We start from the raw sequence: 65,107 nt of genomic DNA on the forward strand, positions 1-65,107 counted from the left end.
TCAGTCTGATTTAACAGTGTGCAATCCCTCCAGTGGTTACATGCACCATACTGTACAACTGACCAATAACCCAGGCTATCATTGACTACAAAACTATTGGCTCATGGTACAAGTTGTCAGGCCTTATCTCCACAGTGCAATGGTATTACTGTATGCTCTATGATAATTCACTTTGTTTGATATAGTAATCGAAACTCCTATATAACTCCTATAACTTCCTATGAGTCAGTGTAGCCATCCAGTACAGTGGCTGAATAACGATGTGTCCTTTTTGTCCTAAGTGATTCCTGTCCTCCAGGAAGTCAATCATTTTCTCCTCCCTGCTGATTGGAGGTAATTAGGCGAGCAGAGTTTGTAATTGGATAATAAAAGATGCTAATGAGCTGCTGTCCTATTTACTCACACTATGGCAATGAATAGTTGGGCACAGCTCCACACCGCTCTATAGCTCTAATAATAAGTGATAATGAAAATGTAGTTCACCATAATTAAAGATATAGATATTTATTATCAAATTAATTATCTATATATACTTGGGTATGTAGTTATGGTCACATAAGAATAATTGGCCTCACATTATATCACATATAAAGCTGATGATGTAACTTAGTCAAATGTAATTATGAATTACTATGTGTGTAATTATAATGGAAAAAACATAACTATTAGTCACTAAATTGTACTGATGAATGTATTGAGGGTTATTCTTTGTTTGTTTTGTGTTAATGTAACCTGTTACACTGCACCACACAATTGTTTTGTGAGTGAAGACGACTGTACCAACTAGATCTTATTAGCATGTAGGCTACTCAACACTCAACTTGAAGTCCACAAGCATCCATTTTTATGGCTGGGGATCATGCATACCTTCAGTATGTGTGCTTCATTCAGAAGTACCTTGGCAAAAACATGAAAGTTATTTATGATAACAACCTTCGTGAAAAAAGGTCATTCTTTGAATTTCATTTCACATGGACACAGTCTCCACCTCTCTACCTTTCCCCACCCAGCAGTGCTGCTGGCCTTCCATTGTCCAGGCCTTGATACTGACAAGGTTGACATCAGAGGAGAGCTCTGACACCGGGTGAGTTAGGACTGCCAGCTGTTAGCAATCAAGTCTATTTTGAAGTCAGGGACACATGGACCCCCAGGGCCAAAGCAGCAACTAGCCCAACCCCTCGCCCCCCCCACCCCAGCCTACAACCTCCAAGCCCCCTGGTCCCAGAGATAGCCAGCACAGCTGTATTGGTTCCAGATGTTGCAAGCCTGAAGTAAGGGCCTTTTACCTAAGAGGACCCCGAAAATGATGACAGACCAACATGGAGAGTTGGAGTGCAGCAAACAACAACAACACGGTAAACACTGAGCTGAAGAATGTGCTTTAAGACCCAAACCATTTCTTATAGAAGTTAAGGGAGCAGGCAAAGCTACAACCCAAATGCTGTCACTCATACTTGATTTTCCCCAACAGCTGAAAAGTTGAGAGCCTGTCCATGTAAATAGAGCAATAATTGTAAATAGGCCATATCTTTCTTTTTTTTGACATTTTGATTTCATTTGTTCAAACTGTTGTCCTTGACAGGGACGGAGCTGCAGACTGTGATGGAGAAAGCACTGGCACTGCAGGTTGCTTTTGGAGAATGGGATCAATGTCATTTAACATTAGATATTGGCTCCTCACTGGGAGGTGTATCTGTCATCACAAATATTGGCTTGAATACTAAAGAGCTGGTCTTGAGAGTCCTGAGTCAGGCTTACAGCAGTTGGTGGCTTTGACAAGACTTGAGAGAACAATTACTAGATGAAGTTTGCATGTCTGCCAGCTTCAAGTCAAGACAATAACTTAATGTTAAAGTTAGATCAAATCAGGAGGAAATGGCACACTGGAAACTCCTCAAGCTCTTGGAAAGGACACGATGAAATCTTTGCTTGCAGCTGTGGCCAGCATTGTTTCTACCTTACACAGGTCAGTCAGAGGTTCCCAGGAAATTGAGTTTGACAGGTGGAATGTCCTGGCAAAAATATCTTGGCCTGCCCCCGTTTCACATGACTAAATTTCGATCACAAAATAAATAAATAAACAAATAAATAGGTATAAATGAGAATAAATTCACCGCTGGTAAAGCACAATGAAAATAGTGATCAGTCTGCAAGATCACTGTGACAATGACAGCAGAATCTGAATTTATTGGAAATAGAGATCAACGTGTTAACTTGAAATTCCGTCATAAAGTTATATTTACGTTATATAGATTTGTCTCTTGCTGTGATGGCTCGTAATTTCAAGCAGACCTCTTACTACATATATTGAACAAGATCAGCAGGACTTCTCTTGATGTTTATGCAGGTCTACAACCCCCTCCTGCGGCCAGTCCGTGAAACTTTAAACACAGGGCCACAGTGTGCCTTTGAATCAACCTGAGCCTAAACAGCTAAAGCTACTTTCAGTTAAAAGGAAAGGTTTGAGCATATCGTAAAATTTCACAATTAGGCTACATTGAATCGATTTAGCCGAGGTCCTCGCAGTTAATTCTAATCAGTAGTAACTGATAGTTAATTAAATGAACTGTGATAGTAAATTGATAGTTGTAAAGGTGGAATTTAGAATTACCTATTAGAATATGACAACGAAACAGGAGTACATGTGAGTCTTCAAGTCTTATTTTCAAAAATTAGACCTTGTTTCCCATCATAAGTCGCCAACCCAAAGAGCAGTCGTTGAATAGACTACAGCCTATAGTTGGCCTGTATTGAAGTATTACAAGGGTCCACCAAACGTTTTTACATCAAGGACCCTCAAAGAGATGCGCATTAGACCGTGTAACCCCATCTGATGTAGTTATGATATAGTGAAGAAATATAATTTACAGTTAATACTGTGATCCAAAAGTGAAATTAAACTAGTCCTCATTTTCAGTTTTCATCCAGGACCCCTGGTGGTCTCCACTTTGTGAACCACTGCTATAGGCTATTAGAAGTTGTCTTTAATTTTAAACGATATTTTTAAGGCATTTCTGCTTTATTGGACAGTAGCCTACAGTGGAGGGAGACAGGAAAGGGGGAAGAGAGATGATGACACGCGACAAAGGTCCCAGGCCAGAGAACCCGGGTGAGCCGCACCTTTAGCCAGGACGCCCCAATTGTTGCCTTTCTAAGACAAAAAGCAGGCCATCATAGGGCAAATGACTGAATACTTAGCCAAGGCTACTAATAAGGTTCACTACCTGGGAGATAGATTTGAGTTAAGAGGCCGTGACCAAAATCTGCAGTTTGTGTAGCAGTAATCCTATAATAAATCTTATAGGCCTAATATACAAATATAGCTGTAAAACTATGGGCTATAATAGTCCGGACATGAATATTATAAGAATACCACAGGAGAGTGTCCTAAAATAAGGTAAGTAAGTTCACTATTGAGTAGCACAGACACACTAAACGTCCTATGGGAATATTATAGAATATTAGGTCGGTCAGTCAGTTATGCGTCACCACTGTAAAGAATAGAGCGGAAGCGTGCTGAGTCTCACAATTCACCGAACACTCATCCCACCAGACAGACTACAGTAGTATGTGGCTCAGACTCTTACTGGAAGTTGCAGCGCACTATGATGAAATGACTGAATTCATACCCCGCCTACATCTCGTTCGAGGAAGTTTACCAAGCCTATCAGCCACTAGGCTCGGTTCCACTTTCTGTTATAAAGGAGTGCGCAACTGCTTATCATACTATACTTCTGCTTGTTAAATTCAAGGGTTTCACATTATCCATCATTACAGTATTCCCCAGTAAATTAGATATTAGGCAAATACTACAGAGTGCATACTTTCATAGCAGCCTAACTCCGACAATAATAAAGGGACAGAACAAAATACACAACTGCACAATATGTCAAATCCAAGCCTACATAAGCAGCACATTTTGACGAAAACATTATTAGGTTGCCGTTTGTGCAAGATAAAAAACCCTGTATACACGTCATCATAATGTGCAATATTCTAAAACCGAGGTCTACTTGTTATTTTGGCGATAATTTGCACCAGTCATATTCCTGTAATGTGTGAATTTGAACGTGAGCGCAGGAAATAGGCTTTCCCCTAACGGAGGTGGCACATCGTGCGTAATAGGGAAGTAATCCGTTGGTAAAAAAAAAGTTGCACCATACAGTTCGCCATATCGCGATGTGAATTACTCGATGCTCGAAGTTAGTTTCTCCGAAAAGTAAATGCCTAGGATTTCAGGACACTGACGGTATTAAATTCAATGATGAAGACGGCAGAGAATATTCAGTAGCATACGGACTTGTTGCGGAGTTGCCTACATATGAAACAGAAGTGGAGGAAGAGGCGACAGGACATACCATTTTTTCAATGTTTTAACATTTAGCACAAGGTAAGATCAATTATTGACATTTTAAACCGATTGTTTATAGGATGGACTCCTTCTCTCCTTCGTTAAAATACATTATTTTGGGTCCATAACATGTCAGGCCTTACGCTTTTGTCAGGAGGGGGAATGGTGCGCAATTGTGATTAATGGCAACTGTCTCTCACCGTTTTGTGTTTTGGTTAGGCCTATTTCTTCGTAACGTTACTGGCTTAGACGGGGTACTTTTAGGTATCTTAACACGGGTTTTACAAGCACAAAAGCTAGGTTGTTGCAGAATGTGAGTAAACTACAGCGATATCCCACAATTATGTAAAACCTAAAAGTGAACAGGCCCACCAAAAACATGTTTTTCACTATGTCTACCACTGGTGAAAGATACAACTGTGCTAAAAAAATATTTCCAAAATTACTGTTTATTGTTGACAATAATGTCTATATTTGTCAAAAGCAGCATTTGTGTTTCACCAAATGTCAACTTGAGTTATGTAATCACCAGTGCTTGCATCAAGAATATCTTGTTTTAGCAAGTAGTTAGACCCTTCTATGCTCTTTGTCCCAGGAACACACTTGTTGCATGCCTTACTTTGCTGAGAGAAATATATAGGGATACTGTATTATTATTATTATTATTATTATTATATATTATTTGAAATGAACCTAATATTGATAACCCATATTACAGTTAAATATACAGAGACAGGGTTTGATGATGTCGTAGGATTAGCTTCCTGTAGACAACCAAATACTACACCAGCTGATTTCACTAATTCCGCCCCCCCCCCCAAAAAAAACCTGCTAATTGGTGAAATCAGCTGTTCGTGTGTAACTGCAATGAAAACGAATGTTACGGATGTAACTATGGTTCTGTGAATTGTGGAGGACTGCCAGAGGCAGTGCTTAATTAGGCTATGTGTTAAAATCATGTGTGACTTAGGAAGAGGTGGGGCAGCAATGCCCTCCCTGTACAGCTCCAGTCATCCTGAAGTTTGACTACTAAATCTTCCCACCAAGTGACTGGAACTGTTGGACGTCCAGTATTCATAGCAACGGAGAGACATCAGATACATCTGTAACTCTTGTGCTATTTAATTCTTCCTGACCACCAGAGGCAGTTTAACACTGGATGGCTATTACCAACAAGGTCACAAGGACCCACCTCAGTATGAACAGGTTGAAAGCACTTGTAAAGCAGCTCCTGCTACAGCATGGGGACAGCAGCATTGACACCACAGAACTGGGATGGATAACATGGTCCTTCCACTGTTTGTCATGGGAATTTGGTTAGTACAGCATAAAATAGGGATTTTAAGGGTTAGTTGCTGTGGTGACAAGTCTGGGCAGTAAGACCGCAAAGTCTGTTGCACAAGTGCTTAGCAAACTGTCAAAATCTGCATATTAGCAAACCTAGTTGGTAAGCATCGTCAAACAGGTACCGTTACCTTAATATAGTCCCTTAAATGCTATAAACTAACATAGCTTAGCCTAGCTTTAGTGGAGCAGAAACGTTAGCATTCACTAGAATCGGCAGAAACAGATTAACTATAACCACTTCTACTCACTGTACACAGATGTCAAAATTGTTGACCTACTTAAAAAGACAGCAGCAACTGGTAACAGCACACCACCTAGTGGTTGTATGAGTGGCAACTTAATTCAGCTGCAATGCCAGTTTTCCATTGCTTTGGTCCTTGCTGCAAAACCTCTTGCTTCAGCAATTTGCCGTAAATTGGGAAGCTAGCCCAACGGTACACATAAAAATGGCCGCCGCTCCGACCATCCAGGAACGTTGATTTGAATGGGAAAGTTCTATCCATTCAAGTTCTGTGATTGACACAGTAGAAACGGGTAAAGGTGCTTGGTGAAGCCCAGGTAACCACGGCACATATCTGGCTTAGCGTCACACCCTTCAAGGTAGCCTCAGGACATGGAGACAGTCCTGGTTGATTTGCATTTAACAAAGTGCAGGGGTAGGTCCTGGGACCTGTATCACCTCCAGGGGCATTGTGCACCCAACATTTAATATGTTGAAAATGTTACATAATAGAGAATATATATAAAAGCCACAGATGAAAGGAATATGCCAGCTTTTTGATAGCTGCATTTTCAAATATGAATGCACCATAAAAACATATAAAATACATAGAAAAAATAAATACTGGAACTGTGCTGACTTCAGGTAACAATGTCTCCTCCACTGATAATAATAGCTTATATAGTCATAGGTTATTTTCCAAACTACTCAGCACTCCTGGAAAGACCGATCACATGTAGAGCCCTCACCACTAGCCACACCCACATACAGTAATGCAAGCCAAGAAAGGGAGAAACTCTCTCTCTCTCTCTCTCGCACTCTCTCTCTCTCTCTCTCACACACACACACACACACACACACACACACACACACACACACACACACACACACACAGGTTTACTGGGTCCTCTCTGCCATCCATCTTGCAACATTGTAGTCCTCAGTTTGATGAATTTCACTGAAGAGAGGCTCCTTGATTGCTGATGTGACTTGTCATGTGAGGATTAGCTGGTAGGACCTGCTGATTTTAGGATAGGCTTGAAGTACATTATCTTCAACCAGAAATTGGTAAATAGCTACCATGATACTAGGTGGTGTGTCTTCCCCCTGTATTCTGTGTATTAAGAGTCTGTACTCAGTTTCAGCCTGTGTTGCATTTACATCCACAGAGCTGTTGAAGATGTGGGATCTTCTCTTTTGATGGCTTTGTGAGGCTAGCCAGTAGAGAGTGAGCGAACGTTCAGGGCTCGTGGGGGCTTATACCCCTTTAGAAAACAGGTACTGTAAGACCCCACAGTTTGGTTCCCCACTTTAACACGCTGAGCTGCAATAGCTGCCACGTTGACTTTCAAAGTACAGGCTGATCTATTGCCATTGGATTGGATGTGTCACTCAGGGAAAATCAGAGGGGGCAGTGTGTCTAGGACTCAAAGGAAAAGAGGTCCACCTCTGCCCTGTCATTTGCACCAGATCATAGACACCATGTCCGAGATGAGTCCCCTGAGGGAGGTTTCTGGCAGGAGAGAAAGTCCGCCACACTGTTCTGCACACCAGGGAGATGTATGGCCCTAAGGCTTGCAAGACGAGAGAAGGCCTGTAAGTGGAGCTGCTGTGCCCACCGTATAGACTGGATGACCCGGAGCGCTGCTCGTTGTTTATATTTAAGACAGCTGAGTTGTTATGTGACTGTGAGAATGTGCTTGCCCCTCAAGAATGGTAGAAAGTGTTTTGAGCACCAAATGTACTGTGCGTGCTATAGGTTTTCCTGGGGACTCCATGGCCCCGTTTCCATCCTGTTGTGCTGCCACACTGCTCCCCATTTGGAGAGGAAGGCATCTGTTATTACTACTTCCAGATGTGAGGGGATTGCTCCTGATTAGATATGCCCTGCTTCTCCAAGGCTGAAGGGTGAGGAGGAACTGGCTGGACACTTTGACCCTCTTGTGCCTGTGCTGCCTTGGATCCAATTGGAGACCATTTGTCCACACCTGGAGAGGACATAGGACAAAGTACAGGAGATCTGGTGGTACTACTGCTAAGGTTGCTGTCAACATGCCTGTCAGCCTGAGGAAGAGGCTGTATGCCAGCCTTCTGCCCATCTATAAGCCAAGGACGAGAATATGTCCTCTTCCAGTCAGATGACTCCATATTCTCGGGTCGGGGCAGAGATCATCCAGTCCTCCAGTTATGTAAGGATGTCTTTCAGTTGCATTGGGAACAGAACTGCCCACATGCATGTTGTGAAGAACCGAGGGGCTAGGGAGAGCCTGAATTGGAGCACTTTGAACTAATTTGCCTGACCCTTGAATGGGGCATCAAAAATCAAAGGACATGAACCAATCTTCCAGTGCAACAGCCTGGAGAATGTCCACTGTAGAAGGATAAAACTAGGCAAAAACTGCCATCCTTTCTTGTTTAAAAATGTAAAAAGAGGTGAACCTATCATGTTGTGAACGGATGTATCTGTTTGATGGTCCCCCTTCCCCAGGCAGTTGGATACCTCCTGACTGACAGCAAGCAATTTTACAGGATCTTGGACAATGGTCATCCTGCTCCCACTGAAAACTGGTTGTCAGCATTTAAATTAGGGAGCGTATCTATGTTCCCAGGGTCCTATGTTCCCAGGGTCCTAAGTTCCACCCAGCCATCACAACTCCATGCCTGGCTCCATCCACAACTGTGGCTTCTGACAGCCTTGACCGTAAGCTTGCTCTAACCCTAACCTCAGTGACCCCATGCCTCAACCCAACCACCTCCTCTGCCTGGGAACCACATGCCTAGGACCCCGGGAACATAGGACCCTGTGAACATAGGAATGACTCCTTTAAAGTGTAGTCTGAACCCTTGGGAGAGCATGGAGCTTTCCATTAGCTGAGGTTCTGCTAAGAGAGTTGCCCGATTACTTTTTTGTGGCCTTCACAAGCCTTGGGTTGGTGTGGGAGCAAAGTGCCATTGGTCAGGTCACTCAGAGGACTGTAGGGCCTTTGGGTAGCTACCAAGGCAAGCTGGTGGATCAGAGAAACCAGTGTTGTGTCCTGGGGAGCCCTCTGCCAAGGCAAAGGTGTGGCTCCCTTAGCAGACAAGAAAACCGCTGTTTAGCTTGATTTGCCTGAATGCTATCCTCCAAGACCTGCTGTGCTGCAGGAACACACTCGACTGATGTTGGATGTATGTGCACTGCAATCTGATTGACCAAATATTAGTTTGGGATCCCAGCTAGCAATGTTGCAAGTACGGTTCTATATACAGTGGCTATTCTGCAGCTAGGGGCACATACACTCTATGCCCAATAATAGATTATCACATAAAAGGGTACCGAAAACAGTTGGCTATCGTAAATAGCAACATGCCAGAAACTGCCAGAAATGCCTACCTGAGCCAGACCTAGCCTGCTAACGGCAGTGTTGGCTGGGGCGCAATGATTAACCTGAGTGCTGACAGAGTACAGGTGAAAACACTGCTCTGTGAGAGAAAAGGGATAAGTAGATGCGGTTGACCAGTTGCAGCACAGTAGTTCACTGTTGGACCAAAAAACGTAAGTCCAACTTTGTGGTTACAAAGCTACTAGCAACAAGAGCAGGTACTTTGTTGGTATAAACAATGAACATGCAGGTGCTGATGCTTGTTATTTTGGAGCTAATCCTGACGAACAGTTCAATTTGTAATGCAGGCCTACATTCCATGCTTTGTTTCTGATTTCATGAAATAGAAAACACAATGGAGATGTGTTTGTTACAGTTCTAGCCCTGGACCAGAAATATCTGTCAGCAGTGTCTTTGGTTTTTGATAATGCCTATTAGGTATCTAGGAAACTCGCCCAGATATGCATATAAGCAAGATCAGTAACAATGATACTAAAGTATGTGCCCTGATGAGTTCAAGTCATATTTGGCATTATGTTTTGATCGGAATTTAATGTGACAACAATATAGTGAAATACAGCAAAATAGTAAAAAGTTAGAAGGACAAAACTGCATGATGAAACTAAATGATCTACACAGAATGAAATGCATTAACAGTTAAGACATTGCATTCTACAACAGAGCCAAACCAGTTGTTCCTGCTTAAGTTTTATTGACAAAGCAGCCAAGCGCACCAACATTTTTGTCATCCAGTGTTAGTGATCTCCTATCTGAATGCAGTCCTATACAGAATACTCTCTCTCACGTTGATACTTGGTTATTTACTTTATTTAGATTTAATGTTTAAGACTATGGATACTATAGGTAGCTGAAATTCTAGGTTTGTCCCACATATGTATCTCTAGTTAAACTTGAGCTGTTTCTGCTCACATGAATATGAATGAATCTCTCAGTATGGTGTATTAACTTGAAATTGTTCCAAGAGTAGTGGCACAGACAATATTGCTGGTTGTTTATTTTTAGATCCAAAATGGACAAGCTGATGACATCATAGATTTGATTCATTGCCCAGAACACAGTAACAAATGTTTGCACTGGTAAAGTAGCAACCTTCAAAGGTTGAGGAGGGCTCAAAGGTTGATGAAGGGCTATATAAACTTGACTTGACTTAACAACCTTCAAATTGGTTGAGGAGAATTGACGGATTAATACATGGCCTGTTCAGTCCAAAAATATTACAAAGTGCACCATTTCTCCACTATGACACAGTAGTTGTAAAGACTTGCTTAAAGGATAAGGCTGGTGTTTTTTTAATGCATTTCTTACTGTCAACAAATCCTATGAAAATAACAAAATCAGCAATGAATTTGTTTTGCTAACAAGTCTCGTCCATGTAGCCGATGCCCAATAAAGCCATGTCCCAGTAGCCATAGAACTCCATTGTATTAAAAAAACTATTAAAAACACATCAGAGAGCCATGCCGTTGCTCTGGGCAACATATTTCATCATCGCGATGCACCGGGCCAGCCGACTTTTTCCTCAAACAACTTAATAAGCCGGCTGTAAACACGTTTTCCATCTCAGGAAAGTAGTTCCGGAGTACCGAAAATAGTCCCCGTCGTAATGAAGAATTTGTTCCCATTTGAATTTGATTTGGTAATAACTACAATAGTCTGACCTTTCATGGTAACAGTTAGCGATTTTTAAAATTGAAACTATGTCTTTGTGAGCTGTGAGGTCTTTAGCTTACAACTGGAGCCAATGACTTGCATTTGAAGGCTAAAAAGGGAACGTGGGAAGTTGGAAAGTAATGGGAGTAGAGCAAACGCATTTGTTGACGATAAGAAATGTATTTAAAAACACCAGCCGTAACCTTTAATTTTGCGTCCCAGATCCCATGACTCCCATCACTTTTTATTCAAATTAAGCATAATATTGCTTAATTTGAATAGTCACTTCATAATGTATCTATTCTATAATGCAGTCAAAATGAGTACTGAGTTCGATTACAATTGAAACAGGAAACCAGGACTTCTTAATGAGAGAGTAAGAGTCAGAAACAGTCAGACTGCAGTCGGATAACCAAGCTTTCATGAATGTGAACGTGAAAACGATCATTAACTTCAGTGACAATGAATAATTGATGCTATTTCGTATACATGCAGACATAGACGGATCAAGTACAAAATAGCGGAAATGTGAAGCACAGAGGAACTATCGGACAGTTTGAGTTTTTATGTCACAGTGGTTCTCCCCACATGTGGGAAGCTGATAAAGCTTACAGGATGTGCCCGCTTGTTGGCCAGCAACAGATTTAAGGTATCTGTTGCTGTCTCTCAACTGCTTTGCTGTACTTGCTTTCCAGACTTTTGTTTTTGACCCACTAAGTTTGACCGACTTATTTTTGAATGCTACACTTGGCATTTGTGTCTTCACTACTGCTTTGAGTGATCAAGCACTCACATTGTGCCTCGTAGAAATTATATTGCTTTACTAAGATACTACTAGATGCCATTTTCTGTGAGGAGGTTGTGGTCTTTTGCTATGAAAAAAAGGGAAATGGGTAATGCTTTGGGGATTAGGCCTTGTGGATGTGGGTGGGAGGAATGCAGTCAGAGTGATTGTGCTGTTTAAAAATAACTTTCCCACAAGATTTCCTGTTTAACTCTACGAAAATGTAATGGTTATACATGATGTCTGTTTGTAGCCCTGCTTGACCATGGCCCAGTGGACACAGATGACCCAGCTGATTCAATACCTGTCTGATCAGACAGTCAACGAACTCTATCCCTCAGCTACCTTCCCCATAGAAGTCAGACATTTTTTGTCTGAATGGATCGAGGAACAGAGATGGTATGGTACACACACACATGTACATGCACATACATATACATACACCACACACATACAAAAACATACATGCACACGCAGACATATACACTCCCATCCATGCATATATGCATGGGTGGCATAGATTGAGATTTCACTGCATATTGTGTGTTTGCCCATATGTGGGCTTGTGTGTGTGTGCATGCGTATGTGTGTGTGTGTGTGTGTGTGTGTGTGTGTGTGTGCTCAGGGAGGACTTTGAACTGGAAAAGGTGGAGCAGGAGGGCCAGGCCAAGGCCCTGCTGGACCAGATCATCAACATCCTTCAGACGCTGGCTCAGCAGAAAGCCAACGTGGTGGACAAGATGAAGCTGATGCAGATCAGCAGGAACATGGTAGGGAGACCATATCATTAAATGGTTCCCAAAATGGGGTTCAGGGACCACCCTGGATCCTGGAAAAGATTTCAAGGAGGATGCCACCAAGTTTATGAAGTGTTACATTTTATTATTATTTCACTCCCTAGACGTTAGCCCAATAAGAAAATATATAAGGATGACTATTCTGATCGAAGGTTTCACTTTCTCCACTATTGTGACTATCCCAACCACAGCATAGACAGTTATGTAATTCTGTATCAAGTCATGACAATTAAAATCTTCTCAGATTGGGTTGCTTTGGATGTAGTCTCATCAAATGGGCGTCTGTGGTCTAATGATTTACCTGACAGACAGATACGGCCCTCAGTGCCAAAGGGTGAAAACCAAGGCGTGCTAGTGACTAATATATATTGTGGTATTATGGACCAAAAGACCCAGGTGTCCCTTTACAATTCTGACTTGATATACTAATAAGAAATGTACTTGCTTTGCAGAACATGTTCCAGCAGCAGCCTCTGCAGTTTGGGGTGATGGTCAGGGACATCCTGAGGAAGGAAAGGGTTCTGCTCAACAAGGCTGTAAGATCCTTTATAACATATACCCATTATATTCAGTTTACCCGTACAGAGACCAACCACATGATACCCCTACTAAGACGCCTAATACCATCGTAGGGTATGGTGAGGCTGGTTCTCAGGCTGTATTTCATGGTGACAAAGAATTGCAACTAAGTATGTAATGGAAAGATCTTATTCCAAAACACTATATCCATTGTGGCTGTGGGTGCGGGCACTGCCGTTGTTTTTGTGGACATTAGTGCTAACTGTGGCCTCGTCTTTCTGCCGCATTGTGTTTCCCTTTGTCTCATCTGTTTTCTTATGGCATTGTCATTGTCCATGTTACCGTCCATTCCACTGTTTGTCCCGGCACCTATTGCATGCTCAGCCATCTCTCTTTGACTTGTCCTGCCCGAGGTTTCTTGCATTTTTTTCCTAATATGGCTGTCTTGGCAGTTTTTCCTTGTTTGCTTCGAGTGTCTAAGGCTGGTGGTGCCGGGTTGGTTAGGCTATGCAGAATAGCTAGGCTTGCTGTGTCTTGCTAAAACTTGCTATTGTGTGTCTTGTGCTTTGTGACTTGTGCTTTGTTTTGCTTCCTTAGGTTTGTGTTACATCGTTCTGTTCTACGATTGATTGTTGATCAGTTAGATCTAGTTAGGCTCATTCTCTGTAAAGTCCTTTGAGACATGCTTGTAATGAAGGGCTATATACATAAATTCACTTGAACTTAATGAACTGCCTGAAGTTCTCAGTTAATATCAGTCAAAAACACACATGATTTTATCCTCAAAGGCATAGCTATTTTGTAAGCAAAGGTCTTAAGATTACTCATAACTTTAATAGTAGTCCATTATAGAGTTTACTTTCATGCCAGCCATCATTTTGTAAGAATAGATGTAATTATTTCTTTGAATGGTGGAAGTCTAATTTAGAAGTGAAACTCTTAAAGTGTATACTGATATACGTATGTACTGTATACAGTATATCAAGTGCTGTCCCATGTCTGTAGTCCTCCCAGACGCCCAACCTTCCACAATACTCCCAATTCCCGAGTAGGGAGCCGGTGTCTGTCCCCAACATGCGGGATGTGGACCACCTGGTTCTCAAGGTGCTGGAGGTCCAGGACTGCCGACAGAAGATCCACCAACTGCAGGAAGAGCTCAACTGGGAGAGACAGAACTTTGAGTCTTTACAAGGTAACTTTTCCCACCCAGATATTCCCAGTTAGTCCAGGGTTTCAAACCAGCAACCTCCTGGTCCCAAGCCCACTTCTCGAACCTCTGGGCTACCACCGCCCTGTGATGTGTCAACGTGTTTGACATTGATCTGTTAAAGAATTACTTATCCTGCAGTTTACTGTGCTTTACTTCCAATGGGCACTTTACAGATATTTGCCTAAGTCATTTTGTGGAAGTGTCAAGTGAGATTTTTTCCATCCCCTTTTGCTTGGAACAATCACAATCACAGTGTCACAGTGTCATATGACACCCTCCTGTCTAAACTGAATAGGTCTGCCACTTTGCCAGTTTGGATTCCAGTCACAACACTGACCAATGTTAGCTTTCCCACTCAGGCACCACAGCTATCTGTTGACTCTGCAAAGAATAAGCTGTATGACCTAATTTGTTTGTTTGTTTATCATGCTTTTTCCATACTTCATATGAATGAAATAGTTGAGTCAGTGGTAAAACAACAGAGGTACTTATGGCAGCCTCCATGTTTCTTCATCCTGTGGTCCAGAATGATCTTTGAATCTGATGCTATTTGCTGTCTGCCCAGGGCCAGTCCAACAGAATGGACGGGACCCACAAAACACAGAACTGCAGAAACTCCAGAACCATATCCAGCAGGTGGAGTACAACGTGAAAGCCATGATCAAGGTGAGCAGGCATGTACCGCCAGGGGCAAAAGTCAGTTGGACAGTGGAGTAAAACTGGTTTCTTTTATCTTGGAAGTAGCTTCTAAAAAAATAACTGTGTTGTAATAATTGTGTACTTGTACTGTCAGTAATTTAACTTTTACTGAAGTATGTTCTTGCTGAAGTATTGTACTTTGCAACACAACACTTTGTGGCTCTCCACCAGTGCTTTAATTTCTACTTAAGTAAAATATCAGTAACAGTACTTCTACTTGAGTAGGACATTCTAGTACTCTTTCCACCACAGGTGTGTGTGTGTGTGTGTGTGTGTGTGTGTATGTGTGTGTGTTGTAGAATCGTTTCCAGCTGCTGCAGGAGGCTGTGGACTGTCTGGACCAGTGTCAGTCCCGTCTGATCAACAGGCTGAAGTCGTGGAGGTGGGAGCAGCACCGGGCGACCATCGGACAACCCTTTGACGACAACCTCAGCCCCCTGCAGACCTGGTGAGGCACCAGACTCCGCATGTTCCCTTCTGGACTGTCTGCCGTTGTGCACTAATGCTTTTTAATCTTTGAGTTATTGCACACTGCAACTAATCAAAAGTAACGCTTAAAAGAAGACATTAGTCATCAAGTCATCTTTGGTAATTTTACCTAATTCATAAATTGACCACAGCTGTGAATACTCAGCTGTAGGCCGAGAGACAGCCAATCAAAACCAACAAGTTAATTAAGCTTCACATATTTAACACCTTGTCCACCTGTGTGTCAGTGCAATGGGCAGCATAGATGTGTCACCGTCCTCCTCAGTCACTCCTACTGCTGCAGTGTTGACCATGATAAACCGAATGTTTACGATGTGACTTAGTGAAATGATAAACTGGCCATAGGTGGTGATCGTGACCTGATGAAGACCTCTCGAAACATTGTAAGATAAATAAATATGTGGGAGCACTGGCAGCAGTGTGCGCCGTTCTCTTTCTTAAAAACTTCAGCTGTACTACACTCCAACACCGGCTGAAAACTTTATGGGATGTGCGTATGGTTATCTTCTCTTTTTTATCATGATAAACTGAATTAAACTGGCTTTTATAGCCACAATCAGAGCGGTAATTAATAATTGCAAAGCCAGTGTGTGAGTCATATTAAACATTTTCATGTTCCCAATGATAATTAATGTCCTGGGACACAATTAAACTTTATCTATTGATTTTTTTTAATAATTAAAATTTTGTTTTCATCAGTTAACATTAATTTATACAATATACCATCTGACTAGAGCAGGTGGTATTTTTTGCGGCGCGGTGTGCTTTTATGAATCGCTTTCACAATATGTAAATGATGAAAATGGGTGGAAGTACGGGGAAAATGGTAACACTAATAACTTCCTGGTATTTCATGTTTATGAATGAGAAAACCCACCTTGACGGTACCTGCCCCGTAACGTCACGCTAAACCTGCCGGAAAGTTTTATGAATCAGCCCCAAAGTGTGTTAAATAAACCTGTCAGGCTCGTTTAGGGGGTTGGTAAAATAGAGAAAAAAGAATGCAGGCTTTGGAACTACTTTCAGTGGCGGAGGATCTGTCCTGCTGCGAGACTTCTTCATGCGTCACCTGTTTTGTTTACATGGGAAGTGAGCAAAGTAACCCAGACATTTTGTAAGTGACCGATGGGCCAAAAAGTTGGTGTTGCAAAAAAATCAGATTGGTTATGCGAACAGTCTACCTGTCCTCTCCTGTTTTTATTACAGCTTTTGAATAGAATACTTCATTCAAACTTTGGCACACGCTCTCTACTGTATGAACAAATGACTTATTCATGTGTTGCACAGCTTGTAACCATTTGCTTATGTTTAAAGATCCATGATTTGAAGTGCAACTTTGCGTTCAATTTGGTCTCTCTCTCTCTCTCTCTCTCTCTCTCTCTCTCACTCTCTCTCTCACTCTCTCTCCTGATTGAATTTACTTGCTCTCACTTTTAGGTGTGAGCAGCTGCTTGGGGTCAACGGGAAGCTGAGACAGGAAGTGATGCTGATTGGAGAACCAATCCCAGAGCTCCAGGAAAGACTGGCGCGGCTTCTACAGGCCCTGATTGAAAGGTAATACAGAGGCAATTGATGCTGTTGATAAAATACATGTTCAAGTTACATCATTTTTTCTGTAGATTTGTATTTCTTTCTAAATTAAAGAAATGGGAATTTACTTAAAAAATTCCCTCTCCTTGACTGGCAAAGAACTACACAGAAATGTCTCACATTATATCTCACCTCTTAAAAACACAATGCAGAAAGCATTTTTCCTCCATCATAACTGATATCTCTCTCTCCCTGTTGCAGCTCTCTGATGGTGGACAAGCAGCCCCCTCAGGTCATTAAGACTCAGTCGAAGTTCTCCACTACTGTGCGTTATCTTCTGGGTGAGAAAATAGCTCCGGGGAAGCCTGTGGTGCTGAAAGCGCAGATCATCACTGAAGCCCAGGCCAGGAGCCTGGGCCAACTGGGTGTTCTGCCCAGGTGAGTGACACACACAGCATGACTACACACAAGAACACACCAAAACACAGTTTTTTGCATTTGTGGACATTTGCAAACTTCTGTATTTGTTTTAGTTGTTCAAATTTATTCTGATGTGTGATCATAATAGGAAACTTAGCCACCTGTATCCTAATTAAAGGGTGATGCCAGAATGGCATTAAACCGCACACAATTTGAAGAAGTGGATGATCCCTGATTGCAGAATCAATCCCTGATAAACAATCAGCATGTCCACACAAGCCTAAAGTAAATCTAGGCATTTACTTTTTGATACTCATGCAGCTGCTGTTGCTACACTAGAAGCCCTGCATAGTGAAATGGGCAGCCATGAATAAATCTTTCCCTGTTCATATATCATAATAATGGAATCTGATGATTCTTTTTTGGATTTATTCCATGTTGAGTACATTATTCTGAAGACTAGAGGGGAAAGACAGGTTTTACAATAGCAAACTATGATTAATATGATTCAACAGTCCAGATGTTAACAAAGGTTGCCATCGCTCAGTGAGTCAGTGAGCGATGGCACATATCATGATGACCAACTGAATACAATGCAGCTGCGGTGTCCTTTTGGCCTCGTAGTGACTTGTACAGTGTAAGTTTTTGTGTATTTTAGCAGATGTAGAAGAGAATGCTTACATAGTACACCTTTGAAGTACTTTAACATTGAGTATTTCTATTTTAGGTAACTTACCCCATGCATCTCAAAACAATTTCTGTTCTATGTATTCCACTCCAATTATCTGACAACCTGAAATAACTAGCAAGCATGACTAGACCACCAGCCCCTAATGCTTGAGGAGGCTTCAGGGTATTTATGCTTTAACTTAAGTCACTTAATCACTGTGTTTTCACCACTGCTTTCTGGCACCCAATCTGAATTGAACTTGTGCCAGTATTGGAACTGAAGGAGAAAATTGATCCTATTATGTTAAAGTCACGATGAAACAGCATTTTGAGAGCATCTTGCTTCCTTAATTTGGTGTATTTCCTGTTGAAATAGGATATTGGGGTGGGACATAATGCAGGGAGTGGTCATTTAAAAGTGTAAACCAATGGGATATCAGTTAGGGAGACGAAGGGAATTTTATTTGATGGAAAGGGTGGAGGGGTGGGATTGTTCAAAAATCTGTGATGGTTTTATTGGCTGGAAATTAAATAAAATAAAAGTTGGAAAACTTACCACTAAAGATTTTGCGTTTTCCAGGAAGTTAAAGTAATTTTGATTAAAGTACAATCAAATATCAATTTTGTCATTTTTTGGGGTGGAAATTGTCAAATAGGTATATGGTATTTATGGTAGTTAGAATGAGCTAAAAAGGCAAAACACTTTTTTTTTTGTTTTTTCATTTTGTTGTGACTAACTGCAGCGAGAACGTTGGGGAACTGATCAACAATACAGCCATCTTGGAACACAACACCGCCAGCAAGAGCACATGTGCCACCTTCAGGAATATGGTATGTACTGCACTGGAGTCCTCGGCCTACGTTCCATTATTATTTGTTCTTGGAAAAAAAAATTAAACTCTTTGATTATTCCTTTTTTTTTTATTAGTCAATCAAGAAGATCAAGAGAGCGGACAGAAGGGGATCAGAGTCTGTGACAGAGGAGAAATTTGCTCTCCTTTTCTCAGCAGAGATCACCATCACAGGCTGTGACACACCCTACAGGATACAGGTTTTCCCATCATTACTCTTTATGCTCTTTATATTCTTCTTCCTGTTGCCTGTATCCTGTTGCTTTAGACTCAATGATGAATTGCAAGATTATGAACTGAGAAGTAATTGGTTGTCCTCATGGGCATTAAGTTTTATAGTCACATCAATGGGAGTGTTTCTGGAAAGAATGGACTTCCATGGAAATTTTGGTAACTGTACATACATAGAATCCTCACGCAAAAGACGTAAATCCATTGTCTACTTTTGGTGCGTCGGCTCATATAGACAAACTTGGAAAAAAAACAAAGATAGCCCGCACTCTGTTTCTTCGTATTTTATTTTTCTTTCTTGTTCTGGCACGGACGTTTCGACTGTCAAGCCTTCCTCAGCGTGCAGAGTAAAATCACAAACACAGGTGTTCTTATAATGACATCCGCTGTAGTCTTTACCATAATTGATTGCTCCAATCACATATTAATACAACCAACATTATCAATGTCACAATGTCAATATTATGTTATCATTCTATTTATAAAAAAAACTAGTCAATTCAAAATCTTCATTTAACCCATGAGAAACTGTGCCCAAAGTATATTGCCAGTAAGCCTCTCTCTGTAGGAGCTTTGGTAAAAGGTCACAAAAACAAGTTATGTTCAAGTATGTTATATTATACGTTTATGGACATATTTTCAATTGTGTCATTGTAGATGATCTCACTGCCGGTGGTTATCATTGTCCATGGTAGTCAAGACAACAACGCTCTGGCCACCATCATATGGGACTGTGCCTTTTCTGAACCAGTGAGTATCACATCATTCTTTTCTTCTTTTGCTGTTTTCTCTACTTACTTCTATTTTTATGTCCCACCACCATGGTGGTGTCATGTGAACGCTGTAACTCAAGAACAATAGATGATAGAAACTTCATACTTACACCACAGGTTCCCCCTAAAGAGTAGATAATCTGATTGGATTTTGGAGCACCTTGTTGCAGAAATTTGTATATTAATGAGAAACAAATTATTTTCTTGAAACAATTACAACTCCTTAATGCTTTATTAATACCGCCCCTGTGTTATATCAAGATAAGTATGTTAACATAGAAATATTTGCTAATGAATGCATTAATTAACTTAATTTATGACCTCATTAGCATTATCTTATTCAGTTTTCAATATTTTGTTTTCAAAAACACTACGGCTTAGGATGAGAATAATGTTCTTAATGATGTTTTGCAAATAAATATAGTTTAATAAAAATGTATTTATTGAATTAATTTGAAAACGAAGTCGTCATAGGCAGAAGTCACCTGTTAGTCTGAGACGGAGGTTGGATTTTTGAAAATGCAATCACTTGAAATGTAACTCTTAAGCTTAAATTTTAACAATGTCTGTTTTTGATCATGTATGTGTATAAATAGAGGAACATTTGAATTCCTAGTAGGGTCCATTTAACTCTTTATTTCCTTTTTTCATTCTGAGCCCTTTCTGACTGACTTTCCTTCTTATTTCTCTTCTCAGTTTAGTTTCTTTCACTTATCCATCGACATCACTGTAACAGGATATATACAGTATGTGCTCCTACCATGTCAGCCTCTAACGTGTTTCATGCCGTCATCAGGACAGGATCCCGTTCGTGGTGCCGGAGCGCGTGCCGTGGAGCACGATGTGTGTGACCCTCAACAGTAAGTTCACCTCCGAGGTCCAGACCCAGCACCACCTGGACCAGTACAACCAGCACTTCCTGGCCCAGAAGATCTTTGACAAGCCCGACATCTCCGGAGACTTCAGCAACATGATGGTGTCCTGGGCCCAGTTTAATAAGGTACACACACAGACGTGCACATAAGCCACACACACACACACACACACACACACACACACACACACACACTCTCTCTCTCTCTCAAATCTCACGGTGGCTGTCAATGTTACAGGAGGTTCTCCCAGGCCGATCGTTCACGTTCTGGCAGTGGTTTGAGGGAGTGATGGAACTGACCAAGAAGCACCTGAAGACCTACTGGAGCGACGGGTAAGGGACTCTACCACTCAGTTTGTATTCTTTCATAGTGAATATTGTCAACCTGCTACAGTCTACTACTGTAAGTAAGTAAGTAAGTAAGTAAATCTTTATTTATGTAGCACCTTTCAAACAGAAGTCACAAAGTGCTTCACAGAACAATAATAAGATAAAAAAGGTGCTACAAAACACATACAGATAAAATTTAAAACCGGGCCATATCAAAGGCAACAATAATTCAACATGAGTAAAAGAAGCAATAAAAACAGAAACATAAAAAATGTGCGGACAGAGCAGAAATATCAACTCAAATAAATAAAAGGTCAGTGTAAATTTGCACCCAAGGGTAAAAACAGTAAAAGCATGAAGGAGGCACAATCATGATTCATAGCTGGAAAGCTAATTTAATGTAATATAATAATGTAATGACTAATGCATGTGATGTTCCCTCCACTAGGTTGATATTTGGCTTCATTGGGAAGCAGCATCTCCACCTGATCCTCAAAGACAGGCCCAACGGGACTTTCCTGCTCCGCTTTAGTGACTCTGAGATCGGAGGCATCACAATTGCTTATGTGTCTGCTACCGAAAGTAAGTTTTTGTGTGAATCCAGTGTGTGTTTTATTGTGTTTAGTGTCATTTTTTCCTCAAACTCTTCTCCTGTTTACTGTTCCTGGACTATAATGCCACTGTGTTAAGATATACAGAGAATGATATCGAATTTCCTACCATCCTCTCTCTCTCTCTCTCCCTCTCTCTTTCACACACCTTCCTTTCCTCGTAGATGGGGGACAGAAAATCCAGAACATTCAGCCCTTCACCAAGAGAGACCTTGAGATCCGTTGCCTTGGCGACCGTATCCGAGACATTGACCACATCACGTACCTGTATCCGGACTATCCGAAACAGGATGTTTTCAGACAATACTACACAGGTAGCAACCCTCTGTGCAGAGTCAACATTTTATATTTGTGTAAATTTGACAATATATGAGTGCAGACGGAGTTCTTACTCTGTGCTTTCTTTGGAAACAGATGTCTCTCAGCCGTCACCCAACCGCGGCTACATTAGTGTGACTCTCCAAACTAGAGTGGGCGTGTAAGTAACTACTGATTACAAATGAGTCATGTTTCATCAGGCACACTCTAAATGTACAGTCATTTTACTATTGATGCAAAACATTTAGAATCCTCATATTGTGTGTGTGTGTGTGTGTGTGTGTGTGTGTGTATGTGCGTGTGTAGGGAGGCTGGCTCAGCCTCACCCACTGTTCCCAGTATGACGCCTCCCAGAGAGAGCCCTCACAATCCCATTGGATTCCCTATGTAAGTCACAATTCTATAGATGGCCACTCCCCTCTGTCTCTCACTCTCTTTCCCTCCCTCCTACTTTCTCGCTTTTATTTATCATCCTGGTGCTCGTCTGTCTGCGTCTCCTGGCCTTCTTTTACCAGCCAGCTACCAAACCTCTACCACCAGTGACATCTATATCAGTGATTCTCAACCTTTATCATATCAAGGACCCCTAATTTAGTCCACATTAGGGACACAGACCCCCATTCGATGAGATTTTGTCTCAGTCTGAGAATTGTTTTATTGTTAGATATGATTTTGTCCAGACTATCTGTATTGTAGGTAGAGAGATAACAGTGAAAACTATGATCAAAATAATCGTTCTTCTACATTCTCTAATTGTGTTAACTTCTTGTAAATGAAATAATGCTGAAGTTTAACAATTCATCCATTTGCTGTGGACCCCCTGGAACGCCCTCAAGGACCCCTGGTGGTCCCCGGACCCCATGTTGAGAAGCACTGATCTACACCGTATTGAGTGACAGCACAGCTTCTTGAGTGTGTGTCTGTAAATTAATGAGTTATTGCTATCTCCAGGGTTCCCACAGGCCTTGAAAATCCTTTAAAGTTTCTGGATTTGAGAAAAATACAATAAGGGCTTAAAGACTTAAAGATCTTTACTTCTTTGATTTGATGTATTTCCTGTTGAAGCAGGATGTTGGGGCGGGACATAATGCAGGGAGGGATCATTCAAAAGTCTAAACCAACTGAATATCAGTCAAGGAGAGAAAGGCAGTTTTATTTGATGGGAGGGGCGGAGGGGCAGGATTGTTCAAAAATCTGTGATGGTTTTATTGGTTAGAATTTGTAATTACGCCTATTAGTGCAGCATGAAGTCACCATTAAAGATACTCTGTTTTCCAGGAAGTAAAAGTAATGAGAGTTCATTTCATGGGGACTTAAAAAGTTTTTAAAAATGACTGGATGGCCTTGAAAGTGCTTGATGTTTTATTACAATACAGCAGCTAAATTCATCAGTATACCTCAGCTCTCTGCCTGTCCTATAGGATCAACACTTCACAACCTGAGGGAAACCCTATGATGGATATTTGCATTGATGTGGCAGCAGTTTTAAAATGACTTCACCATGATTTCTTGACTTGACAAGATCATGAGTAAAAGATGAGGCCTCCATGATGTCTAATTTTGACCAATTGTGACATTGAAAGTTGTTGAAAAGTCCTTGAATTTGAGGACCAAGTGAGTGTAGGAAGCCTGTATCTCTCACCTTTTCCTTTACTGGTTACTGATGAAGCTGAGGATCCTACTGACGGTGCTGCTGTTCCCTCTGGTTCTCTCAGGCACCAGTTCCAGCAGCCCTTCAGCCCCACCTCCCTGGCTGAAGGGGCAGGGTCTCCTACTGGGGAGTTTGCCACCGCCAACCCTGGTGCTGTCTTCCCTGAGGAAATGTAGGTTTACATTTTTATGCTTGTACAGCGCATAATGCACAAGCATAAATCCTCTTACAGATTTTGTTTGTTTGTTCCAAAAAATAGCATGATACATAGTTGAGAAGCTATTAATAGCTTGTCATAATGTGTGTGTCTTATAGGGGCCAGTCCCAGAGTATGGATATGGATTTAGACGTTATTCTGAACACGTTGGCGAATTAGGAGGAATCCACGTGGAAACAGCATTTATAGACATTGGATAGTGACAGGAGACAAGCCGAACTCTCCTGCCTCACCTCGATGTGATAAAATGACACTCTTTGTTTGTGCAGACATTCTCCCATCACTTTACTGCTGTCATCTACAGCATTGTTTTAAGTAAAACTCAAGGGAGACATGTTTGACTTCCCTGGAACTCAAGATGTTGAGCTGGTGCAACAACAAAGGGAGGAAACATTTTGAGGACAATGTACAGCATGAGACTGAGAACAAACCAGAACGAAACTGACCAAATCACTGGCATTCGTCAGCCATCTGTGCCTTATTCTACACATTTTATCCTGTTTTATTTTCCACATGTTCACCTGAAGGTAGGTTTGCTGATGTCCATTTGTTTGCTAGACTGTTTATACTACATTCCTCGCATTTCTGTAGAAAATAGGTGAATTCCTGTACAAATTACAGTGCTTATCAACAACCAACGATCATCTGGTTGCAAACAATGCGACACCCATGGATACGTAATGGTGAGATAACATCACCGGTCGATGGACAGCTACCAGAGATGGGTTTTGTGGAAACTCCTGTTGCATGTTAGTCCCTTCACTTGTTGCATGTTTTTTTTTTGTCATAATATTTTGAATAGAAAAGTATTTTCCAATTGTATGTAACCTGTCCTTGTGAATGAAAAGCAATAGTTGTAGTATTTTATACATTGAATCCTACATAACATCAAATGACCCACAGTATGCATGCTTAATACTTCATCAGCCGTGGGTCAGTGAATGTGGCCCTATCCTATTCTGTTGTGAGTGAGGAGAGGAGAAATGTTCATGCAACATCATAAAGAAAGGAACAAGAAGCTCCTCCATTACTATCTCTGTTGACTTTGAAACTATACCACATTGATGGACACTTATTTGACAACAGTAGCGATGATGATGGTGGTGGGCAATATTGACATTAATATGCGTTTGTGTATGCAAGTTAAGCGCTTAGTTCTGTGTATTCTCTGTTCTCTATTGGTTGCTGTTATACGTATGTCTGTTTGTTTTATCTTTTCATAGTTAATCTCAGCTAATTGGATGTACCAGTATTTGCATGTATGTTTGCTGAATGTTAATCTTAAATCATTCCTGGGCTACTACTACCATCCGTATGATCTTTCAACCGTGGTGACAAATAAAATCTCTATTTTTCTCAAAATATCAAAAATATCTTTGTGAATTTATTTACAAGAAATGAGTTCTCTCCCCGAAGTCAGTATCAACACTGACTAATATCAGAGCGCTTTCAGGGAAGTGGCAAATTTTGAAACACTGCGCATAGAGTGAAATGTCATTCAAACTACTTCAATGTACAAGCAGTGGCAGACAGACAAGGATGGATCAGCTACTCCAACTGCAGATGAAAAGTGAGGAGAAATCCATTGAGATCCAGCACTCGCAGCTCCTGTGCTGTCACAGAAACATCAGCCTCTCACTGGCAGATGTTTTGGTGAATGGATATTACCCCTGGGTTTAGTTCTCAGAAAAGAACTTGTATGTATCCCAAAAATAGTTGTATAAAACCCAGATCTACTTCTTTGTTATGTCTGAATTTAAGTCTGTCATGTTAGGAACTGTTCAAGTCCCATGTCTTTCTACAGTGAGTCTAAAAGAAAACAGACAAGGAAAAAGAATGGAAACAAGAATTTTAGCATTTTTTAAACATATAAAAATAATAAATCCATGGCAATGTGATTAGGAAGTTATGCCCTATAGCATAAAGGCTGTCGATTGGATTAAAGCATATTGGTGTATAACATAATTGGCATAATGTCCATAATCCATCAGCCAAAGAGGAGACATTGCATAACTTGAATATTATATTTTCTATCCATCCAGTTTCAACAATCATGGAAGTTTTTAAAAATAAGAAAACTTTACACTGTACATCACAAAGCTTTTCCAGTAGAACACAAATTCTAATTTCAACATAAGTCACTAAAATGGAAATTCTATTCAACTACTGCCAAGGAAATCAAACTGTAAAAGCTTATGTAGATGAAGCGGAAAGAGAGAATCAGCTTACATGTCTGGTTCAATAACTGCTCTGGCAAATGTCAAAATGCTAACCGTTGTGTCAGTGCCCCTGCCCCCCCCCCCCCTCCATCCCAGAACTAGAGTCCCAGCAGCTTCAACTGTCCCCTCATTAGAGCAGAACAAGATGGCTGCCATGTAAACAAAGGGAGGAGGTAGGGTAAGTGAAGGAGGGATGGAAGGGAGAGGAGATAACAGGCCAATGTGGAGCTTCACCTTCAAATTTCATTCTTTGCTATGTAGATTCTATGAAAATACAGGTGCACATTTACCACCCTGTACAAACAAGCTAAAGATTTCAGTCGCCTCAGGGTGACCTTCTCTCTTCTCACCAAAAATCAGAGAGGGGGTTGTACCATGAAACTATCTCACTCCTAAATAGCTACCCACCTCACCGTAGAAAAGAGAAGGCACCAGGTGTTTGCCGACACCAGCAAGAAGCCACTACACCTCATGCACTCTTTCATTTCTAACCTCGAGTTGATATAACAAAGACTCTTCAGTCATGTCAAAGAACACAATCAACTAGAAAACGCTTGTTCCTCATGACAGCCTGTCAGTTTTGCTCTCTTTGTTTTTCCATGGCAGACACGCAAAAGTAAAGGCAAACCAACTATCACACACCTGTACATGAATCTATAATAACCGCTGCTCTAAAAGCAAAGCTCTAAAGACAAAAATCATGTCAGAAATAGATTTAAAATGTAACCCAACACAAATATTGTATAAATTCTTCTCTCATTTTGGCACAAACCTTCAGACTTCCCACTTAAAAAGCCAAGGGTAATTCTGTGGCAATTATACCATTTCAAGTGTTTATAATTGTAACTGCATTGAAGACTGAGCTCAGAAAAGACCAGATGGTTTAGTGTTTTGTGTGTTTATTTTCATATAAATATGAGTGTGCGTGTGCTCCCCTAGATGAGACACAGACGCTAAATTGAATGAAATTGTTTAAAAAGACTTGACTTGAAGGCATAAATTATAGGCATCTGATATAAAAAGGGGAGCACTCTAAATATGGAATCTGTTGAACTTGTAAATCAAACTGTTGCAATGTCAATGAGGGCAGGGAAAGGCGCCATCTTTCCCTAGAATAAGCTTGCATGATAAATAAAAAAACAAAGCAAGATACAAACAAAGGATTGTGGCAATGAAAAGTCAGAACTAAAAATGATCGATTAAAACAGGCACACAAGCATACACACACAGACATGCACACACACACACACACACTCGCACGCACGCACACACACGCACGCACACAGGCACACACACGACTAAAAAAGAATGTGAGTCAAATAAATCCTGGTAAAGTATAATACGTACATGTAATTTACCCAAAGTTCATAAAACGAAACAACGAAATTGAGAGATCACACTGGATCAAAATGGAAAAGCATGCAGAAGTCCACTGCTCTACTGTAGCTTCACTCCTAGCAGACTACAAAAGAGATAGAGAAAAAGAGAGAGGGAGGGAGAGAGAGAGAGAGAGAGAGAGAGAGAGAGAGAGAGAGAGAGAGAGAGAGAGATGCCCCTGTCCTGAGCAGTTATAGCCACCTGGTCAGCCAGGAGTGACTGACTCCCTACACCATAGGGCACAGGGTGCTTCCTTCAGTGGCAAGTCTTCTTCTAACCCTCCATCTTTGTCCTGCAGTCCAAGGGGGAGGAGGAGGAGGAGGAAGAGGAGGCGGAGGAAGAGGAAGGTTGGGTAGAGGGGAGGTTAGGAGAGATGGTCAGGGCTTTGGTTGCCCCTTCACTGTAATTCAGTATGTCCAGTTCTGGATGCAGGAGGAGAACAAAGGTGTCCAGCTACTCTGAGGGATTGGGATCTATGATAAGTGGAAGAGGTAGGGGGAGGGAAGAGGTATGTGTGCAGAAATGTGTATATGCTAGTTGAGTGGGTGGAGGATGGACTGGGAGCTGAGGGTGAGGGGTGAGGGGTGAGGGATGGGGGTCAGAAAGCCAATCTTCTTCCCCAGGCTTATAGGGCCTGTGTTTTGAGCTCGATGGGCTCTCCCCTGTTGTCCTGCTGGCCCTCGGCCTCTGGGGGCCGGCTGCCCTTCAGTGTGGCCAGCCTCTCGGAAAGGCCGCGCATACGTGGGAACAGCATGAAGTCGTACAGCAGAGCACCCATGGCACCACCAATCATAGGTCCCACCCAGTACACCTACCATTCACAAAAAAGGAGGAGGAGAGGACAGAGAGCAGAATGTGTTGTCAAATACGCCAGTTTACTATGGTTTGCATGAACTCTTAACCTCTTGTGGTGCTAATTGGCACATGTGGAGTTCTAAATATGATCCACTTACCCAGTGGTTGATGAAATTCCTGACCATGACAGCAGGGGCAAAGGACCTTGCCGGGTTCATCCCTGCTCCAGTGTAGTACATCTAAGACAGAGAGAGGGAGAGTAGTCCTTTAGACTCATGCAATGTTGCTTCCTACGATCAGTGCTTTTTATGAACCTGGTGAGCCCTTTTCAAATTTCTTGACTGGTTCATCTGCTGCCCTCTAGACTGACTCTTACCCCAAGGAGGTGTCCCATGAGCACAGAGAAGCCGATGGCCAGGGCGGCAGAGCCTAGGCGACCGTTGCGCCTCTCATCCGTCACAGCAAAGATACACACAACGAGCTGCAGGGTGAGGAAGACCTCTATGGTGGTGGCCATGCCCAGGCTGATGCCAGGCTGCAGCTGGAAGAGGCGAGAGGAGCAAAAGATGGGATGGAAGAAGAAAGTGGGATGGGAGAAATGTTGTGAGTGCATAATCTATTAACACACAATCAACATGGTTCTGAATTATCCTATAAATGGTCAAATGACTATATTGGTAACATGTAGGTGCACAGAACTATTTATACGTTATGTCATATGTATGTCATACTGTGATTTTTCACTTGAGATGACCTTTTTAAGATTATTTGTTTTAAATCTATATATTGGCATTCTTCCAGACAGAATTTTGCAGCGCTTAGAGATAATTTACCATAAATCATGTTTTCACTTAAAAATCTGTGACAATCCATTGTAATGACTGAGGCATAATTGCCAGGATCCCAAAATTTAGAATTTATACTTAAACAGCCAAATAAACAGCCAATGAAGTTGTACAAATGTAACATAAGACATGTGAGTCAAAAGCCAGTCAATGTTTACTAGTAACATGGATATAAAGCATTAAGGCTTGTTCCAGTAACTGGCAGGTAATCTTACCGTGTTGAGTGCCAGGTTGCCCCTCATGTTGGTGGGTGTGACCCCGTAGAGCACGGCAGCGCCAGCCAGAGCTCCCAGGCACTGAGCAACGATGTAGAAGAAAGCACGGAACAGGGACATCTGGGAGCCAATCAGGTAGGCAAAGGTGACGGCCGGGTTGATGTGTCCTCCACTGATATGGCCAATGGACTGGATGAAGGTGGCAGCCGCCAGCCCAAAGCAGAAGGCGACATGGAGAACATTATGAGCCCCGGTGGTCCAGCGCAGGGCCGCCCCCAGCCCGAAGAACACAAAGAACATGGTGCCGTAGAACTCGGCGAACACCGCCCGCCAGAAAGACATGGACCGGAACTCCCACATGGTGGCCAAAAAGTCAAAAAGCAACCCCTAAGCAATGGAGGGATGAAAGGTGAACAAAGGACTCCAAAAAACCCTGATCAACTAAAAGGAGGTGTTTATTCTCCTCAGTAATGACTATGACTGAGACCTTGTAGTTTGTTAAACAAAAACACAGAGCAAACTACAAAAACGAGCCTCCTAACAGAAACTGCCTCTCTAAAACTAAACGGAACAGCCCTTAAACCGTTCACCATGCAACTCTCTAAGAGTCAACTTTGCTAACTGTCAATAATCTGCTGTGTTTTCAGTCATAGAGAGCTCCTGAGTGGAGCAACGCGTCAGTCTCTGTGCATCTATGTGCCAACCCTGCTGGTGGTTAGTAGAAGAACATGGATAGACAAACGTTAAGCATGTCCTGCAGACATTCAGCCTCTATGCCAGAGCAGGGGGAGCTCAGAGGCCTTTTTATAACGCCCTAGGGCCAAGGCAGCCCTGCCGAGCCCAGGGGAGGGGCCAGTGCACAATACTACAAATCAAAACAAAATCACTTAACCCTTCTCTCACCCTGACCTCTCTCTGCTCATTGCACAGATCACCTTGAACCTGAACTATCCCACACTGTAACAGGTTGAAACAGTCAGCACAAAAATGGTAAATTTGGGCCTTGAGGATTACTTAAAGTTACGTATACGAGAAAGCTATCTAAGTAGTGTATTTAGGTGGTTTGAACGCGCCATTTACAATCTTATGTGAGGCTGAAAGCAAACATATGGGTGGTGTAGCACTATACTGTTCTGTTGCAGATGTGAGATGCTTTGTAGGAAGTGTTGAGGAATTAAAATGGCTCTGAGATCTCCACTGGGGGTCTCCCAGCTTTTCAGGGGTTCAGCTAAACCCCTTGTGTTACTGGAGGGGAAAAAAAGATCTAGTCTCCCCGACAGCCTGCTTTACGTGCTGATACAAAGAAAACAGTAGGCAATCCCATTCATAACACTACTGACCGTGAACGGCCCCCGACAGAAACATCAACATTGAACTTAACACCTGAAAATAGAAAAGCTGTGAGCATGTGGTGGACAGAAACCATGAACTGGTAGAAGTGACTTGCAGATCAAGTTTTGCTCAATTTACAATATTTTTTGTAATCCTTCAGCAACATGACATGATTACTGGCACAGTATGAATGACATGGCAGTGGCTGCCCATCAGTCTTTTTCCATTATCTTCTTTTCATTGTTTTATTTGCAGCGCATAATCAACAGTTCACATCCACTCTCATCAAAACTGAAACAGTGATCGCCACAATTCAAGCAATTTCTCCATTTCTCCACTTGTGTTCTGGATGGGTACAAATTGGTTTGTGGCAGCAGAACTGATTAGGCAGAGTTTTACATTGTGTGTGCTGGATGGGCTAGGAGGCTCAGGACAGATAAAGCGGTGGAAAATCCATGCTTGGAGAGGAAGAGGGGGACAGCAGGTCTGGCATTGAGCTTCTGCACTGGAGCATCACGCTGACCAGGGCAGCCAGAGGAACGGCCGCAGCCCGCTGAAAGGATTATGCTGCGCTCACCGCTTTTCTCCTTTCATGCATGGGAACAAAACGCTGGCAGCAACAGTTTCTGCTGCTTTCTATGATCTGTTTGTCTTACCGGCACTGTTGAATCTATAAGAGTTCCCTTATCCATGAGCCAGAGTGGCCATATACTTCTTTGCCTCTTCCCTGTGAATACTGCAGAGCCCACTATTGTACTGGAATGGTTATCAATAGAATATGGCAATAGAATCCGTCTAAATTGATGCAAGTTTCAAGGATACATTTCACTTCGGAAGTTGTATATCTTAAATGTTCAACGTGATTGTTCATACTAATCTCACAAACTTTGGATGTTAATTTTTCCACCTCAATTGCAGATGAACATGGTGAGCAAAATAATCTAACAACACTGTGGTCAGGTCAGTCATATCAAAATGCATGACAGTGATGGCTGTTGCTAGAGCAAAATAGAGTTAAAGCAGAGCAGATTCGATCCTGAGAGTTTACTAGTTGGCCAGTTGGTACACCAACTCTATTGTGATGAGTATTATGTCGCTCTCATGACTGCCCTCATCAGTGATAAGCCACCTTTTGTGGGTTTAAGCCTGTTTTACAGGGGAGGGTGTTTAAAAGATGCTTGCATGGGTTTTTTCCTGTTCCCTTGGTCCAGACTGCTGACACACACACAACATGCAGTCTCTAAACATCTCACGTTGGAATAGAAACTCTGGCCTGCAATCACCACACAGTGGTGGAGACATTTAATGCAGCCCAAAGAACACTGGAGAGCCAAGAAGCTACGGTTGGCATCAGAGCTGCTGATGAACGCCTTGGCATGGGAAATATATATAATCACACGTTCTGCCGTGTTCAAAATCTTCCGCTTTCAGACTGAACATTTTCTCATATCCTAGAAAGGCATGTTTGTCCTTCAGTTATCCAATACATTAACATGCAGGCTCTTGAGTGTAGCCTACTTTCATTCCAAGTAGTTTTGGAACCACAGATCAGGCAGGTATGTCATTCTATCAGCTGCAATCAGCCATGATTAGGGAGACTTTATCCACTGAATTGCAGTGAAGAGTTTCTTGTGCCCATGGTTACTGTATGGCCCTCATAGCCTTCACTTGCCGATGATTAGTTTTAGAGGGTGTTTCTTATCTCCCCCAGTTATCTTGTGTGATTCCATGGGAGACGTGGTGAGAAAATTCAGATTATTACCCAACAGGATCAAGAAAGAATTCACTGCAGCACAGCACGATTAAATGTCAGGCTCCTTTCTCCTTCTGCTCTTGGTACAACAGAGTATGTTGAGATCACTTGTGATGGGAATTCCCCTTGTTCATACCTCACTTAATATGGCACAGAAGCAATAGTACAGTGCTGTGGAGCGCTAGCACTACACAGTGGTCACAAAGTAATATTTCACATCATGTGAATTGGCCAAATATTTTTGGAGATACTAAGACTGTATTACACTTACTACTAGCAGATTATCTTAACAGTTTATTGTATTTTATTTAATTCATAACTCAGTGCCAGATCATTGAACTTATTTGGCATTTCCATGAGTGATTCTTCAGTACTAAAACCATATATTCAGCTGGTCTGAAACAGTTTATTAGAAATATGTAGTCAAAAATTCCCACAGCATTAGACAAACTCAAAAGTATTCAACACATGTTAAATCAAATACACAAGTTTGCAAAACATATTTGTAGTGTATCTGCTTAAACACACGTCAGTAAAAACAATTTGGGAACCTCTTGGTAGACTACATAGGATTTCTGCACTCACCTCAGTACGCTTATGGAAGAAAATTACTTTCTGCATCTGCTACAACGTGCAATATGTTTAGTACACTGGCATAGGGAAAAAAAACACCTTTGCAAAAGGTGACTGCATGAGAAGATTGTACCATGTTTACTGTACCATAATCTGAACACAAGCTGTAAGTTGCACAGGCATATTCATTTATTTTAAATGCTGAAATATTCAATGAACTGTTGTTAAATATTTGCAGATGTTGACATACATTGGAAAACTCATTTCAAGCTGAACTCTTTTATAAATTAACAAACAAAATATAAGTGCAATTTACAATACAAACATTAAAGGGGAAATCTTTCATAAAAAAAATCTACTTTTTTGGAAAATAGGCATTTTGAATCTGTTTTTTTTTTCTTCATTAAAAATCACAATGTTCAATACATAACCTGACATCGCAAAAAACCAAGAGAGGGAGAGAGGGTGTAAGACATCAGCACATCCCATTACAGTCATTTGAAGTCAATGAACAATGACGTTTTTGTTTAAACAGAATTGTTCATGCAGAATAGAACAGCAAAGCACAGCACTGTATGTCGCTAAGGATCTCTGTGCATGTCTGTATCCGACAGTCACTCCCCGCCTTTGAGGGTTTGGCTTTGGAAACTTTGTAGAGAGATGAGGTTTCTTCCCCAACATGGCTGCCATCTCATTTCTAGTCTCTCTCTTCAACCAACCTGTGACTCACTTTGTTTACTACTGAGGTGGCATCCCATTTTCTCCTACTCAAGGTCTGGCATTTCTGGCAGAGAAAACAAAACCAAAAATGAAATGTTAAGATAAGGAAAGAATTAACACTGACTCCACATCACCTTGCAGTGCACCATGTAATTGGCCAAGTGGATGTTGTAACACATTTGATTGGCTATTGCAACAAAAAAAAAACAAGAAACAACAAAAAACACCAAATAGCTAAAATTACAACAATTCTAAACCACATGTAAAATAGGAAGTGGAACAAAAATGATGGTACCACAAAATTACAAAACAGTGCTTTTGAAATAGGACTTACTTTCATCATCGCTGTCTGCAGACTCATGCTGAAAATATCCACAAAAAAAACCAATCAGAATTCTCCACACACTATTTTAACCAGTGAATGCCGCTTTATTATTTTTACTCCGATTATACAATAAAGCACTGGTCACTGTAATAACGGACATACATAATGGAGTTATTAAAGAATCATACCTCCTCATCTGCACCATCTAAATCTGGTAAATCATCCCCTCCCATGCTGTTCATCATCTGTAGCAAGACACAGGAGAGATGACAATCAACATGTCAGCACTGAGTCTGGAATGGAAATACCCGCACTTCCAGCAGATTGTCTCTATTCAACACGCTTACCTCTGAGAATTTGTCAAAACTTGACAAGTCCTCATCTGAGTCATCTTCCCAGTCTTTCCAATTATTGAAATCCACACTCAGCCAGTTGAACTACAAGAAGACAGATTAGAGTATGAATATTAAAATATGACATGCATAATTAAAACCATTTGAATATGATAATATTAGTCAGGCGGTAGTATTATGTATAAACCTTTTTTTCTGACAATGTCTCTCAATTTGAGTTTAAAATCATCAAATGTGGTGTGTACATATTCCCTTAGTTCTTTAGCAAGCTGGCAGACTGCAGCTTCACCTTTCTCAGAATTTTGCAGTTTTAAAAAAACTGTAATGAGGGAATTGACATGTAGGGATGTGGTGTTTTATTGTGCTTAATTGGACTATGCAGGACTGCATGCAAAGATTAATATTTAAGTAATATGTGCTTCTGATAAACAAGTGAACAGCTTACCAAGATTCATTTTTAGAATAACGGCAATAAATGGGCAATAACTGGTGTGCATGTAAACAGAGTCGGTAATTGAATTGCAAAGTGATTTGATTATCTGTGGATTGAGAAGATTCTTTTTATTATTCATGAAAATTACCTTTGCCTTATCTTTGGTGAGCCGTGGCCATGATTTCCCAGCCTCTGCTTTTCGTAAACAACACAACACAGACCTGTCAGTGCGCCTGTGCTTGGATTCCTGCATGAAAAAGAGAAGGATAAATAAATGCTTTGATAAAAAAAAACATGGTGGCAACACTGGTTATGGTTGGGGGTGACAAACTTACTTTGGGGTCAATCTCCTCAAAAAGGTCCAATACATTTTGGTGTTTGATATTATCTGTCCCACCAACACAGCTGTAAGAAGCAAAGAAATAATGACTTTTCCTTCACAACAACACGATTCTGGACCAAAAGATCAGTTCAATTTTCAGAATATAGTTCATGTACTATATTACTCATCTGGTCAGCTAGCCCGAAGCATAATGCATTTCTCATGAATATTGCCATATTAAGGTGTTATGAACCTACACTCTTACCTGAAATCAATTTTAGACTTGTTGAAATTTACTTTCACATCTTTGCTGTCCTCCACGCAGAACTCAATGAAAACAGAGTCCCGTCTGTCATACCACTTAGCAGTTGCAGACTGCCTGATGAAAAAAATAGCAAAGGGAATAAGTGACATTCATCAAGAAAACCAACATCCAGTCTTACTTCACTCTAACCTTACAGATACATTTCATAGATATAGACTACCGGTTTCCCAATTGTTGGTATTAGCTGGGCCAAATGGTTTCATTTCACATTTTGGCCAGCAGTGGTGGTCCACAAGTGCTGAATGAAAAAAGGGGAAACGGTGGCATACATGTGTGCAGCACATTTTAAGTCACGTTTGAATCATGACGCCTCTTGCCCAGCACAACCCTACTCATTCAAGATTACTATGATCTTCCTTGATGATGATGGTCCTTTGAAACTGACTTGGCAAGACAGCACTTTTACTCTGCTCTACGAAAATAGATGTTCTCTGAGAAATTAGTTTGAGTCATTGTCAAAATGGTGCACCCGGCGTCTTGGTGGCAACACAAATCCCACAGCAACGTTTAGCGTGTTTAATACAGTAAGTCAGAGAGGAAATCAGGTTCCACAAATATTGACAGCAAGCTGTATGCTCGGTTGAGTATGAACTAGTGAGGAAAAGGAAAGCTCATCTGTCTGGAATGAAGGGAGTTTGTACTGCAAGTAACACTGGACAGTTTGTCTGTATGGCTTACGCTAGCTAAAGTGTGTGTAAAGCTTATGCTAGCTAAAGGGTGTGTGTATAGCGTTATGCTAGCTAAAGTGACGTCTTCCATTCAAACCTGATCATGACACCACGCTTTACAGATAGCCACCCTAGCCCTGTTGACATTCGCCTGCTAGCTTTCTAGCTAACGATCGCTAATGTAACGTTAAGGCCTCTACACAAAAACAGTTTGACATCCAATAATCAGAGGTGATAATAGTTTGAATGAGAGTTAGAGCCACACAAAAAAAGTTAAATGAGTGGACACGACGGCTTGCAGTTTTTAGTCCTGTGCAGGGTGAGCATGCATGCACCGCTGAAGCTAACTCGTGTGCTAGCCAAGTTAGCCGGATAGTTCCGTACTGCATCCCAACCACACTCCACTCCCAGTAACGTACTTATATTACTGTTAACCATTAAAAAAGTAAACCCAAGACTTACATCTTCTTGGTTTCTACCACTTGAACTCCTTTGTCGGACCACAATGTCTGTAGCACTGTTACCTATATTGCCTGGTAACAATGAGTACTGAGAGGCAAAATGCGAACATAAACAGATACTAACTCTCTACAACAGATTCACTCACTGGTGTATTTCCAAGCATCGCGTGTTTTCCTTGTTCTCTCGTGACGTGCCTAGCACCAGCCAGCCACGAGCGTGGGCACGGGTGCTTGATAGAAGCTGTTTGAGATGATTCTAGAATCAAGTCTTTTTATAGTTCCAGAGTTATGCGAAGGCTCCACCAAGAGTTGTATGGTTAAAAGTTCATGCGCATGTCTTTTTTTTTTTTTTTTTACAGTCTATGGCACAAATTCACGTTTGATACACGACTCCTGGGTTGACAGATGGATTTGAATCATACCAAATGAATTCTGTATTATAATTTGATATTATCGGGCCTACACTTATATGCGTCACAACTCACAAGTGCATGCACATAAACTTAACAAATTTGGATTTTACATCTTTAGCTGACATTCTTATCCAGAGTGCCTTGCAATGAGTGCAACAGTAAAATATGTATATTGGCAACATTGCAAGCAATGCACCACAGTGCCATTTTTAGGTAACTTTGTTCAGTAAAACATGGCAGTGTATCTACCATTCAAGCTATTGCTGGGATTTGACAGCGTCCTGTTTACATGACAGACACTTTCACCAGGTAAGAAAATATGCACAGAAAATATTTTTATTGGCAAAAAAGGGAAACATACACAGCAAACAGAAACAGAACATTCAGTTTAACACCTCCCCTCCCCCTATATTAAGTTTAATTAGTCTTCTCCATTGAAGGAAAGCAAGACGTTTTGCATCATGCCTACATGGTCAGTTCCTGCAAAAAAAGATAAAAATAAAACACTATTAGTGATTTGAATAACCTCACCTGTTCTTTTAACCTTTATATTGCCCTTTTCCAGCAACAACCTGCTCACATACAGCTTTACTGTGCACCATGCCTAAGCTTGTTTAGTGGTCTTAATTTTCTTACCATTATAGCATTGACAATGTCGTTATTGTTGTTCTTGAGAGCACGGATAGCCTTCGCCCTGGACACATTAGCTTGTGACATCACCAGCTCAATGTCCTTGACCTCCACGCCAGTCTCATCAACCTGTAACGTGTGAGATTATGGTTATTTTTCGGATTTTCTTTACATAACCTTATCATGAGTGCAATGTAGATAAGAAGATAACTAACAAAGCAAAAAATAATTAGGGACTCACCTCTTCTTCTTCGCTCTCCTCTTGTACTGTGGGTGTAAGTGTGCTCTCCTGGATATTTGAGACTGCATCTCCTTGCATCTTGAATTTCTCTGCTGCAGCTAGCTGGGCTTGTTGTGAAAGGTCCTCAATCTAGATTAAAGGTCAATCATCATTCAGTTTTTACAGCAAATTGTCAGTACTACGACTATTTTATAAATCCTATGATGACAATAAATAGGAATGAAAATGGTTCTTACCTTGGCTTCACCAAATACAATGTATGTGTCTGATGCTGGGCTCTTGTAGACATCTGGCTTGGGGATGACAAAGAGAATATTCTTGGATTTCCGGATGGTCACCCTCGTCACTCCTGTCACCTGGCGGAGACCCAGCTTAGACATAGCCTAGCCAAAGATATGAGAACACAAGATATAATTATTGCAGCCACGGAATGGACAAAATCCAAGATGAGGCAAATTAAACTAAAGTACAAGACCTTTCTTGCTTTCTTCTCACTTCTGCTTTGTTTTGCTTTACTGACTGGCTCCTCATCAATCTCTGCTGCTGCAGCGAGCTGAGGGAAAAGAACGAGCATAAGATATTTTTTTTGTTTTTTTTGTTGCTAATTTTGTTTTGCATTTGGAGAAGTGGCCATAGTCCATCCTGGTCTCACCTGTGCCTGCTGTGTCTGCGTCTGGCTCGAGTCCTGGTCCTCCAACTCTGGTACTGACTCATCACTCTCTGAATCTGTATCGGACCCTAAAAATCAGCCAATCATTCAATTAAGAATACAGTATTCCCTCAGAAATGCTGTTGGTTTATTGAAAAAGGTGATGCAAAGATCTGCTTCACCAAACATCTCTTTAAAGGACACATCACTTCACTGCAGTGGTTAGAGTACTGAGCTAAGGTTAGTCTCATCAATGAGATCAAAATTCTGAATAAAACCCTTATCTGGTTGAGCTCCAAGTCACAAGTTTAAATTTTGATCAAAAGAAGAGTGTATCCACCCATGCATAGGCAAGGTAGTGTTATCCGATTAATGGTAAATCCTGCATTAACATGTGAACAGACAAGGCAATCCAAAACAGATTTCACACAAAAAAACTTCTCAGAGCTTTGAAATCCCCGTGCTCCAAGTGCAAGTGTTACGATTCACACACAGCAAATGCAACAGCAGTAGACATTCACAGGTGGGTGAGTGCTTTCTTCAAGGGCACTTGAGTACTTGTTGATACAGAGGATCGCAATTCAACCTTCCAGCTACTGACAGCTGCTCTATTGTTATTCCATCCTGTACATGTAGCCCTCGCTATTACATTCCATAATCTCTTTGGAGAAAATAAAAACAAAAATGTGATTTGTTTCTATAGTTTAAGTATTTCTTTACAACCTAAGACCTACAAATTGCTGTATTTACTACATAAATGGTTACTGATTAGTGCCACGTTTAATGCCATGCAAAACAGGCACAACACTAATAAAAAAATACCCTTATTGTTTTTAACCCCTGGTTCCATTGGGGAATCTTGGTCTGGAGGAGGCTCAGTGAGGAAAAAAGGGGTTACAGAGGGAGCAGGAATGGGTGATGATGAGTCCCTTGGGAGATCCTCCACAGTGTCTAGGGAGGCCATAAATGAGCCAACAGGTTCCTTTGGAAGAATCGGTTGCGGGAGGTCACCAATCTCTTCAGCAGATGGAATAGGAATAGCCGCTGGAGACGATTTAGAAGACATAACCTTGACACTAGCAGGGGCAGAGCAGAAGACCGAGGGCTTTTCTGCATTTGGGGGAGATGGAGAAGACGCAGGACACTGGGCTGTGGGATTTTTCTCAATAGTGATCGGGACAGATGCAGTAGCAGCAGCAGAAGCCAAAACATCTCCATTCACAGCTTGATTCTCAGCCAGCTTATCAACAGATGCCTCTTTAGCGCTGCCATCAGCCATAGTGTCAGAATGCAGCTCAGCCTTATCAGTTGAAGGCCCCAAAGGAATGGAGGCTGTCACATGCAACTGCTGCTCTGGTGTTTGACTTCTAGCGGCTCTCTTTGTGGTCCGAAGGGCTAGAGCAGCAGAAAATGACATGGGAGCTCGAGCTGCGGGCTGACATGTGACTTTAAAGGCAAAGGGGGAGGCTCTAGCTGATATCACTTTGGGAGCAGCTTCAGGTAGCTGGACTTGGACTGGAGAGGAGATAGGTTGAGACACAATATCGTCAGTATGAACAGCCTCGGCAGCTGCTGATAAGGCTAGGGGAACAATAGCCGAGGTAGGGGAAGAGAGAGCAGCTTCTTCAGCTGGGCGGGAAACCATAATGTTCACTGCGGATTGGGCAACACATGAAGCAGAAGATAGCGTGGACAGAATAGGAATGGCAGGCGGCTTGTGAGTGTGTGGGGCACCGCTGGTGATGTCAGACGGGATGGGATGAAAAGGTTTGGAAAGAGCTGGCGCATAGGTGTTAGATTCAGTTGGGTGTGGCGCATTAGCCGTGCCTGGTGCAGAGGAGGGTTTAGTAGAGTGTAGTAGGTTAGTGGTAACCTGCGATCCATCCGTCTCTCTGACTTTCATTACCTTGGGCTGGAGGTAAGCCTCTCCAAGGCCAGAAGGGGAGCCGAGGGGGGTGTAGGGAGGAGTGGAGACGAGGAGGGAGGGAAGACAATTTGGAGATGAGGGACTGAAGGTGGATGGCAGAGAGGGGTGTTTGGTGGCCACAGGTAGGGCTTTAGTTGAGGAAGCTACAGGGACGTATAATTGCTCAGTCCCACTTTTAGCCTCATTATTTCTGGTAGGCATAGGGTGACTGGCAGTAGCAGGAGGAGGAGGAGGGGAGGACAGGACCTCAAGACCAGAGTCTGAGGAAAAGACAAGTTTTCAGTTGAAATGCATGACAGTATTTCTAGGCTATTACTAACATGTTATCGGTGCCTCCCATCAACAATCCCATCCAAATCAAACATTTCCAAAATGTTCATCTTAACCATGGATGCAGCAGGGCTTATATAGCATCATTCCTTACAATGATTTGAAAGACAGTGGCTGATATTGATGGCACTGTATCCAACGCTACATTATCTCCAGATGAATATACTCAACTGTTTTAATGGTGTCCTTGGAAGACTTAGCGATTCCACTTAATTTCCACATAATTGAAAGCCACAAAGATCAGTAATTTTAGAATTAACTAGTCTATCACCATGAATTCCTAGTTATCATTTTTGGAAAAGAAAGAAATCATTGAAATCTAAATTTCCTGGCAAGCACCTCCAGGACCTTTCTACAATGGTGTTGTGATTTGAGTGGGGAAGTAACCAGCTGGCTGTGGTAAGTTTTTATTTTATTTTATTTTTCAGGCCAGGGGGCCAAAACGTCAGTCAGTTAATAAACCATTGGAAGCTGATTTGCTGCTGTGCGGTCTCTACTTTTTTCACTGTTATTTTTTCTGTCCTGCACCTGTGTCCCTTTTTTTTTTTTTTTGGATGTGCGTGATCTATCTCTCTTCTGGTGGACAAAAGTTTGCTTCCTTCCCTGATTGCCATGATGTCAATTTGAGAGTTCAGCCAAGCATACAAACCTGTGTCTGCCCGCGGCTGCTGAAGCTCCTGCTCCAGCGCAGGAACCGTTTCTGTAGCTTCACCTGGCATGACTGTAAACAAAAGAAAAGGCTGGATTGAGACCACTGCACTGTCTGGCACTTCTCATTATGTCTGTACAAATCTTTGTACAACACACCACTGTAGTCTGAGGAATTCTGTTCACATGTTCATAATGCTCATAACTTCTGTCATATAGCCTATAATCTGAAATGTACAGTAATACTTTACATTTTCAGAACAAAAAATATTGAAAACACAGAGTCACTGTAAACATTAAGGATTTGTGCCATGTTTACATTTTAATTATGTCTATGTTAATATTTTTATTATTATAAATAAAAAATAGTTCAAACAGCTGTTCCAGTTGCCCCATCTGCTCTCCCTTTACTCCTCACCTCTTTCCTTCAAGTTCCAGTGAAAGAGGGGAGTGGAAAGTTTTGAGACGCACCCCTTGCTTTCTTGTGATCGCAATAGCAAACTTTAAAATGTGGAGGTGAAATATACACACTAAACCTCATATTACCTCAGGTCCAAGCACCAAACGTCAAGTGTCTCGTTCAGTGTGGAGCTGATAAGGCTGTGTGTCGTACAGAAGCAACTTAGCACAGGACCTAGTTCGGTTGGCTAACATTGACCCATTCACACAGACAGTACTACAGGCTTATTACAGCAGCCAGTGAGCTAAATCGTGAGACGTAATTTGTTTTCCTTTATATTTAGAAACATACTGCTACGATCCAAACCAAGCTAGCCAACTACAGCCAGTCATATCAACGGAAGGGTCCGCGGACAACTACACAACGTAAGCTAGAAAATGGCATTTGTTTTGCTGTATAAGAAGTGGTTGAAACAAAAATGGCTTAAATTCCTTAACAATCCCAATTTAAAAGTAATGTTTCAACGATAACCGAGACCAACAGATAACTATACTGTTCGATGATGACAGATTGTTAACGAATAACTTACTCTGACGGAGGGTTATCCAAGCTTGCCGTGAAATAACTACAACTACCAGAATGCTTTGCGTTGCGGGCTGTAAATTACCTTTTAAAGGGAAACCACTTTTACTTAAACCTACCTACTGATCTGCTATAAAACGATCTAACTGTACCTTTATAGTTGAAAGAATGAAAGAAAAAATAAAGAATGGATTTTGACATAGTTGTAAATACAATTATGAGTGGAGTAGTAAAGGCCTTATAACTCATTCATAAGTCATTTTACATTCAGAGTTTGATATCATATAAAGCAGTAATTTGTTAGCTTAAAATTTGAAAAGGATCCAATAGAGTCTAATTCATTTATTTCCCAATGAAAGTATTATGATCAAAACAATACCCTAAAGCAACTTAGTTGAACTAAAAATACAATGGCAGTGTATGAGATGCATCAATAACTCTCTGATTTTTAGCAGTAGGCTTAACAATGGTTGACCGACTACAGAGGTTGTGCTGAATCTGATTAATGGAGTTGGTTGGGCCAAATCCAACAATATTGGATTTATTATGCAATAAGTGTTGAGACCCTCAGTACTTTCCATCTGGAAGTCAATTATTAAGATGGGTTAAGCTGCTGGTATCACCCTTTTGGAGTTTTATTAGCATATTGAATTGAGTATTGTCTGCATAACAGAATAAATGACCTAAAATGACAATAGGAAGTGGACACATAACGAAAATAGTGTGAATGGGGCCTGAATTTGTGCCTTGATGTACTGGAGAGCATGTTGCACTCCCTACAAAACAACAAAAAAGGACCTGCCAGCAGAATATGATATTGAACCATTTGTTTGTAACACCAACCCATTCTTTGAGATCAAGCAGAATGGTTTATGGTGTCACGCAGTGCACTGAGATCTAAAGGGATTAAAATAGAGCAGTGAGCAGTGAGGATGAGATCATTTGTAACTTTAACCGCAAGGTAAAGCTCTCGATTTACAGTTTGATCTTCTTTCCAACCCTCACCTATGGCCATGAGCTTTGGATATTGACCGAAAGACTGATACTGCGGATACAAGCAGCCGAAATGAGGCTTCTGCACATGGTTGCTGGCCTCACTCTCCGTGACAGGGTGAGGAGCTCAGCAATCTGGGACGACCTCGGAGTCGAGGCACGGTCAACTGGGTGGAGATGATGGGACAGACGCAGGACGCACTGGAGGGATGACAGCTCCCAGCTGCCTGGGAGCAACTGCAGAGCCCCCAGGAGGAGCTGGAGGGAGTTTCTGGAGGAAAGATGTCTCTGCTGCTCTTCTTCCCCTGTTGCCATCATGACCCTGAGAGAAGCAGCTATAGAAAATGGATGGATGGATGGATGGATGGATGGATGGATGGATGAGTCTCTGTGTTGTGGAATGCTCTAAACCGGGCTGAATTTTCTCATTATGTGGTTATTATTTATAAATAATTTACCAGGATCTATTGCCAACATACTGATGATAAATAGAGCTACCTCAAGTAAAAATAAACACATCTCAGAAGTATTACTGGTTGGCTTCTTTACACCAAATCAATGAACACTTTTTTCATAATAAGCTAGGCCAGAAATTGTTTCAAGTGTAGCTAATAGCCTATAAACTGTGTTTGACAGTTTTTAGACTACATCCGCAAACTCATCCAGTACTAGTGGGCAATGAAGAGAGAGTTAAATTCATGAATTAATAAAGTTCTTATCTTATGTCATTGTTTTACAATTTTTCTAACAGTACGGAAAACTTTCTGCAAGTGCAACGCTGGCATAATGTAAGCCACACACACACATACACTCACTGGCCAAAATAATTGGAACACCAGTTTTCCATGATAAGCATGGCTCATCAAAAAACCAAGCCATATTCTAAAAGTTGCACATGAATTGAAACACAGCAACAGGGGGTGCAGGTTTTGCTCAACAAACTTGTGACAGCTCTTTTATGTTTTATGGAAAACCGGTGTTCCAATTATTTTGGCCAGTGACTGTATATATACTGTATATATATAATAAAAATAACTTGTGTAGCTTTCACACATGCTGTCAGCACTAAGGCATTATGTCAAACCCATGGAGGTCTATACTCGCATTGTGATGTGTAGCTTGTGTAGGTTTCCACAAGTCTGACATGTCAGGCTTTGTCAGGCCGAGTGTCAGAAGGGCCAGACAGGTATATTGGTGTACTGAGACTATACTATGGCCTGACACAGATCAATACTGTCACTTTGGAAGAATTAAAACTGAGGGATACTTTCCAATTGGTATCACAGCCATATAAAAAAAACATTATCGAATGCCAAATATATTGGATCATTTTAATCCCAATTTTTTGTCAAAGTATGGCACCCAAAAATCTGGCATCAGCTTGGTCTTGATGAAGAGATCAGTGAATCAGTTTCAGAATTAGAAAATGTCTCCTGTCCTCTCAGTTTACGTTAGGTTCAGCAGTTATCTTTGTTCATCTTTGGCTCTGGTGACAACTTTTTGTGGCAGAGCGAGGCTCAGGTTCACTGTCCTGCATAAGGTGAAAAGCAACAGGAGTGCTGTGTTGGTGGGACTGATGTAGTGGAAATCCAGATAACTCAGCTTTAGTAAAGTAATATGATTACAGTTATTATCTCTCAAGCCAGTATCTTTTCCAATTATGGACTTTCCACAATAAAAAGAACCTTTAACGCCTCTATCAGTGTGTCTGTATAAAAAGCTCCAATTATCCCCAAACAATATAACTTCTGTCAAAGATAAACTTGTAGAAACGACATCATCATGGCTGTTAATAAATCCATGCACCCTCAAAGCTTGCATCATAACTGACATGAGTGGATATTCCCGCAGGTGGCATGTATTTTTGTGTGGTGTGTAGCATGCATTTGTGCATGCATATGTGTGTGTTGTTATGAGTTAAAAGCTGTGAATCACCACACAATGTGATTCACGGCAACAACAAAAAAAAAAAAACATTTTTAGCCAATCGTGTAAGTCCTGTGACGAACTTCCTGGTCACATTTTCTCGTAGGTCTCTCAGTCCCCTCATTAATAGCTCCTTTGCTCGTAGTCAAGATAGGAGGACATGGGTTGAAAGCAAAGGCAGAGACACAAAATGATACGAAAGAAATTATCTGTGTGGAGTAAGCTGTCAAATAGCTAGCGTGGTGGGAGCCAGATAAGAGTTACTGAAGGCTTTGCACTGCACGCCTAGCCCAAGGACGTACGAGGAAGGCAAATTCAGCCGAGACTGAGGACGAGGAGTAGATTGGATGGCATTTACCACGGCCAGGGAAGGGCTGTCGAAAACCTAGAGAGATATGAGCAGTGACTACGACTGGATATCATGTCTTGACTACAAAAGACTTCTTATCCGCAGATAAACTGCAGCAGCACGCAGAAAAAGGGCCTCGTCCGATGGAGCACCGTGCTCTTTAATCCAGCCAGAAACCTCACCGACAGGCAGCGACGAGCTACGGCAAAGGGTGAGGTATCGAAATAATCAGAGGAAACGCTTGTGTTTGTCGCGAATTTATCAAGAGCTGATGTTGGGAAATCGGTAATGTCGCTTGCTGCGGAAATGGCTCAAACAAAATATCATCGAGCTGCTGTGATAACGTTTATTCCTCAGCGCACAGTCCTTCAGTTTTTCTTCTCTTTTTCTGTTCAACAGGACGCTTTATTCGCAATTGAAGGAATTTATGGGATCGCAAGGTAACCTCTCCATCTAAGAAGTGTCACCGTTTTGTTTCATGTGGCTGTTAAGTGGGCTCTATTTTCAGCCGAGCGCGTTTGATGGGCTTTAGTTTCCTTTGTTTACAGTCTGCATTTCTGAACAGCTGATACGTCCTCAGCAATGCCGCGATACTGCCTGTTGTAGGTTTGACGTGCTGCGGCCACTGCAAACAGCTGTCCGTAAAAACAAAAAAAGATATTAGACATGATTCACTTTGTCATGCTGAACTAGACCGCAAACAAAAACCAGCAGAAATAGATCTGAGATACTGCTTTTCTCACTCACTCAGAGTAGCAGAGGAGTAACAGGCAGAAACAAAAACACTCTTCCAGGGATTTGTTTTTATGGGGCGAAATTGATTTTAATATAATCGATGACCTCTTTGAAGACAGCTTGCATATATTATCCATTTGTGAAAATTGAAAAAAAAAAAAATAGACTTCTGCATGCTCCAGAAGAAAGAACTTCTACAACTGAATTTACATACAAGTGCAATCCAGTTGTTCAAACAGGTCAAACTGTGTCAAATGTGCTGACGCCTCTTGTGTGTATTTCTGTGCAGTTTCGTCTGATGAGATGAGTGTGCGTGCTGGCCAGGGCAGTGATGAGGTGCTGGTGTCACAGGCAGTGTGGGATTACCTGGCTGCAGCTGGGCGGCCCTGGCTCATTGACTTCCAGGACAAGCAGGGGATGAGCGCTGGTATCATTAGGCGAGGGGAGAGGGGGGGCTGCTGCGCTGTGAGGCTGCAGCCGGTGGACGGCTCCAGGAGGGCTGGGGCTGGGGTGATGGATGGACCCATCTCCAGCGAGACCCGAAAAGCCTTCATTGACTTATGCCGCTGTGCCCGCAAAGAAATGAGCAAACAGGAGGGAGGGCCCAAGAGGAAGCGGACTCTGCTGCCCTGCGTTGGAGTCCTGGAGCCGAACGGGGAGGGGAGCCTGCTTCCACCGCCGCCTCCCCAGCCTCGGCGGTCCCAGAGGCAGCAGCAGAGGTTCAGGAAGCCCGCTGATGAGGAGGCCTGCGCCATGCTCCACGAGGTGGCCCAGAGGAAGGACATGGACCCTGGCATGGCTTCGCACAGCGAGGCCGAGGACAACACCTCCTGCTCTATCTGCATGGGGGACATAGTGGAGAAGACGACTCTGGAGAGATGCGGCCACTCTTTCTGTCGCTCTTGCCTGGATCAAGCCTTCAAGGTGAAGAGAGCGTGTCCGGTGTGTCGGTTAGTGTACGGCCAGCTGATTGGGAACCAGCCGGCCAATGGCAGTATGATGGTGGAGAGAGACCCTGACCTGGAGCTCCCTGGACACGAAGGCTTCGGGTGTATCTGCATCATCTACAGCTTCCCTCCTGGCCTACAGGCGGTGAGTAGACCTGGAGCATGTGGAGATGCAGACTTTGAGTCCCACTCTGTGTTACTGGCATACCTTGCAATTTTGATAATTCTCTATGGGTGTAATGAAACACTCAGCTCACAATTTTGCCTGATAGATAACAGAGGGATCACTCAACAACATTGTCACAATATTAGAAATGCATTGAAGACTGAACAATATTGCCAAACACAGAATAAGTGTAGGCTTGAGAGTCTTAATTTGGCATCAAACCATGATATTGATTCATACATTTTGTTATCCAATTGCAGTCAGTCATATTAAATTATCCCTATAACTCATATCACAATACATTTTTCAGTTCCTTAATGCACAGATTGACTTGCATGCTTGTAATACTGTTTCTTCAAAATGAGGTGAAATTTAAAACGGTCGCTCATTATTATTCTCACTATATAAGACAAAAACAGACATTCTAGTGCAAGTGAAAAAGTGAAGTGAAAAAGTGACTGTTGCCATTATAAACAGTAGTCGCAGGGATCTGGTTCATGCCTTCATTTGCCTAAATACAGAGTTAGCGAGCTTGAATCCCTTCTTCCTCTTGTAGACCAGTTAGTTAGGCAGCAAAAACAGTAGGAGAAAATAATGAAATATTTGATAAGCTCACCAATGATTGTTATCACACTTATTTGACAGTTATAGTTGACAAAAAACATCTGCATACATATCCTTTAAGTGTAAATAGGAGTTTTTACCCTTTTAAAGTAGAGAATTCAAACTGTGGGGATTTTATTTTTCAATTTATCTTAGGAGGAAATAGTTGACTGCAGTTATGTGTGTCCCTGTATGTATCAGAGGAAGCCCACATCTGTTCTTGATCTGTGGATGGGAACACAATCGATGTAGTACAAGTGTTATGAACCCCAACAAGTAGGCATCATTGTTTTGCATCCCTTATTAAAAGTGATCCTGTTTACTTCCTAACAGCCAGAACACCCGAACCCGGGTGTTCGGTACCCAGGAACGGACCGCGTGGCCTACCTCCCCGACAGCCCCGAGGGGAACCGCGTGCTGGGCCTGTTACGCCGGGCCTTCGAACAGCGCCTTATCTTCACCATCGGTACCTCCATGACTACGGGCATGCATAACGTCATCACCTGGAATGACATTCACCACAAGACCTCGCTATGGGGGGGGCCCCGCTGGTATGTACATGATTTAGTTGGAGGCTGATGGCACTAGGATTTGATTCTGTAATGGCCTCGCAAAGTTCCCGAGAGCGGTGGTAGCAGGGAAGAGGCCCCCGTATAGATTGACAGGTGTAATTTAAGTTCCTGACAAGGAAAGGCCTTGTCCTTGGCTAGATGGCACTGTTGCTGCCCGAGCGTATACTGATGCACTGATGGCTTCTTATTTCTTCTGACAGTTTTGGCTACCCAGACCCCACTTACCTGGTGCGAGTGACAGAGGAGCTCAGAGAGAAAGGCATCACGGCAGACTGACGGCGTGAAAGCGTCAGGCAATTCCAGGACTCTCTCGGACTTGTGACCGTCCTCGCGGCGGACACGACTAAGGCTCCAGGTTCTGTTCTGAGACTGCCCATCCCTAAAAAGGACCGCTGAAGACGAGGCCCTCAGCAGACACGCGTCTAATGCTGCAGCAGAGCCCACCTCACCACACTAGTTGTTCCTCTGTTTGTTCATTTTCCTCGGGAGTTCAGCTTAACCCAGTGCTTTGTGTGGAAGAAAATACTTTGAGTGCAGTGCATTCTTGTATAACACAATCCTCTACCTGTTACTGTTGGCAATAGGACCGATATCTGATGCACTCATTTAAGAGTATCATGGCGTGTTGGAGTTTGAGGTACTTATATATTATTTAGGAAAATCTAAGTTTGAAGTGTTAAAAAAGACGATTTATGTTATATTAATGTTTATTTCTATGCTGGGGATTACTTTATTTGTTATAAGCACACATTCTTGTTTTTATCTCCCCAGTAATGTTTGTTGAGTCAGTCTCTCTAATTTGATTGTTATTAATTACCGATGGTAAGAATAGTACTTATAAGACGGAATAGCACTGCTTCAATAGAAAGAAATCATTCTCTGAAGTTATTGCAATCTAAAGCACTCACAGGCACTTTGGTAAGGGAGTGTGATTTTCAGTGAAGTAGGAGTAATGGTTTTTGCTTCCTCTCCATGGAAGAGTGCTCGGGGCAAACACAGGTTTGTGCAGCCATGAGCTATTTGCTTGGTGGCTACAAGTTGATGTCAATTGCTTGGAGCTCTTCATCTGCGTTTGATGTTCCTCATCTCTCTTCACTTTTTACTTAAATAGGAAGAATGTTACTGGATGTCTCATTGCGGCACCTTTTATTGTATGTCAAGACTTCCCCTGAGGTTCTTAGCCATTGTTTATTCCCGTTACTTCAAGATGTCTCCCAGGTTTTGAGCCCATCACTTCAGTTGTTACTAGTGTGCTCATCTAATTACCAGATTTATGACGATGTCAAGCGCAAAAGGGCATATAGACCACTTAAACCAAATGAAAGGCACAAAAGCTCTTTAAATATCTATGCCTCTGTCCCTGTCAAAGTGGGAGACTTGCCTGCTAATTTTCTCATTTAAAATGAGGTTACTGCTGTAAATTTGTTTATCTAAATAGATAATCTAGGATCACAGAGTGAAAACCTAACAAAAGAAAACGTGGGAACAATTGCTATTGATTTGATTTTGGGTGGGTGGGTGGGGTTTATCTCATTTTGTTGTGCCTTTCTTATATTCAATTTTGATAAAATCAAGCATGATGTTACTAATGAATGGTAAGCAGTTCAGGCGTGTTTCGGTGTTATTTGATAGGTCAACAGCATTATGTTTGTAGCTATATTATCTGGCTTTAAGTAAAAATACCACACAGTTCATGAGAATATGTATACTGATGTGTATTTAAATTAGCTTCTCATTCATAAACTTTCTTGTAGTCCAAAAGCTAAAAAAACTCAAAAATGATAAAAGCTATATGTGTGAAAGTGCTTTGCTAAGTGCAGTAACCTGCTTGACTAGTGGTAAGTCTGTCATTAATTTGATTAGTCAGATCCATACATCAAATAACCTTTCTTAATTTTTCATCACCTTTGTATTTTTGTTAAGGGACCAACTCAAATATTTTTGGGACACAGGATTGTAGTTTACTAAAGCTACCGTGCAAACATTTCTATGCATTACATGAGTGAGAAGGCGCCAGGAGACTGAATAGTTGGAGGGATTGCACATTGCAAATTGATTGTTAATGAAAAGTTGGAGTTTTGCTTTTCTAATTGCGTTGATTCGTACTTTGAGTCTGTTGATATTCAAAATAATGTGCTTTACATTTTAATACTTGAATAAAAAGTTATGTTTCGGTTTGTGTTTGACATTCAGTAGAGGCCCTAAATAGGGTTGTGGTTTCTGATTATGATCTGATGTATCCCAGAACTATTCCACTGTAGTGTCGAAGAGTCTGGTTCTACCAAGATGTTAAAGTCTGCGAAGGCACGACGCGCCATCTAGTGGACAAAAGTATGACAATGGAGAAAGAGCAGAGCTGAATACCTCAGTCATTAAATGGGAGTTATGCATGGAATTATGTAAGCCATATTTCATAAAATGTTTGTAATACCTTCATGAATATTCAAGAATATCTATTGAGTCCTACATTTCAGGTGTTTCCCCATTGCATTTCATGATAGAGTCCTCTTAACTAGTTGGAGTTGGCTATTCATTATCCAAAGCTACCACAAATAAGACACTTTGTGTATGTGTGTGTGTGTGTGTTGGTGAGCTGGATTTTATCTACAGCTCGATTTTCTCACACCAAAGTGCTGAATGAATGAATTACACCATCACTAATAATGCTTGTAAAACTTGAGGTTGGTTATTTGCCATGGCCTAACTGTCTTACATTTTCAGTGCATTCAGAAGAGTTGTTTTGGCCCTGAAACTCAATGCAATCCCATTCATTGCCAGGATTTGTTTTCCCTGCCATCTGGCACAGGGGCAGCCGGTCACAAATAGTAGAGCTCAGATGGGCCTGCACCCTAAGTTCTGGAGGTGTTTTCTCTTGCTCACAGCTTCTGGCAAAAATTGACATTATTAGTGATCATAAACTTTCAAAATAGAGACTGAAACCCCAATAATCAAGGGTCATATGCAACTGTCTCAGCAATCTCAGAAAACTGACAGTGTCTAGTTCCACTAAAATTCAAATTCTTGCTGCTAATGTTAATTATTGCCAGAGTTCATGATTGTAGAGAATTTACAGTATTTCTGTCACCTAATGGGCCGGTTGTGTGTCTGATCCAGAAATGATTTAAATTGCAGATTTTCAAGCAAAATCCAGTATAGTAAGTAAGTATAAACTGCTTCCAGTCGGCTAAACCATGGAGCGTCTCTATGAATGCATCTCTGATCAGGCACTTGTGCAGGGAGATGGGTTTAAAGATGACCCCGTAGATTAGAGTGTATCCTGGTTTCTTCTCTCTGCCATGTGGTCTACCAATAACACTCTTGGTAGCTCGAATGGCAGAAATATAACCTAGACACTGCAAGGAGGGTGCAGTGCAGAAATGCAGAAGTTGGACACATAGAAGGCAAAATAATGTCAAAAGTGTTTTTAGATCATTTGTTTTTTGATTATGTGGAATGTTGACACTTTGGTAGCTACCAGTTTTTACTGCCAGAGGCAAGGCAATGTTTTAGTCGGCAACCCATTCAACAAAGACAGACAGGTATGCCTGCGTCTGACAAACCAACACAAAATCAATTTTTAGTGTTATTCATAGTATTCTGCTATATCACCACAAGGCCTTCTTGACAGGAAAATAACAGGTGATTGTAATCAAGTGACAGCCACAACCAATGAGCTGTGGTAAAGCATGACATCATGGGGATACTATGAATACACCATCAATGAAAGTATCACATGTTTGTGTCTATAAGCAGTTTAAAAGATACTACAATAGAATTCAAGACTAGCAAACATTATATTTTTAGAAGATGAATCACACAGCAGTTAAAATGGCCCATAGACACCTGTCTGCTAAAGTGGTGTTAACCCTCAGGCATGTGCTCTCCTCCTGCAATGCTGCCTCAGGCAGAGACCAAAGCACTGCCATGCCATTACCATAGCAAGTTGTTTTTCTCAAAAACTACTCTTTACAAAAAGTATATTTTTACCTCTGGTTGTTTACAACACTTTCAGTTTGTGTGCAATTTGATCCAAATAAACTTTGACCAAACTGCAACTGTGGGCCATATCTCGAGTGTAACTTAACTAAAAAACAAAACATAAATAAATCAATTTGCGCTAATACATTGAGAACAGATAGATTATGACCTGTATTTCCCATGGAAGTATCATATTAGTATAGGTAATTTCCTCTTGTGGTTTACTGGAAATAGGGCAGAGTGGGAGGTCTTTCTGGTTCTTCCTCTTTTCAGATCTCAGCTTGATTCCCCGCCTCACCTTGGGGTGAGTTGGATTTAATGACCCGGCGGGTTATGGGACCAGAGGTGTGCTGCCACAGGGGGGTGTCATTGCTCTGAGCCACACCGTCTTGGCTTAATTGTTTCATTCATTTTGCGTCAGCCGGAAAGCCCTTGAAAGTCATCTCATGTTTTGTAAACGAACAAACTCGTTACACCCCTGCGTCGGACGGGGCACGAATCGAGCTCACCCAGTGGAAATGAATCGGCAGGCCTACTTTACTTGACGTCGAATAGTGTCACTGGAAACCACCAGCCCTTTCACATCCATACACGGATGGAAATGCAGCAACATTGTCGTCACTTACCGGAAAAATGGAAAACACAACAAATGCTCAGTGTGATCTTAGCACTGATGTGCACAGATCTCGCCGCGCCTCAGATATGGATAACTGCGCCATATGCTTAGACAGAATCCAAGATAAGAAAACTTTAAAGTGCCATCACTCTTTCTGCACTGAATGTATCGACTCGGTGTTCAAGTTCAAGCCCGCATGTCCGATATGCAACACCTACCACGGAATCTACATCGGGACCCAACCGGAGGGCACGATGACAGTGACGCGCCGCTGGCAGAGCTTACCTGGCTTTGAACACTGCCAGACCATCGTCATTGAATACCGTTTTCCATCGGGGATACAAGGGGTGAGGCTGACACTTTTAATGAAGGTTTGAAGGCACTGTATTACATCAGCAGAGATTGGGTGGTGCTAATAGCTCTTTCGCTACCACTTTCAGCCACTTTTACAAGTTTGCAGCTGCCCGCCAGAGGGCGCTGCAGCTTGTTTTTCAGAGCAGATACCCCAGCATGGATGTATTAAGAAATCGGGATAAACTCTGGCAAAATGGCCGTCCTTTGATTTCAGCGTCACCCGTCACATAAAAAAAAAAATGCTCCTCTGGTCCCTTATATAACCGCCTATAATACTTCCATGGTCTCAGCTCAAGGAGGTTTTTCCCAGCTCTGTGTTGTGTATCGTGGCGTCTGGAAGGGAAACGGGAGATTTGAGGAAGTGATCTCAGAAGCGCATCTGTCCGTTGCCATGCCAACAGAATGTCCGGTGGAGGGGAGGGGGGGGGGGGGGGGGGGGGGGGGGTACGGTGAAAGACAAGGATATCACATTTATCCACTGATTTAATAATCATTACAACTGAAAATGAAAAACTGGAACAATTTTGCGTCGCTTGTTTTCATTGAGAAGAATTTAACCCTCCCCTCCCCTCCCCAGCCCATCCTTCCAGGTGACAGCAGTATGGTCCAAAATAGGGCAATTGATGATATGGAGATTTATGAAAGATCAATGTATAGGGCTAACCGTGATTTTCCATATCCATATGGATTATACTAGCCTATCCTTTGAAATGCAAAAGTCCCCCACATCATTCACATCGGGCAAGTGTAGGCCAATTAATAGCCTAATAAGCCTAAAAGTATTTAAGACAACTCACAGCTGAGAACAGGTAGAGTGAGTCTAATGACTCTCAACACCATCAATATGCAGCAGAATATCTGCAAAGCACCCATTTAGGAGCATAAGTTTACCTGTAACAGAAACCACCAAACAAGAATTATTTTACAGGTATTACAGGTAGCAGGAACAGTGTGTGTGTGTGTGTGTGTGTGAGAGAGAGAGTGAGAGAGAGAATATCCCTTGTGTGAATTAATGATAAACACCACGCCATATATTTCTTGTTTATAGGGGGATTAGAGGGTAGAGATAAACCGAAGCAACTGTTCAAATTTTATTTTCAGTTGGATGCACATAAACATCACACTAAAAATACAGCATCCTAGTTTTTCTCCATGTCAGGCACGGAGGCTGAGGCGAGGGTGGTGACTGGGGAGAGGAGCTCCAAGGCGCTCTGATGGCGGGTGCTGGAGTGTGTGTGTATGTCTGAAAAAGAAAGGACATTTACAAACCAAGTGTGCCAAGTCAAGGGTGTCGCATTCCATCTTGACTTTGTCCAAATTTAAATCTCTATCTGTCTCCAAAGCCCTGCTGCTGAAAATGAAATAATGAACATTTTAAGTTATTCTTAGGATAAATGCAATCTTAAGGCCATGAACATGAATCTGCACACGCGGATCTTCGTGTGTGTGTGTGTGTGTGTGAGAGAGAGAGAGAGAGAGAGCGAGAACATAAAATTACAACAAAATGTATGCAACCAAAATGTGGACTGTCTATAAGCATATAAAGATAAATTTCTGCTCTTATGTTGGCAGTCTGACTTTTTCTTGGCCCAATATTTTTGGGAATATAACAATGCTCCAAATAACTCTGCTGGCAATGGTGAATGTACAGCATACTCTACCTGACTTGTCTAGGTGCATTTAGGTAAAAGTAATAGTAGAAAATGACTCACTAGCCTACAACCTGCTGTACCTTTGACCTTATTCCAGCCTGAGCACCCAAACCCCGGGGTGAAGTATGCCAGCACGTCCCGTACGGCCTTCCTGCCAGCCTGCGAGGAGGGGGAGAGGGTGCTGAGGCTGCTGAGGAAAGCCTTCGACAGGAGACTCACCTTCACCGTGGGACGATCTGCCACCACGGGCCTCAACAACGCCATCACCTGGAACGACATCCACCACAAGACCAACATGGGAGGAGGTCCACAATAGTAGGCACATTGCTCTTATTGTTGTAGAATTAAGAGTCACTAAATTCACCAAGTACAATAAATGCACAGCAATTTGTCTTGGTGGCTTTGGTGCAGGGACATATTGACAGCTGTACATCCTGGATCTGATCACTGGCTGAACTAGCCTACTTATACTTGTTTTCAGTGAATAGTACTACTAGTAAAAGAGTTCCACTTCTGGACTTAATGGTGATTTCACAATTTGAAATGACAAAAATTGATTTGGAGTGCCTTTTTAAGTGGCAGAGAGAAGAACAGCCAAAGCACCTGATACTGCATTAGTAGCATAATGTCGCTGTCGGGTGAAAACCTCACAACTCAAATTTTTGTGATTTTCATTTTTTTTTTACTTCAGTTGAAGCATTACATGCCCCTTTATGGGTTGAGGAAATTCTACACCTTTTGGCTTTAAGAAACCTTTTCAAAGCCAGTTGGATAAACTCAAAAATGCATGGTCGTCAAGCTGGAAACAAGGCTGTTTTCTGTGGTTCCTGAAAAGTTTCAGGTTTTCACCTGACAACAACATTATGAAACATGGTACCTCACAAGAGCATGATGAACACTCACTGCATTATGTGGCTGCTTGTCTTTCTTTCTTCCAGTTTTGGGTATCCAGATCCAGAATACTTGTCCAGGGTTCAAGAGGAGCTTCGTCTTAATGGTGTGACAGAGGACGACTGAGCGCTGAAGCCCAACATTCAGAACCATCCTCAAAATGACTATAAGTGACGTAGCTTTAATACTTGTATGCACTGCAACAAAGTGCCTGATTTCAAGATTGCACTTGTTGCACACAATGAAGTAGGGATCTTCATCAGTGACAATAAAAAAAAAAAAAAATGGATAGATATGATTGAAACAGTAGAGCGGTGGAGTTCAGTGGCTTTTCCCAAAGATGTTGCAACTGCCAACTGATTATGCATATAAAGAACATTAAACATGCAAATAATATATGCTATGCAACAATCAAAAGTACAATAGGTGAGTATGGTATAAATAGAGTACAGCGGGCTATAACTCTGTTTTACAGATTTACTGAATACTTATATAAATCGTTAGTTTCCATATGGATTACAATGTAGCTCAGTCATGTTTACTAATCGTCAAATTGCATTTCAATCCTGTTGAAATCCTGTACATTCCTCAGGCTGACAATGAGGTTGATTGTGGTTACCATGGCAACATGTGACAGCTGAGCTGACCAAAACTGTGTGTCTTCAGAACAACAAGCTTAGCTTTAGTTTGAACATTTAACTGTAACTGACAAATAAATTCCACACACTTCCACCCTCCTGAACTTAACTGTGTTGCAACAGCGTAGCTTTGGTTTTGTATTTCAGGCACGAAGAAAATGGAAACTCAAGCCCTTTTGTACTACTTTACAATAGCTGACGTTGGCAGACTACATTAATCTAGTTCAGTTCGATAAATTTTAGGTCTGCCCACACATGACGTTCATGTAGATGAATGAACTAGCTAAACATAGCATATAAATAATACATGTTCATTGTAACGTTGCACCTGTAAAATAGATGTTATAGTTCAAATGGAGTTCAGTGGCTTTTCCAGAGAAAGTGAGTGCACTGTTTTCACTCAACAGCTGTGTTACTAAGATGATGCTGTATGTGTGGCACCTAGTAGTGTTTTGTTGTTTGGTTTTTATGTTTATCTTTTTTTGGGGGGAGGGGGCTTATAAATATAATTAACATAATAAATGATAGGGTGTACAAATAACACGTATACAACACAGTTATTGCTTTGTTGTGACATCAGTTGCTCATACAGTATATAGCCATTGCTGCCAAGACTGCTGCATGGATGATTTTTACCATGTCTGTCTCACCTCAGTTAATAAAATCTGTATCGAAATGAGTGTCAAACAACTAAGAACCCCAGTTTTCAGGAGTGCTCCAAATTCACCAGCCCAGTCATGCATCTGCTAAGCGCTACATAGCCTAAATGAAAAATGATTTTGACCTCTCAGTGCTGCCATTTTCCTGTTTAGTCCACTAGAGGGCGATGCTCTCCTCACAGAAGCCCATTTGATGGCGTCTGTTTGGTATGCAGCTGTATCATCATCACAAACCCACAGTCCCACAGCACCTCCCAAGCCTCATAGCCCAAAGTCAGTGAGAGGAGCAGAGCATCTGCTATAGACGATGAGTCATGTGTTTCTATGGGGCTCAGGGCAGCTTTAGCTGTGGCAGCCACACTGTACACATGACAGAGAGGGAGGATATCACCTTTTTTTTTTTTTTACCATATTGAATGTGATATAAACACTAAATAAAAGATGAGCTGTGGTGTTTATATGCATAGACAGACACGGTGTAAAATTAAAGGTCATTAAAGACACATATTTACAAGGCTCGTGTCTATACTCATATGTTAAATGTGTAACAAGTGTCCCAGTCGTGACTAGCCCAGATAAACCTTCAAATCTTGTAGCCAAAGAAGATGTGTTAACTAAAAGCAGTGAGTATCACCACCTGTATCCCTTCAGATCTCTTCTCGTTCCACGCAGCAAGACAACATATGCTCAGTTTTCACCGTCCGCTGAGCTCAGTGACCCCGGCCAGCACCCAGTCACCAAGTTACAACTGAATATGAACGATATCCAACTGCTCTACCTCTCTGTGTGGTGACAGATTGGAGTTGTGGGGTGATCAAGTGTCTTTGAACCTTTATCTCAATCACATGACTGTTAAGAGCGAGCCAGGATGAACAGTGTGTATGTGACAGGCAGAGTTACAAGGCCTGGCCTCTTTAGTGCTTTGGTGTTTAGGAGCTGGGGGCATTTCTGTGGTCTAGGATCACTGGGCATCTGCTGCTTCCACAGAGCAGGGCAGACCCATCTGGTCCCCCCCCCCCCCCCCCCTCTCTCTCTATCTCTCTCTCTCTCTCTCTTCCAGCCCTTCTATTAATTCATCAGTCCATCCATCTCTCAGTTCTTTTCCATTCTCACCCCCCTACATCTATTTCTTTCTATCCTTCTGTCCTTTTTGTGCTTTTGCTATCAGACAATTCCCTCCCGATCTGCTGTGTTGTGTAAATGGAGAGAGACGTGGACCACATACAACATCACTGGTTGCAGCTTTCTGAACATTTTGTATGTATTTTTCAATTACGAATAACAATGACAGACTGGAAAATGGCCTTCCCGAATAGTGCGGCGGGGTGTGAGGAAAGGCACAAATGAAGACAAATGGAGCGCTGAAGATACAGAATATACAGAATATACAGAGAAGTGCGGTGGAAACACAGTAAACATGGCCACTTCAAATTCACTTTCACTTCAGTGGAAGTAGCCTACATTTGAACATCAAAGATTCCATGTGAAAGGCTGAAATGTACCCATAATGCATCCTTCCATGTTTCCACTCCGATCTCTTCAGGCATTATTGTTTGAGTACATCCCAAATCCGTCCTTCTTAATACACTGAAATGCAATGGCTTATCCAGCACTTTGAAAAAAATCACATGACACTCAGAGTACAGTATTTTGTTTGCACTTTCACTTACAAAGGGGCAGGAACACTACAAAGTATGGCTTTGGGTCCAGAGCAGTGAATTATTCTTGAGTGACTCTTTGCCCCTCTCCGCCTTCCCTGTCATCATCCATCTGGACTGGAGCATGGAATTATTGAAATCTATCCAGAGATATAAATATGTATTAATGATTATGCAGAGCAATAACGTGGGTGGATTAAACATGCATCAATGTAAATGGCCAGTGACAAGCCACTGTATAAAATGGATTGATGGTGTTTGAGAACAAGTTTTCAATGCGTGGATTAAGCCATAGACTGATCCGTCAGTCTATGGCTGTTTTCATTAATTTCCTCCAAAAGTCTTTCAACATTGTGGCGGCAGGACAACTTGAACTGTCCTCCATTCAGAGAGAGAAAGATTGAGAGAAAAATGTAACCAAGGATTAAGTTTTTTAATTTCTAGTTTCTAGGTGTGACTAGAAGGCTGCTCAGGAGGAGCTTCAGCATGAGACAAAGACACAGACAGTCATACCCATCAGACAAGAGATGTGCAATGTTTCCTTCACTAGAGATGATAGGAAAATCATTGTGCGACAATCCAGAGCCTTTGTCACCTAACGCAAACCCTGTTGTCATATCTGAAATCAACCGGGGACGCACCTTCTTATGTTGTTTCCCTGCTTTGTGGGGTTTTGATGAGAGTGTTTGTTTGCACTGCAACGACAGTGACAATTTGTGTGTTCATGTTTGTGTGTGTATGTGTGTGTTTGTGTGCTGTACAGTAGTTCTCGCCCCCTCTCCCCACTGTGCTCCTTAATTAGAGTGTCTCAGGCTGTGGGGAAAACCCTGGCACACCGCCTGCCTGCCTGCCTGCCTCTCCGCTTTTGTCTCCTCATCTTCTCATCCTCCGGAGCTAAAGCAGCCCAATCATGAATATACCTGTCTATCTGGGTGCAGGGCACGCTACTCCTCTTTCCCCTTCACTGTAATGAGGATCAACTCCTCCAGACTTTCGCATACCTTTGAAGGCATTTTTTTTTCTTCACCCAGTTTCCCCTTTTTAACATCAAGGTTGACAGGAATAAAGATTCTCTGGCTTCTCCGAATTAGAAACCTCTGTATCTCAATCATGAAGGACAAACAAGGGCATTTCTGGCTGCATGTGTATGTTTAGCCAGTGGACAGGAGGAGGCTGAGGAGGCATCTGTCCCCATACACAATCTTTGTGTGACAGAATGTAGGCCCACAGCGCTGACATGCTCATTCACTGAGCCTCGGGCTGTTTGCTTAAGAACAGCAAAATGAAGGTGGGTGTGTGGGTGCCTGTGTTTCTGTGGCTTTTGTCTGTGTGCCCTTGACTGCATCTGTGCATACAGTATGTACGGATATGCACAAGTGAATGCATGAGTGCATGAATGCGTGTGTGTGTGTGTGTGTATGTGTGTTTGTCGAGGCTGTTCCTCACATTCTGTTCTCTGATTCATAGCCTGGGCTACATGGCTTTTTGTCTGCCTGATTTAGCAGAACAGACCTTCTGCTTTTCTTAGTAATGCTGACAGATTTACTGACTTACTTCACCAACGGGGCACAACAGCAGAGCTGGCAACTATTGGGGCTTTGGCTGGGTTATCAGCAAGACAGATTGAAGGCTCTGCTCAAGCTGTTCTTCATTAGCGACAGCCAGCGTCTCCACGATATGAGAATAGCAGCACTATCATCTGTCCTCCGTGAGAGAGATTAAAATGGTGTCCAGTAATTACCTCTCCAAACTTACATCACATACAACAGGGGGCAAATCTGTGGTCATTTGTTGTTCATCATGCTTATGTGAAAACCACTGTGCTGTGTTTGTCCATCAGTCAAAATACTTATTTACTAGAAATGGAAATCTGGAACGGTGAGTGAAAATAAATTCTATAATTGCGACAGAGGCAAAAGGGAAAGCTTGTGCAAAAAGTAATCGCCTTGCAATACAACTGGACAGGTGCATTTATCAAAGTATTTGTGTTCATACCACAGAGAGAATCCAACCCTTTTAAGCCTCACAGTCTCACCAATGTGAAGATGCAATATTAGCTATGCAGCATCCAAACATAATAACACTGAAGACCTGTGCTATTCAGTGGATGCTTTTTAAGCCTCACCTGTTACATAATTACTGGCCTTACAGGTGAAGGACGAGATTTTCAGTGAAGCCTCTTTATTATTAAGCAAGGTCAGAGGTTATCCAATTTATAAACATCCTGCATTGTATTAGTATCTCTAATACTCGACCTGGGTCAAGTATAGGAGATATTATCTGGGTACAGAATGAAGAATGGTAAAATCCTTTGTTGTCCTTCCTGTCTGTATCCACAGCCTTGGCCATCCGCTCTCAGACTGCCTCACGTAATGGCAATTAGCTCTGGCTGTCATAGCAACTAGTATGAGCTTTCTATCATTTTACAAACAGAATATCAACCCAGGCCTATCTTTCTTTAGTGCAACTAAAAACAGCTGTGAGGAGGTTTTTTTTTCACTTTAGTGGAAAAAACTATTTTTATATTGCTAAAATCTGATTTAAGTTAGCTGACATTCATCTTGGTGTAGACAGGCGTTCATTGCACGCATTATGGCTCCATGTGAACCACATCAAAACTGATTTGGAGACAGCAGTCATTGTACTCCTTGAATAGCAACATGTCCTGTTTCTCTCTCCATTCAGACAGGTCAGATCTCAGGTTTTAAGTATCACTGAGCTACCACATTTTCAAGTGAATGGAAAATCCAACTTGTTTTTGATCTGATTTTTATGAGCTCCATTGATAATGCATGTTACAGGGATTTAAACCAAAATTGAGGCTCAAATTATATATTAAAGAGTTTTCTAATGGATCACTTCTGTTTTGGATTTCATCCTGGTTCAAAATAACTCCTAAACTAGGATTTCATGGATAAACTTAGTATTAACCTCCTATATTCCAAAGACCTGGGAGATTGTGGCTGTTACAGAGAAAGCATCACAGCTATAAAACATTTGGGCCTTATTAGAATCCAGTGTACAAGCTTTTGAAGCCTCACAAATTTAAGTATTGAATATACAGTGTAGATATAGTCGTGTCCCAACTCTGGAAAAAGTTTGTGCTTGCTCAACCATGTATTTTAAATTGTGCCAAAGTGTAGGCTGATAGAGAAAAGAAAGTACACTCAACTGAAGCTGAGTGTACTTGCTGGCACACGATATTGGCCAACAAAGATGTTATGTACCAATACCTAGGATGTGATGTAACAGTTCCTTGTACCGTAATCCATCGTGAGCATCCATGCAGAGACCCAATTCAGATCCACATTTGGTTACCACAGAGGACATCAGACTAGGCTGTCATAGACCATATAGGACCATCAGACAAGTCCCTTCACTAACCACCAACCCCCCTAATCCAACCAAATTTAATTTCTAAACTCTCTGCTGGTTTTAACAACAATTAGCAAGTGGGCCGGCTGACCCTTCTGGCGTGAAACAGCCTGCTCAGCAGTTTAGACACAGAATCATATCAGTAAACAGTAAGCCTAACTGTGTAAGACAATTATAGCAAGAGGATGGTGTATGAGTAACCACTCCTGCTACCATAGCTATGCCCTCATATGATATATAACTCCTGTCTTAGTCATAAGATATATTTCCATATTTGGACCCCAGCTGGTATCTTTCTTTTCAGCCAGGATGTGTTTAGGATACACAGGAGGGTTCAGAATAAGGTTATGCTACCAACCCAATACGGCAACATAGTAGCAAAAGCAATAACCTACTTTAATTATACTGCTAAGAAACATGGGAGAGTTAGGAAATCTTCAGAAAACACCTAGAAACACCTTCAGCATCCCTTGGCAACTGTCCTATTTAAAAGGTGACTGAAATTCCTACTATACATACATACATACATACATACATACTGTACATACATACATACATACTGTACATACATACATACATACTGTACATACATACATACATACATACATACTGTACATACATACATATATACCTACTTAAATAAATACTTCCATATCCCTGAAATCCTTCCATGCCCCAAAAGGCTTACTTTTTTACTCATGAATCTTCAGACCTATAAACTCTCAAAATTATTACTGCTTAAAACCAAAAATGACAAAATAATTGTGAAATTTAAGGGATTAAGTAGTTCTGCATATGAATTAACACATTAGTTCAACACATGTAGAGCTGTTGCAAGTTTTGAATAAGCACATTTTGTCTCCACTCAAGAGCTCTTAATTGTGAACATCAAAAGCCGTCTCAATAATTAGAGGGAGAGAGAAGAGAGAGAGAGAGTGAACATTTAAATATTGTCAGTGCGGCATAATGATTCCAGTCACAAAGGTGCTCCCATGCCCTCTGCAGTCAGTATCAAGGCAAAAAGCATAGCAGCCGAGAGAGAAGGTATATTTGCTTACCAAAGCCGTCCTCCAAGCAGCTGTGCATCAAAAACCCAGGAATAAGAGAGTTAAAGAGAAGAGGAACAAACAGCCTTGGGAGCGAGGATGAAAAATAATTCATGGGAATATCTTTGGAGCCGATGTGTTGCATGGTAACAAGGACTGCATTCCAGTATCTGGACCAGGCATTGATTAAAAACTTCTCTTTTATCTCTAAGCTCTTTCTTTAAGCCTTTGTTTTTAGGGCAGATCCAGAGAAGCTGACTTTGTGTATGACGGCCATTAGTGCCTGGATGTATGATAACTCTTTAGCCTAATGAGCAGAAGATAAGTCGGGGAAAGGTAGGTGAGAACGCAATGCAAGGAGGTAGAAGAAGTGGTAAGGTGTTTCTCTCTGCCAGGTAGGGATAACAACATCAAACAGGATCACTGACGCTCACTGTTTTTGATCTTTGAAATATTCCCCCAACAACAATACATCCTGTGCATCTCAGTCTGTCAGTGTCTTTACCACTTGGAATAACACCAGAGATCCAGAACTGGGTTAAGTGAGCTGAAGGATCCACTGGAAGAAGTGGGTTTGCACTGTAACATACCTAAAAAATGTCATGACCCTCTGAACTCCAGCCTGAGGAAGAGGGTAAATAAATGTCATCTAATTGTGTGCCTGTCCCTTGGAGAGAGTGGAATTGGCAGAGGCAGCATGGACACCTCAGCTTGGCAGTAGGCAGCAGGCCATTTCCACCTCGACTCTGGCCTGCAGGACTCAGTTTCTATCTAGCATGTGTCTTTAGTGTGGGTTCAGTATCTGTATCGCATGTACTGGGGGAGGATTGTGGAAAACTCTGATATGAGTCAGAGATTGAGGATCATACTCTTGACATTTCTGTTATACTGCAGGACAAGATAATGTACATTAACATTGGATGGCAAAAAAAAAAGGCTGAAAAATTCAACAGGCAGCTCCACTGCCTCCTTCACAAAGTCATGTGTATTCTGTGTATATTTCCTCCTTTCCTATAGAGAAAATAGTAGATTTGTACCTGATGTTGTCATGACAACAAACCCCTGCAGTAAAATAGATGGAGATCAGCAGATCAAGTGTCCATTAATAAATCATTACATTGATAGCAAAGACCTGCTAGCTTGTTTGGCTTGTAGGAAAGAGTGACCATGTAAACCTCTCTCATGTTTCCCCGTAGGAGAGTCTGTTTGATCCTCACATCCTCGCTGCAACTTGGCTCCGTTCAGCATCCTGTGAAAACTAGGATGCTGCCAGCAAAGACCTCTTCCCAATGCAGTTCTTATGTAATCTGCATTGGCTCTATGCTTCAGTTCCCCCTTTGAGTACATGCGAGAACATCCTTCTAGTGTGTGTGTATTCTCAGCGCTATTCCTTACAGCTCCCTTGTCACTTAGGATCAATGTCATCGCTCGGCTCACTGTTTCTCTTAGATCTGCCCCTCCTTCTCTAACACCCCAGTGTCCATATCTA

General features: G+C 41.8%; 6 protein-coding genes across 8 annotated transcripts; 3 read left to right on the forward strand and 3 right to left on the reverse strand.

Moving 5' to 3' along the window:
* The first annotated feature begins 4,153 nt into the window (after window positions 1-4,153).
* stat6 (signal transducer and activator of transcription 6, interleukin-4 induced) lies at window positions 4,154-25,295 on the forward strand. Its single transcript, XM_071919871.2, has 20 exons — window positions 4,154-4,390; window positions 11,989-12,134; window positions 12,361-12,505; window positions 12,985-13,068; window positions 14,057-14,243; window positions 14,827-14,927; window positions 15,260-15,408; window positions 16,887-17,003; window positions 17,241-17,417; window positions 18,812-18,899; window positions 18,997-19,119; window positions 19,808-19,900; window positions 20,720-20,923; window positions 21,036-21,130; window positions 21,576-21,709; window positions 21,903-22,052; window positions 22,153-22,216; window positions 22,363-22,443; window positions 23,772-23,879; window positions 24,023-25,295. The coding sequence occupies exons 2-20, from the start codon at window positions 12,001-12,003 to the stop codon at window positions 24,081-24,083; spliced, it is 2,295 nt and encodes a 764-aa protein (XP_071775972.1). The 5' UTR covers window positions 4,154-4,390; window positions 11,989-12,000; the 3' UTR covers window positions 24,084-25,295.
* Window positions 25,296-28,145: 2,850 nt separating this feature from the next.
* mipa (major intrinsic protein of lens fiber a) lies at window positions 28,146-29,735 on the reverse strand. Its single transcript, XM_071919859.1, has 4 exons — window positions 29,376-29,735; window positions 28,692-28,856; window positions 28,474-28,554; window positions 28,146-28,331 (listed from the first exon to the last, which is right to left on the reverse strand). The coding sequence occupies exons 1-4, from the start codon at window positions 29,733-29,735 to the stop codon at window positions 28,146-28,148; spliced, it is 792 nt and encodes a 263-aa protein (XP_071775960.1).
* Window positions 29,736-32,842: 3,107 nt separating this feature from the next.
* LOC139927661 (prostaglandin E synthase 3) lies at window positions 32,843-36,797 on the reverse strand. The gene is made up of 8 exons (XM_071919872.2): window positions 36,642-36,797; window positions 35,452-35,565; window positions 35,200-35,269; window positions 35,013-35,111; window positions 34,426-34,515; window positions 34,267-34,323; window positions 34,088-34,115; window positions 32,843-33,817 (listed from the first exon to the last, which is right to left on the reverse strand). Coding segments are annotated over exons 1-8 (480 nt in total). The 5' UTR covers window positions 36,644-36,797; the 3' UTR covers window positions 32,843-33,797.
* Window positions 36,798-37,368: 571 nt separating this feature from the next.
* Window positions 37,369-42,508, reverse strand: LOC139927649 (nascent polypeptide-associated complex subunit alpha-like). Its single transcript, XM_071919858.2, has 8 exons — window positions 42,468-42,508; window positions 41,480-41,551; window positions 38,577-38,662; window positions 38,400-38,477; window positions 38,161-38,307; window positions 37,925-38,053; window positions 37,690-37,812; window positions 37,369-37,533 (listed from the first exon to the last, which is right to left on the reverse strand). Exons 2-8 carry the CDS (start codon window positions 41,547-41,549, stop codon window positions 37,519-37,521), a joined length of 648 nt encoding a protein of 215 aa, XP_071775959.1. The 5' UTR covers window positions 41,550-41,551; window positions 42,468-42,508; the 3' UTR covers window positions 37,369-37,518.
* A 2,986-nt stretch (window positions 42,509-45,494) lies between these two features.
* On the forward strand, window positions 45,495-50,231 carry dtx3 (deltex E3 ubiquitin ligase 3). Of its 3 annotated transcripts, XM_071919899.2 has the most exons (5): window positions 45,495-45,939; window positions 46,128-46,168; window positions 46,753-47,555; window positions 48,513-48,730; window positions 48,952-50,231. In XM_071919899.2, the coding sequence occupies exons 2-5, from the start codon at window positions 46,156-46,158 to the stop codon at window positions 49,025-49,027; spliced, it is 1,110 nt and encodes a 369-aa protein (XP_071776000.1). In that variant the 5' UTR covers window positions 45,495-45,939; window positions 46,128-46,155; the 3' UTR covers window positions 49,028-50,231. The 3 variants fall into 3 exon arrangements, with proteins under 3 accessions (XP_071776000.1, XP_071776001.1, XP_078144424.1); XM_071919900.2 differs by lacking the exon at window positions 46,128-46,168; XM_078288298.1 differs by lacking the exon at window positions 45,495-45,939 and having other exon boundaries at window positions 46,058-46,168.
* A 3,115-nt stretch (window positions 50,232-53,346) lies between these two features.
* On the forward strand, window positions 53,347-58,037 carry LOC139927681 (putative E3 ubiquitin-protein ligase DTX3). The gene is made up of 3 exons (XM_071919911.2): window positions 53,347-53,692; window positions 55,449-55,666; window positions 56,290-58,037. The coding sequence occupies exons 1-3, from the start codon at window positions 53,363-53,365 to the stop codon at window positions 56,366-56,368; spliced, it is 627 nt and encodes a 208-aa protein (XP_071776012.1). The 5' UTR covers window positions 53,347-53,362; the 3' UTR covers window positions 56,369-58,037.
* Window positions 58,038-65,107: the final 7,070 nt, after the last annotated feature.

The sequence above is a fragment of the Centroberyx gerrardi genome, chromosome 14, assembly GCF_048128805.1.
Source record: "Centroberyx gerrardi isolate f3 chromosome 14, fCenGer3.hap1.cur.20231027, whole genome shotgun sequence".
NCBI lineage: Eukaryota > Metazoa > Chordata > Actinopteri > Beryciformes > Berycidae > Centroberyx > Centroberyx gerrardi.

Bases quoted from the DNA above. Each gene is read 5' to 3' on its own strand.
- stat6 (XM_071919871.2), top strand. From the start codon at position 12,001: ATGGCCCAGTGGACACAGATGACCCAGCTGATTCAATACCTGTCTGAT. The intron at 12,506-12,984 runs GTAGGGAGACCA...CTTGCTTTGCAG, and splicing joins TGCAGATCAGCAGGAACATG to AACATGTTCCAGCAGCAGCC. The intron at 14,928-15,259 runs GTGAGCAGGCAT...TGTGTGTTGTAG, and splicing joins ACGTGAAAGCCATGATCAAG to AATCGTTTCCAGCTGCTGCA.
- mipa (XM_071919859.1), bottom strand. From the start codon at position 29,735: ATGTGGGAGTTCCGGTCCATGTCTTTCTGGCGGGCGGTGTTCGCCGAG. The intron at 28,555-28,691 runs GTAAGAGTCAGT...TCTCTGTCTTAG, and splicing joins TCATGGGACACCTCCTTGGG to ATGTACTACACTGGAGCAGG. The intron at 28,332-28,473 runs GTAAGTGGATCA...TGTGAATGGTAG, and splicing joins GGAATTTCATCAACCACTGG to GTGTACTGGGTGGGACCTAT.
- LOC139927661 (XM_071919872.2), bottom strand. The intron at 35,270-35,451 runs GTAAGAGTGTAG...TGCTTCTTACAG, and splicing joins AAGTCTAAAATTGATTTCAG to CTGTGTTGGTGGGACAGATA. The intron at 34,116-34,266 runs GTATGATTCTTT...GGATATTTTCAG, and splicing joins TAGATGGTGCAGATGAGGAG to CATGAGTCTGCAGACAGCGA.
- LOC139927649 (XM_071919858.2), bottom strand. From the start codon at position 41,549: ATGCCAGGTGAAGCTACAGAAACGGTTCCTGCGCTGGAGCAGGAGCTT. The intron at 38,308-38,399 runs GTCTTGTACTTT...ATCTTTGGCTAG, and splicing joins GTGAGAAGAAAGCAAGAAAG to GCTATGTCTAAGCTGGGTCT. The intron at 37,813-37,924 runs GTGAGTCCCTAA...CACACGTTACAG, and splicing joins AGGAGAGCGAAGAAGAAGAG to GTTGATGAGACTGGCGTGGA.
- dtx3 (XM_071919899.2), top strand. The intron at 47,556-48,512 runs GTGAGTAGACCT...ACTTCCTAACAG, and splicing joins TCCCTCCTGGCCTACAGGCG to CCAGAACACCCGAACCCGGG. The intron at 48,731-48,951 runs GTATGTACATGA...TTCTTCTGACAG, and splicing joins CTATGGGGGGGGCCCCGCTG to TTTTGGCTACCCAGACCCCA.
- LOC139927681 (XM_071919911.2), top strand. From the start codon at position 53,363: ATGGAAAACACAACAAATGCTCAGTGTGATCTTAGCACTGATGTGCAC. The intron at 53,693-55,448 runs GTGAGGCTGACA...ACCTTATTCCAG, and splicing joins TTCCATCGGGGATACAAGGG to CCTGAGCACCCAAACCCCGG. The intron at 55,667-56,289 runs GTAGGCACATTG...TCTTTCTTCCAG, and splicing joins ATGGGAGGAGGTCCACAATA to TTTTGGGTATCCAGATCCAG.